Source organism: Myotis nattereri (genome assembly GCF_964212035.1).
Source record: "Myotis nattereri genome assembly, chromosome: 10".
NCBI lineage: Eukaryota > Metazoa > Chordata > Mammalia > Chiroptera > Vespertilionidae > Myotis > Myotis nattereri.
The window spans coordinates 13,539,322-13,611,410 of record NC_138085.1 but is presented as its reverse complement, the minus strand read 5'-3'; the positions used below and the strand labels follow the sequence as shown (position 1 = coordinate 13,611,410).

Below are 72,089 nucleotides of genomic sequence, written 5' to 3'. Positions count from 1 at the left end.
TGGATTTTGCTGGCTTCAACGACATGGCCCACTGCCAGCCGCTTCTTAATCTGCTTTTGGAATTAAGCTCAGTTTAAAAATGATGACAGAGGCAAAGAGAGGTACCTAGGGAAGCCATCCAGGTCGCGGGTTGAGCCCGTTCTCTGTCTGATTTCCCCTTGAGGGGCTGGAGAGAGGGTTGTCCTCCCTCTGCTGACGTGACACGGACCTGGCTTTGGCAGGGGGCCCTGCGAGGTGCACAGAACCAGTGACCTGGTGGCCACACACAGGCAGGGGTGATGGCGTGTGAGCAGAGCTGTGTGCCCAGCAGACAGATGTTGAGGAGCTCCAAGGAGGGGGACATGGAAGCGTGGTGTGGGAGTTGGGGTTCTGCAGCTGACCCGGATGGGGACAGGGCTAGCCAGGGGGGCGGGAGTTGGGGGGACGTGAAGGTGGAGCATGGGTGGTCAGGGTGCAGGGAAGGTGCAGGCAGTGGCAGGAGGGAAGGCTGGAGCAGGGGGCACTCAGATGGGGAAGGCCTCCATGCCTTGCTAAGGAGTCAGATTCCCTGGGAGTGAGTGTTTACGGGAGGCTGGTCTAAGGGCCGTGGGAGCTGCCAGAGAGGAGGCAGGAGGAAGAGGCTTGGTGCTGGAAACCTTGGGGTTGGAAGTCAAGTGACCCGAGATGCATCTGGTGGGCCCAGGGTGCTCTTCACCCCTCAGTGCTGAGCTGTGGGACTGTCCTTCCTTGTGATGGGGAGTGGCTGGCCAGGAGGGACAGAGGGACACGGTCACAGTGGCCACAGGGGCACTGACCCAGCCCCGCGGGGTCACGGTGCTGCTTCACTTTTCTCCCGGGTTCTTCTGCTCATCTACAGCTGGCTCGCCACCTACCCAGGATGGTTTACAGGGAAAGCCACACTGTAGTTTGGGGTGGAAATGACCGTGGCCTGAGTTGGCTCTCTACAGCGCAGCGGGTCCCAATGACCAGCAGAGGTTGGGTAGGTGCCAACTAGAAGCATCGGGGCCTGGTACCCAGGGGGATGATCTGATGAAGGTCTTGCATTAGACAGTGTGTGCAGGAGGCCAGGGAGTGGGCAGGCTTCCTGACCTGCTCTGAGTGGAGTCTTCCCAGCCCGGGGCGGGTTGGGGGCCTGTCTTGTGTGAATTTGTGCGCCTAGTGGTGGGGGTCGGTCAGAGCCAGACAGGAAAGCGCTCTAGCATAAGGCCCGGCAGCACGGCTGAGGGAAGAGAGGAACACAGACTAGAAGAACAGATGCCGAGCCAAGGCCGCTGGGAGCAGGTCAGGGTCGGTGGTCCTGGGCCCAGCGGTTTGCGAGTCATCGCTTTTCACAGCTGCTCACTTCACGGTGAAGTCTCAGAAAAGCCCGCGTCTCAGGTGGGACCTCGGCAGGCTCATGGCCAAAGGAGCCTGAGCTGCTGCCTCGATCCAGGGGACTCATGTTCAAGCAAGGAAACCAGGGTCTCTGCCGTCAAGGCCCACGGGTTTGCCATCCTGAGTTGCACATGGTTCGGGGCTTGCTCTCCTGAGATGTGGTCCAGCCTGCTCCTTGGTGCTACAGCAGGTCTCCTCACGTGTTAGGGTTCCCGGACCCACGCCACAAGCTCCCCTCCCCATCTTCCCCCCTCGGCGAGCTTGACGGTCATGAGAACCGTGATGTCATAGTCCCCGGAAAATGCCGGCCCTTCTGGGCCAGGTCCCAGCTAGGGCCGATGAGTCCATTGACACGTTTTATATAAACCCAGACTGTTCTTTCTTTCTCCTCTGTTTCCAGCGACACCCGGCAGACTATGCCTACAGGAGAGGCGGAAGAGGACAGAATTGGGGCTCCAAAGGAGGCTCAGTGTCCTGCTCCTAGGAAGTGAGTTGATTTCAGCAGCAGGAACTTCAACTCAGAACAGGAAGCTGCTCTTTCACGAGTGGGGAAAGCCATGTGGAGCAGTGCCCAGTGTGTGGGTCCCGCACCTTCCCCTCTAGGGCAGGTCCCCTGAGCGCACCTCCCTCCCAGCTCTGAAAGAACTGAGGGTTTCTTTCCGGCCTTCCTCGGGGTTATCCTCTGAGGGTGGCGAATGCCAGCTGCCATGTCCGGTTGAAGGGGCAGAGAGTCTGGATTAGAGCCACTGAAGCAGGACTATCAGGCTGTGTCTCCAGGTTTCAGGACCTAGAAAGCCATGTTTCTGTTTTGGGAAGGAAGCGTGGGCCGGACACCTGGGCCAGCACCCATGGTCTTCAGTCACAGGAACCTCTTGGTCTTCCCTACATTCCTCTGGAGTCTCTGGATGCCAGGGTGGTTCTCAAACACGTTCCCTTCTGCAGAGCAGCAGCCCCGGTGGTGGGCGGCTCGGTCCCCGAGGCTGCGGGCTTCCGTCCAGCAGGCCTTCCCCTGCGTCCGGGCCTGAGCCCCAGGAGCTGGGCCTTCAGATTGTCCTGCCCCAGCCCAGCCTTGAGGGCAAATCACCATGAATCCTGCAAGGGCTCTCTGTTGACATCACAAAACCACATAATTTCCCACCCTCCTCCTGTCCCTTGTGTTGGCGGGGACATTGAGGCCTCGATGAGGAAAGTACTCGAGTTGAGTCAGCACAGTGTCGCTCTGTGGCAGAGCCAGGATTAGAACCAGCTGCGGATCTTCTTGTGACATTAGAATGCCTCCATTTCCGGTTAGCTGCACTGTATGACCCTTTAAGTTCACTGTTTTCATTGATTCGTTTTTATTTTACTATATATATATATATATATATATATATACACACACACACACACATATATATATATACACACACACACACACATATATATATATATATATATGTATATATATTAGTATATTTTAACTGAATTCAGAGAAGAAGGCTGAGGGTGAGAGAGAGAAACATCAGTGATGAAAGAGGATCATTAATTGGCTGCTTCCAGCACACCCCCCACCGGGAATTGAGTCTGTAACCCGGGTATGTGCCCTTGACCAGAATGGAGCCCAGAACCCTTCAGTCCATAGAGTGATGCTCTACCCACTGAGCCCAGCCGGCTAGGGCTATTCTAATTTTGCTCAATCCTCACCTGAGGATTTTTTTTTCATTGATTTCTGGAGAGAGTAGAGGGGAACAAAGGGTTGGGGGGAAGAGAGAGAGACATCAATGAGAGAGACATCAATATGAGAGACACATTGATTGGTTGCCATCCAGCACACGCCCCCAGTGGGCCCAGGGATAAAACTGCAACCCAGGTACACTCCCTTGACCCAGAATCAAACCCTGACCCTTCAGTGCTTGGGACACTGCTCTAACCCCTGGGGAACACCAGCCAGTGTCCACTCTTTTTCATCCACATGGCCCACTGGGCCCACCCTGTTCCCCCCTCACCCAGATTCCTCAGTGCCCGGAAGGGGCTAAGTCTGCCCGCCTGTCTCACCTATTGGGAGCTCCAGCGGGAAATGAGGAGGCCCTGACTCTCCCTGACATGGCCCTGGGGTGCACAATTGCCAGCACACCTAGATGAGCACAGCACCTCTCCCGGTGCCTCCCGGTGACACAGAGTGGAGGCTGCATGTGAAGTTCTGTTTCCCGAGAGGCTAGTGCGGGTTTCTGCCACATGGAATGCTTCTCCCGTCCCTGGGTCTGTGCGAATGAACTGCCAATGGTGCCCCACGCCCTGAGGCCACATGCGATGATCCTGGTGCTGGCGATGCAGATTCGTGGGGAACCTGGTGCTGAACCCCAAGGGAAGGGCCGCTTCCCCGGCTGGAGGGGCAGTGGGGGTTGGCAGTGTCCTAACCCTCTACTCCTAATAGGAAAAAGCGCTGGAGTCGAGCCAGAGCCTTCCTCAAATTGTTCCAACGCCAGAGAGGCTGCTCACGAGGACAAGCCAAGTCACCCGCAGATGGCCGTCCTGGGCCCCAGGAGGCCACCCCATCGTGCTCATACTGGGAGGAGAAGGGAGACGCCCGCAGTGGGCCCCCACCAAAAGGTAGGAGGGCCTGGCCTGGCTGCAGGAGGGCAGTGAAGGGGAGGATCTCAGGCCTTCCTCGAGGTCAGGGCAGAACCGACGAGATGCGAGCTGGGTGCGCACACGTGTGCTTGGAGCCTGAAGGGGGCTCCGCACGCCCCCGTCTGCCCCCTCAGGTGTGTGAACACCCAAGTAGAACATGTAAGCCCACGTCACTGTGGCGGCAGTTTCATCCAGAACCATTTAGTTCCTTCAGCATGAGGAGCCTCCCCATCACGTACACTGTGGTGGGTCCTCGGATATCCAGAGCGGATCTCCAGACAGTTACCGCGGAGACACGCTCAGGAGAGGATGTGTTTGGGGCTCCTTGTCTCTGCCAGGCCTCGGATTAGCCATTTCTGTCGGGGGAGCCCCCATGTAACCCGTCGTGGACATCTGCCATGCCTTCAGCCAGGCTCAGGCTCTGCTATTGCTGTTGCTCTTAAAAGCAGGGGTGGTTCTCTTCTCCCACCTGACCTGGCCCTGAGTCCTCCCACCAGGGGGCGCTGGACCTGCTCATTGAGGGCTGTGATGGGAGTGAGCCATTGGGTCCATAGCGGATTTGTAGCTGCATGTGCTGCCTGTGTTTCCTGGGATCTAAGAGGCTGTCAGCTGTCAGCTGCCGGATTTTGTGCTCATAGAAAGAAAGTGATCGGGTGGTGGCAGTGAGGGTTTTGTCAGAATCGCCACCAACCGACAGTGACTGGGAGGGATGCTCCAAGCTGCACCCTGATTTCAGAGATGGAAGGTTGAGGGGGGGTGGGGGGATTCCTCTTAGAACCAATTAAACAAAGCCATTGACTGAAAGGTGGTTTAGTTTTCACATTCACTTTGAAATATCATTTTATTGATTATTTGCCGATAAACCTGCCAAACATGCCCCCTGAGAAAGTTAACAATTTGATGAAGGACACTAGGACTTTCTGAAGACGGGGCCAGGCCCGAGACTCGTGGGCTCCCAGGGGCTGGGGTGACAGGACCTGAAAGGACCCTGGGCTGTGACAAGGCGCCCTGTGGCTGTGACGGGTGCAGCAGCCATTCCGGGTGGCAGTCACCACTGCAAGTCCTGCTGTGTCACTCGAGATGCAGAAATGAAGTGTGCTCACGCGGACACACTGTCGGGGGCTGCTGCTTGCGTTCCCGGTCTCACAGGAGGTGAAGTCGGGGAAACCCTCACGTGTAGGTAAATGATCATGAACCTTACTGCCTTGTTAGCATGGGTTTTCTCCAGAAGGTTCTGTGGCCTGGAGTTTTCCTACTGGCTCCTCACACTTTTGGACATGTATCACGTCCACTTGTGTGATTGGCTAAGTTGATGAATGAGCTATAATCAGCCCAATTGAGTCCGCAAAAACCTTCTGAGAAAAAACTGCTTGACAGATCCCCACTGTGGTTTGGATCCCTGAGTGAGCAGGTCAGGGGCTGCAGTTAGTAACGGCAGCCGTGCGAGGGGGCTTTCTGGGCTCAGCAGCCTTTAGGTAGTTGACCCACTTTGTCCGTCTCCTTGAGTTCTAGCTGCCATGGGAGGTCGGCTCCATTCCTGTCCCCCGTTCGGAGCTGGGAGGGGAGCTCAGGAATGCTTGACCAGGGTCAGCACTGGCCCAGAGAATCAGTGTTGGAGCTGGGACCCGAACCCGCGTCTGACAGGTTCCGGGGCCCGAACTCTTAACCGCTGTGAGCACTGCCTGCCCTTCAAGCTGCTTTGGTCCCTGAAGATGCTCAACCAACTTGGGGCCCCAGCACTGAGGAGTGGGTCCCTTCTCTGTGGTGTGAGCTGTGTCAGCAGGTGGCGCTGCGGGGGAAGAAATAGCAGAGGTGCAGCTGTGCACTTGAATCCTCCATCAGGACTGGAGAAATCCCTTCTGTCCATGGATTGACGTGTGGAGGAAGTCACAAGACCAATTGTCTGCTCTCATAAGACTAGAACTTAAAGGCTGTGAGGGCTAAACCAAGAGGAGAGGGTGCGGCGCCATCTACACTGGAAGAATGCTTGAGTTTGAGGGTGTTTTGGTATCAGATAGAGGTAGGTATTTTCATTATGTGCAAAGTCATCCTGCCATCAGAGGCTGTGAGAGGCACCAGAATTCTTAGTGAGCCTGCCCGTTTGTCTCAGTGGTTAGAGCATCGAAGGACCGAAGGGGCGCAACTTAGATTTCCAGTCAAGCGCACATACCTCGGTTGCAGGGTTGATCCTGGCCACGGTTGGGGTTTGTGAGAGAGGCAACCAGTGGATGTATCTCTCTCCCATCGATGTTTCCCTCCCTTGCTCTCTCCCTCCCTTCACCTACGTCCTCCCATCCACTCTCTCTCTAAAGACCAATGGAAAAAAAAAACCTCCCGTGAGGACTTTTTAAAAAGAAGTATTATGACTGAGGAGTCCAGGTGGACTGTTTCACTGCATGCAGCAGGCCAGAAGCATGCCACTAAGTGTTTGGAGGGGAGCAGGAGTTAGTTGTGTGTGAGACAGGATGTCAGGGAGCCTGTCATTAAAATGGATGAGTAAGGGCAGCTGGTGTGGCTCAGTTGGGTGAGCATCATCCCATGAACCAGGAGATCACCTTCTGATTCCCGGTCAGGGCACACTAGTATGGGCGTGCAGAAGACAGCCGATCCATCTTTCTCATCATTGATGTTTCTATCTCCCTCTCCCTCCCCCTCTCTGAAAATCAATAAAAACACATTGGACAAAAAAGCGGATGAGTAAGGAAAGCTGCCCCCTACATCAATAAACACCCTTGCTTAATAATGTAACCCATGGAAATGGAAAAGCAGTCTAAGACATCCACTCCTTGAGCAGTACAGAATGCTCCTCTAGTGCTATGTGGAGCCCTGGCTCCAGCTGCCACTCCAACACTTGACTGGAGTCCGAGCAGAAAGGGTCCACCGGGCCCTGATGCTGGTTGTGCTGGGGGGAATGCTGCCGTCTCTCCCGGGCTGGACTGGATTCTGACTTCCCAAGTACATTTGGCGAATGTAGCGTCATTTGTCCATTATTCAGTTCATTTACTTGCTGTTTTCTGTGTTTTGATCCTTCCTCCCTTGGTTATCCGGGATGACAATTTAGCGACGGAACAACGCAAGAGTGCCTTTTGGAGCAGAAGGAAGCATGTTGCGGTCAAAGACAAGCCTCCAGTGGCCAGCTCTGCTTGGTCTAACGTCATGAAATGCTGCATTTAATGCACCCACCCTCTCCTCCCTAACTTGCCTCTCCCTTTTTTCCGACCACGAAGATTTATAATCCTTTCCCTTTATCCCCGTCTTGATCATATACCCTTTATTTCTGAAAATTTTTTAAGTTTCTTTTAAAAGAACAAAAAAACTCCAACAACAACAACAACAACAACAAAAGCCCAATGAAAACCAGTTCGCTTGGAAGCAGAAAAATCCTGAACCTAATGGAAACCTCAGTCGCCATGACAACAAGGCCACGCCAAAGCAGGAGTCACCATCGCCCTGACTTAGTGGCTGATGTGTCCCCTACTTGGCCTCTTGCACCGGCTGTAGCTCCTGGGCTGGCACGGCCTGGTCCTCCCTCGGCCTGTCCCCCGTGGGAGCAGTTGGAAACCCGAGGTCTCTCTGGCTTTGCTGTGTCCGCCACTCTGCTCCTCCAGGTGACGCCACGCAGTGGAGGCCTGATGTCAAGCGGTAAGATTTGGGTGCTTCAGACTTCATGGTGGGTGTGACATTGAGTGGCTGAGGGGCAGGGGGGCAGGTCCTGGGAGAGTGAGGAGGGGCCCGCAATCCCCACAGTGGGTGTGGCTCCGGGCCCACAGCCCCGGGGCTGCCTGGAGCCCGATGCTGTGCAAACAGCCTGTCCTTGTGCTCCCGGAGCTCCACCGCACGCCTGTGCCACTGGGATTGGAGAGCCCATCACCTGTCCCATGATGAGGTAGTTGCAGGTCTTTTCGGGGTTTTGCCCTCATGTGTTTTTTTTTTAATTGGGATTCTGTTTAGCTTTTACAAGAGTATACGTTCATGGTAGAAAATTCAGAGATTGCCGAATGCACAAAATACCAGGTAAACTCATGGTGCAGTCAAAGTCACCATGCGGAGAGGAGGGCTTCTTAAACAGAGGGTTGTTCGGGTGGTAACCAACTTGGTTCTCAAATCCTAAGGGTGCCCTCCGGGACCGTGAGGGCCCGGACCACAGGTGTGGAGTGGTCCTAGGCAGACTTGGGTCAGGGTGCTTTGAAATCAGGGATCTGAGGACACAGTGTCTCACAGCAGGTGTGCCCAGGAGTTATGTGTTGGCCTTGTGCCAACATTTGGTGCAGCCTCGTGAGTTGGTCCCCCAAGTTCTCCCAACTGCTCAGAGCCAACCCTGTGAGCGATGGGTAGAGTGGAGGCCTCCACTCAGGTCTGCGGCCAGGGCCTCCCAATCAGACCACAGCCCGTGAGGCGCAGCCCCACCTCTGTCCCTGGGCTCCGTGGGCCCCGCTGCCTCTGCTGCTAGGCCTCGGTGTGGTCGCCCCCCCTTGACATGGGGTGTTGCAGCCCCATTTCTCACTGTCCTTCTCTGCCCCAGGCCCTGGGGACCCGATACTGAAGGGAGTGGCCCTCCACGGAGGCAGCCTTGACCACTCAGATGCCTCTGCTGACCCAACACCCAGGCCTGGCGTCCTGACCAAAGGCGCTGCGGGAGCTGGGGTGACGCTAGGCTGTGAACAGGCTGAGCAGGAGCAGAAACTTTGGTCCTGGCCATGTGGCCTGTGAGGGGCGGCCCTGGGAGGGAAGGGCTCTCCGAGAACCCTCCTGCCCTCACTCCGTCCTCTCCTTCCTTCCTCTCTTCTCTGTAGGACACTCCCAGGTGCCGGATGATCTGCCAAGGTACCTGCTCAGAAACACCTTCATCTCCTGACCACCGGGGGACAGGCAGGCGCACCTGCCAGTAGCAAAGGGAGGATGCCCTCCAGCTCTGTGCCCGCAGGAGGACTGTCAGCCCCTGCGGGGGAAGCTGCTGAAGGCCGGGCGGTATGTGAAGCCCAACTGGAGACCTGCTGAGCCCGAGGCCCACCCAGTGCGCCCTGAGGCAGCCCTGCCTCCCCAGAGCCTTTCTCTGGGCAGAGCCAGGCCACCCCATTCCCCCCTTGCCCCCCCACCTCCCACACAGCTGCCCGCTGGTGCCTGTCCCTAAATAGGGCGGTCAGCCTAGCCTCAGCCCAGCTGCTTGGGACCGCAGGCCACAGGCCGGCAAACAGGAGTCACCTGAAGGCGGGGGTTCTGAGGACTCGAGGGGCAGATACAGCCAGCCACATCCTCTGCCCCAGCTCCTTCACCGCCAGGGTCCCCAGTGCCAACCACTGGACAGGAGGCGCTTCTCACTGGCTCCCCCAAAGGAAGAGAGGCTGGCTCCCCTGCAGCCTCCGCCACGGCCCCGCCATGGCCACGGGAGGTGGCGGCCGCAGCAGCTCCAGCCCCAGCACCACACAGTGACTGCAGCCCTGGCTGCCAGGACGAGGCCTCGGCCCCAGAAGTTCAGGGCAAGTGGCCACCGTGGCCCCTGTCCTGGCAGTGTCAGCTTCTCAGAGCCCGACGGGTCCAGGGCAGGACCAGAGGGAGGGGCTCACTGCCAAGAGCCCACGCAAGTCACCGGACGTGGCTCCCACGCCATCGGGCCCCTGAGAACGTCAGTCATGGGAACAACTTAGAGAGCAGGCGGGCGTCGCCACAGCTGCGTGGGACCAGCAGGTGGAGCTCAGACGATGAGCGTGGCCGTGGGCGACTGGTCTTTTGGACCCGCAGCCCCTGAGCATTAAAACTCCTGACGCCCCTTCTGACCACCAGGGCCCCCTCTCCCATCGGCCTGAGGGGCCGGGAGCGACTTTGGAACAGGGAAGCCCAGACCGGCCAGACGACCAAGACCTCACAGCCCTGGGTGGACCTTGGAGTCGGGCTCACTGTTACCCCAGAGTGTTGCCGAGCCAGGCCTGGGCCCCACACTCCTGAGCCCGGGGCCGTCCAGGCAGGTGGCCTCAGCCTGTGCCTCTCTCCAGCTGGCTCCTGGGCCCCGGACCTGCCCCCGGGTTCACTTTTCTACCATCATGGGCTCTGCCCCGCCTGGCGCAGAGAAGCCCTGCCCGCCCCCTCCCAGCAGAGGCCACAGTGTGCAGAGGGGAGCTTGTGCGAGAGGCGGGTGCAGCCTGGTCGCTAACGCGGCTGTAGCCCCCGGTGTCCACCATCGAGGATGACACTTTGAGTCTTTGTTTCTGAGTCACTCCCCGGGATAGAAACCCAATTTACTACATTCCATACCCGTGTAGGCACTCATGGAATATATGTGTTTTGAGGTGTCCCCCAAATGGATGTACCACAGGCTGGCTGTCCCCCAAATGTACACGCACTTTAACAGCTGAGAACTCAGTTTTCCCTCCTTTTCAGGGTGAGCGGATTTGATGTAATGGGTGAAGCCAGACTCAGCTTGGAACCAAGAAGATGTATCCTCTGGCTTTGTGATGGGGACACATCCAGGATGAAGTGTCTGGTCCCGAACGGGCCCCAGTCCAGGCATCCAGGGCCGCTGTGGACAGAGGATGCGCAGAAACACCGAACGCAGCGATTCTCGGTGTGTGCGGTTCCATTGCTTCAGCAGCAGCAGCGCCTGGACCACAACTGACGCAGCCACGGAGCCGCACACATCAAGAATCGTTCCTTTGGTTCGGTGTCTGTACGCATCTCTCTCAATAGCTGCCCTCGATTCCTCGATTGCTGGGTGTTGGGTCCCCTCAACTTTATCTTTTCTGTGTCCCCATAAAAAGTCCTGTGGAGACATGGTCTTCGTTCAAATCCTACCGTCTTCACTGATTTCTTCAAATCTGTTCAAACTGAAAAGAAGTGAAAATTAAGTGCGTTATCAGCTGTTAATGTGTCTACATTTTGGGGGGATACTACATGTACATTCAATAGAGAGAATTTTCCATCAGTTGTCTGACCTCTTTGTACCTGTTTTGGGGGACAGCCTGTATTTACATTCAATGGGGACTCATTGTCCATCAGCAGCCCAACCTCTCTTTACCTTTTTGGGGGACAGCCCATATTTACAACCAATGGGGACTCATTTTCCATCAGCAGCCCAACCCACTTTACTTTTTTGGGGGACAGCCCGTATTTACATCCAGTGGGGACTCAATGTCCATCAGCAGCCCAACCTCTAACTTTTTGGGGGACAGCCCCTATTTACCTACAATGGGGACTCATTTTCCATCAGCAGCCCTACCTCTCTTTACCTTTTTGGGGGACAGCCTATATTGACATCAGTTGGCATCAATCTTTCTCTTTGGGAGTCACACCTCTAGTGTGTATATGGCCGGTTTCCTGACACATGGTTTCCGGTTTCCTAAGGTGCTCTCCTGGGATGGGCTTGGCCTGGGGACCCGGGCTCTATAAAGAGGTTTTCCTTTGGCCTTAATGTGCTGACAAAGAACTGGGTGTGCAAAAGTGTTTTGTCTCCGAGTGCTGTGACCTGTACTGATTAGCCATTGATTGTGGAACACAAGGATGGGTTTGTAATAAAATGAGTTGGAGTAGAATTGAGTCCTGCATTTCCTCACCGCTCGTCACTGGCAGCGATGCCCGGGCTCCGGGGTCCCTGCGTCCGTCCCCGGGTCCTGGGCCCCTGGAATGCAGACCTCCCTCGGCCAGGAGGCCAGAGAAGGGGAAGCCAGTTTTCCTGTTTCCCAGGCAGCCGCTCTTCCCAGGCCTTGGTGTATTTTAAGTCCCTCTAAGTGGAATCCCATTTTGATTTGGGATTTCTATCACAGCAGGAGCTCAGCTTACAATGATCCTTGGGTATTCCAAGGCCACTCAACTAGGAAGAGGCCGAGGAGGGAGGAGGACGACAGGTGAAGATCCCCCCCTGACCTGACCTCATGGCGGCCCGTCCAGCTGCCGCCTGCGTGTCCCTCCTCCCTCACCAGCCTCTTCTGTAAGGTGCTTCCTGTGGCCTCCTTTCCCCTTCTTTCCAAGGCCCTGCCCCTGGGGGAGCCGCCCCCTCTGCGAGCTGCCCTCCCCAAAGATGGGAGCCAAACTGAGCATGTGGACCCCTGCAGGCCGCCTCCCCTCCGCCATTGGCTGTTGCAGGGTCTGAACCTGACCGGTCACCCCTGGGAGCTCTCAGACTCTATCCCCTGATTCTCTCCCCTCTGGGACAGCTCTTCAGGGCGCACACTGGCCGGTCCCTGGGTCCCCCCTCATCCTTTCCACAAACACTCATTGGAGTTCCCTGTGTGCTCGCTCCCAGGTTCCACCATGGAGGCAGCCCCCTCCCTGCTCCTCTGCAGGGCTGAGCCACCTGCTCCCCAGCACTGACCGCTCCTGAGCTTCAGGCCTGAGGTCGCTGCCTTAGACCCCCTGCCTGGGCTGCAGGCTTCTCCACTGTCCCTGACTCCTCTGGGCTCCCTGCTTATGCAAGGCCACCAGCTGTCAATCACAGAAGCCAAAACCTGGGGTGCGGGCTGGACCCCTCCTCTCTCTCTCCTTCCCACAGGTAATCGCTCCCCTGAACCTGGGTCTGGAATGGATCTGGAATGTGCCCACCCCTCTTAGCTGACTGTTCTCATCCCAGGTCCCCCCGACACCCCTGTCCCTGGGTCTTGGCAGGGCCTGGCCAACTGGTCTGCCTGCCTCCCACAACATCTCAGCCCCCTGGCACCTCTGGCATCCACCCCGCTGACCTACCTTTGTGAACCTCCCTCCCTCAGCCTCCACACCAGCTACACCCGCCAGGAGCAAAGGGAGGATGCCCTCCAGCTCTGTCAGCCCCTGAGGGGGAAGCTGCTGAAGGCAGGGCGGTATGCGAAGCCCAACTTGAGACATGCTGAGCCCGAGGCCCACCCAGTGCGCCCTGCGGCAGCCCTGCCTCCCCAGAGCCTGTCTCTGGGCAGAGCCAGGCCACCGAATACGCCCCCCCCCCCCCACACACACAGCTGCCTTCTGGTGCACGTCCGTGAACACAGCGGCCATCATGGCCTCAGCCCAGCTGCTTGGGACCCACAGGCCACAGGCCAGCAAACAGGAGTCACGTGAAGGCGGGGGTTCTGAGGACTCGGTGTGGGGGGGGGGGAGGCAGTCAGAGAAACAGCCAGCCACACAATCTGCCCCAGCTCCTTCACGGCCTGAGTCCCCAGTGCCAACCACTGGACTGGAGGCGCTTCTCACTGGCTCCCCCAAAGGAGAGGCTGGCTCCTCTGCTTCTCACCGCCCCCCCCCCCCACCACACACCCACACACACACACACAAACACACACACACACACACACACAAACCCTATTTGACCAGGTAGTTAACTTTCTGGGGACTACAGATCCGTCTTGTCCCCTGGCTTGAGACACAAGCCCTGGAGAAGCAGGACCCCTCACTGCCTGGCTTAATAGACAGGGGGCCCTGCTGGGGTCTGGCTGGAACTCTGTCCCCAGCTGCCTCCTTTCAGCTCAGCAGCCACCACTCCTCCAGGTCCACGGAGCACATGCAACCTGCCACAGAAGGACAGGGGACCAGCCCAGCTCAGGGAAGGAGCCCACAGGGGGCTCTTGGTCTCGCACTGGAGCTCTTGGTCCCAGGTGGCGACCTGATGGAGCCTCTCCACTCTCCTGCTTTCTCCCAGGACCCTGGGGCTCTCCAAGTCCCACCCTTCGGGAAAGTGACACCTTGGCTGCCCCCACAGAGCAAGGCCCAGGGAAACCCCAATCCTCCAAGCGTTTTAAATACCTGACAAACCCAAGTTCACCCTTGGAATGAGCCCTTCCCGCCCACAACAGCCACTACCACATGGGACACTCCAAGTCCTAGCACCTGGGAGGTGCCAAATAGGCTGGAACCCGCACACAGTTGGGGGTGGGGGGTGGAACGGGGGGTCGACTAGGCTTTTAGGTGGAGTCGCTGGGCAGGTGCGCAGGAGGGCACTCACCTTGGTGACATTGAGGAAGGTGGTCTGGCCCATTGCTGCCCCTCACCAGCTTCCGCTCCAGCTCCTCCCTCAGATGAGCAAGTGGATCCAGCCCACATGCGGGAGAGGAGCGCCTGCAGGATGGTGGCCTGGACTCCAGGCAGATGCACTTGGTCTGGCAGCGGGGGCGGCTCCACACCAGCTGGGCTCGCCCTCCAACGGCTCCTCCGCCCGCGGGACCCTGGCGGACCCGGACGAGGCAGCAGCAGGAGCCAGGAAGCCCAGCGGTTCCTGTGACTCACGGTACCCCAGGCTTGTCCCCCTCACCCATGTGGGCACCTGTGGCCACATCTGCCAGGCTGGCCTGCCAGGATGGTTTGCCGCTGCAGCGCCACCTGGTGGCGCCTCTGGACAGTACCAAGAGGCCACCCTGGGCTCCTTGCTGCCATCCTGCTGTGCTCAGGAGTCTGGGTTAGTTCCTCCACCCAGCATTGCTTACTGACAGTCTGTCCCTGCAGAATAACTTCAACACAGGACACTTCTGCATTCTGACCAAGTCACTGTCGAGAGCCAGAATTTTCCATTAGGTCACTGGTTTGCTCATCATCATGTACAATATCTGAGCTTTTAATTTTTGACTTATTTTATTAAATATTTTATATTAAAGAAGGAAATAATTTTTTTGTAGATGTTATAAAGGAGTGTATGTCATTATATTGTCTGTGTACCAGGTGTCAGGAAGTTATAGTCAGCGGGTGAAATCTGGACTATTGCCTGTTTATATATGTCACATGAGATAAGAATCATTTTTATTCACTTTTTAAAAGTTAGAAAACAATGAAAAGAATATTTTTGATACATAAACATAATATGAAATTAACATTTTGGTGTCCATAATTACTGTTTGGTGTCCATAATTACCGTTTTACTGGGAGCAGTCATGCACAATCATTTACACATTGTCATTGGCTACTTGCATGTTACAATGGCAGAGTTGAGTAGTTATGACCAAGATGGTATTGTCTACAGAGCCCAAACCATTTACTACCAAACCCTTGACACAGGAAGTTTGCGGACCCTTGTCCTACACAGAGTAGATGAAGGCCGTGTGCGTTATTATTAGCACTGTATTTGGATTTCAAATGATTTTAAATGTCGCATATTGCACACTTTAAAATCAACAAAATATGCCTAGCTAGTCTTGCTCAGTGATTGAGCATCAACTAATGAACTAGGAAGTCACGGTCTGCTCTGAAACCTGGATATTAAAGTAGCATCCTGGATATTTGGTAACATGCCCCAAAGGGGTGTGCTTTAGGGATAAATCTCCAATGAAATCTGTTTCAAGGGTATTTCAAGGATGAACCAACTTCCAGGAACTCTTCACATTTCGCCATTCTTGGAAAAAGATATCCTTGATGCCTAAATGTGATCATTTCCCAATTATACTAATTCTAGGAATAACCATATGAAGCCTTATCTGCAAATAGTAATATTGTTGGACTTGGAAGATAACAAGGTCCCTCTGTTTAAAATCCTCCCTGTGTCCCAATCAAAAGAGTGACTCTATTCTTAGTGTTTTTCTAAATATTTACTGTCCTCTGCAATTCATTTGCCCTGTGTACTCACTGTCTTTTAGTCACGCCAGTCTTTAAACTTCCAGATACTTTACATAATCTACCAGATGACTCTTATGGTTTATGAACCTTCTGAAGTTATAAGAAAAAATACTTGCTCATACTTGCTAATACACCTAAGTTCCCAATATTTCAGAAGCAATATTCTAAAAGACCACAAGATGGGGGTATTCCTGCATACAAGCAAATTCTCAAAGCAGTGCATTGAGCTCCCAAGTGTCAAGTTCTGCTTTGTTGGTTTCTGTTTGTTTGTTTGTTTTTCTAAGATTTATTTATTCATTAAGTTATTACAAATGTGTTCTTATCCCCACATTACCCTCCCCATCCTTCCCACTCATGCCCTCACCTCCCTGTTGTCTGTGTCCATTGGTTAGGCCTATATGCATGCAAATAAGTCCTTTGGTTGATCTCTCCCTCTTACCCCCACCCTCCCCTACATTCCCTCTGAGGTTGGTGGTCTGATAGATGTTTCTCTGTCTCTGGATCTGATTTTGTTCATCAGTTTATGTTGTTCATTATGTGTACCACAGTCTCTGGTGGTCTAGTGCTTAGGATTCGGCGCTCTCAAGTTCTGCTGTGACCAATAAGGTAGTCATTACCCACATGAGGCTAATTTAAAATGAAGTAAAAGGAGAAATCACACTCCTAAGTGGCACTAACCACCTATCAAGAGCTCAATAGCCATATGTGCCTGCTGGGTACACTGCTGAGCAGTGCAAAATAAAACATTTCTATTCTCACAGATTTTCTAGTGATTTTAAAATTAATTTCCTTTCATTTAAAAAATGGAGAAAGTTTTAGAAAGTGCTGATTCTTCCTATTATTCATAATGCTGAACAAGTGGAAAAAACTTAAATGTCCAGCGATAGAGTTTGGGTTCTCTGAATTGTGATTTAAACATATGCTGGAATATTACAAAGCCATTAAAATAGTCTTTTCTTAGAATGTGCAGGAAGGTTTATGGCATAATATTAAGAACAAGAGGAAGCAAAAAGTATGTGTACTTATATTTTCATAAATATATGTATATACACATTTGAATATATAATTCCAAATTTTGCAATTTTATAAGAGATATATATATATATACATATATATATATATATATATATATATATATATATACATATATATATGTAAAAGAAACAAAGGAAAAAGATCATACTATTATCTGTTAACTGTGGGATGTGAAATTATGGCAGATTTTATGTTCTTTGAACATGCCTTTATTTTTTATCTTTTTCCAATATCAGGGGAAAAATGAATAAAAGAAGAAACTATAAAAAGAATGTGAAATTTTTTGAACTTTTGCAAAAGCCAAAATAAGTTTCAGAAGATTCAGTAATTCACTTAAAAAAAAAACACAACTAAAGATTTTTTCGATGTATAAAATGTTTTGTATATCCGCTCAAGCCGTCTGCATAATTCTTGTCACCAAGGCAGGTGTCAAGGCAAGTGTCATTCGTAGGATGCTCCCATGTCTACAGAGCAGCGGAGTGGTCTCTGGATTCTCTCTGTAGCTGCACCTGTCTAAACATTGAGCCCAGGGTGACATTCATTCATTTATTCGGAAGCAGATCTGTAAACATTTTCTATGCTCCAATTGTTCTGAATGAGAGTCTCCTCTGTATCCCTATTGCTAGTCCTTAACCGTAAAAATTCTTTTCCCACTGGTTCTTTAGGAAATTGGTTGAAATTCATGAAGACACCAGCATGAGTCTTAGGAACAGAAACTCATACTTTCCATCAGGGAGGACAAGGAAAACCTGGACACAGGAGGCAGCTTGCTCTGGGGGAGCTGACTTGGCTGGATTTGGAGCCCCACCAATTCTGGCCTCCTGTCTTCAGTTCTCTGAATTCAGTTCTCTGCTTTCTAAAATGGGAGGCACATGGGGACCATTGTGGGATTAGAACAATACATGTAAAGTGCCTGAATTATGGAAGAAAACTAGGTTTTTTTAGTTCTTATTATGCTGATGTTTATTTAACAAAAAAATAATCCATTTTTCCCTTTTATCAACCATTTTGAGCACTGTGAGATTTTACACTGTCTGGCCAGGTGTCAGGCTGTGTTTAACATTTGTGTAGCTGGAGGTGACCGAGGCTCCAACTATCTCTGAAGTCTCTGCTTTTGTTTTTCCTGCTGCCTTCAGATTACCCTAAGAATTCCTTCTCAGATAGGGTTTACTTCATGCAGTATGATTAGTTGGCATGCACTCATACTTCAGAGGGCTGGAGAGTGTCACCCCCAGGGGCAATGGTAAGATTTCTGGGAGGAGGTGGGGAAGGCATGGTTTTCTTAACTAAAATGAGAGAAGAGACTGTGAAAGGTGAGATGGAAAAAAAAAAAATCACAGATGACTCGTCAGGCAGACCAAATGTGAAAGCAGCACCTAAAAGAAATGTGGAATTTCGAAATTAATTTTCTCAAATACTTTGTATACACTTGCATGCTCTTGAAAAGCATTTACCTGCCCTGAATTCCAATGTTCTCAAATTTTCCATCGGGGAAGGTCTTTATGGATAGGAAGGAGAAGCAAAGCCTTCTGAGCTCTGGTAACTGTGGGAACAAATGAAGAGATTGAGGACAGGGAACTGCAGATGCCTCCTGCCCCCTCCTCTGCAGCCAGGACTCTCAGAGGGGAGAGGGGGACACACAGACACTGGGGTTAGAATTGGAGGGCTGAGGACTGCTCCCCTGGGATTATCTGGGCAGACTGGGAGCCCCCAGGAGGGATGCTGCATGTCCTCACTCTCTGGCTGAGTAGAACTCCAGAAGGAAACCTGGAGTAGGACCCCAGGCAGGGACCCAGGCTAGCTACTCCCTGAGGAGACAATAGGAGATACAAAGACTCTGCCCCTGTTGCCAGAAAAACAAAATAGCTCCGCCTCCCATCCCATATAACACCAATGGGAAAGGCACTGGGTTCATTTAAAGACAGGATTCCCTTCATGAGGCTGAACTCAGATATTAAACTGGGCTAAATATTTTCTTTTGCTCCTCTCCCCTCTATCCTTTGGTGGGGGACTCAAGAGCAAATTCATTTAGAAACAAGTAAATAAGCTATATTGCTTCTGCACATTTAACATACTGAATATATTTGCAACTTTGAGCCCTACTTATCTTTATTCATGCAAAACTGTAACTCTATCTGACATTTCTTCTTAAAGGTGTTTCTTCCTCGCTACAATGTGCAAAGGAAATTTCTTATTATGAAAATAGTGCTGTGGTTTTAGCTGTTGTGTTTCTGTGAAATAAGCTGAGCTTCCTTTCACCAGACACTGAGCAAGTGTCTTGTGAAAATAGCATAAAGGCTCTTGTGAGGAGAGAGCCCTTCCTAGCACACGGGGGCCTTGACTTACAAGTGTCCCCACTAAGGAGTTTTTTGAGATACCAGCTGTCTCTTGGCTGATTTTTTGCATTGAGTTGACAGAGTAATTTGAGTTAAGGAGCACCTTAACGAGCTCCTTAACGAGCTTGGTCTCAGAATGAATTAAACTAGTAAGTCAAGGCTCCACTGTATCTAGTGATTAAAGTAAAATCAGAATTTGTATGTATTTCTTAAAAAGAAACCTTCAAAAGTCATTGCTGAATTCCCACTCAGCACTGGGGGCTCTTTGGTCCTAGCACAGGCCTAGGCACCTTCTGAGAGGGAGATCCAGTACTGAAAAGGTCAGTTCTAGAAATGTCTGTAAAACATACATTTGGCAAATGAGTGAAGAAAGAAGCAAAGAAACACTGACAGAGAAGATGTTCCACTCTGCCGACTTAAAGTTTGCTTTCTAAAGGAGGTTTGAAGCTTCCTACTGTTTTTTCAGCTTCTTTGGATTTCTAAAAGGCAGGGCCTTTGAACTCTAATGGGAAAAGAGAAGAAAGTGCTGGGCATTCAGAATCATGAGCAGTGGGAATATTGGGGAACCTCAGACCAGTCACTTCATCTCCCTGAACCAGTTTCAATCTGCAAAATAACTAATATGTGATTTTTTAAAGAATATTTTTATCTATTAAATCCACTAGTGTGACATTGGTCAACAAGAACATACAGGTTTTAGGTGTGGGTTCTATGTGACAGGATCTGTATATTGCACCTTGTGCCCAACTGAGGAAGCAACACCAGGCTGGTGAACAGAAGATGAGGTGTAAAGGTGCATCATGGGTAAACTGGTCACCAGAGGCCAAAAGGGCTGGCCTGCGAAGGACCAGGAACAGGAGCCACATCCTGGCGTGAACCTGGTCTGCAGTCAGAGCCCTCTCCTCCCCAAGGCAGGTCATAAAGCAGCTACTGCATTTCTGAACAAGAAATTGAGACATGGGTTTTGACCAAAAAATTAAGATATTTTAAAAATTCATGAATCTATGTGGGATGTCCTAAAGAGGATTAAGATATCATATGTATGTACATGTTAATGAATCAGGTTTATTACAAATATGAAATAAAGGAAATCAAAAAAGAGCTCTTTGCTCAGGAATTCATTCAGCAAGTGTGTGATGTCTACCTGGATCTCGGGGCAGGGCCTTCACAGGTCACCTTTCAGGTGCTGAGAGGGCCTGAGAGACAGACAGGTGAACAAGAACCAAGGCCACACTTTATTTCAGAGGACAGGAAGAGCCATGAAGAAAACAGACTTAGCTTATATGACTAGGGAGCCACAGGGGCACAAAGGATTTCTATTGGTGCCCTGACCTATGACTTTAAAGGCAGAGGTTCACAGGACAAAGTGTGGGGTCCCAGGTGCTGTGGGTCAGAAACCTGAGGTGGTTCATTGGGTTGCCCTCCTCCCAGGAGGCCTCGGGGGGCCTGCTCATGGGGAGGTGGCAGATTCCCTTCCTTATGGCACAGTTCCCTTCTGTTCCCTGCCAAAGCCACTCCCAGCTTCCTGGGGCTCCCAAAAATCTTGGCTTTTGATCCCTTCCTCCAGCCTCAAAGCCAGCAACTCAAATGGGGTCCCTCCCTGGCTTCTCTGCCCCTCCTTCCCAGCCAGTTTTCACTTTGAAGAACACCTGGTTACTGAGGGCCAGGACCTCGGGGGGAGACACACCTCCTGTGCTTTCTGTAGAGGACCTGGGGTGTGTTGGTGTCAATAAATGTTTATTCACTGATTTTTAACAACACCACCACCAGAAAACTTGAGAGGTTGGCCCACATGGCTGACCTGGCATGGTGGCTAGGTTACCTCTATGACCTGTCTTACCATTCTGACCTCTGTTACTATTGTGACCTACTGACGGTGATATACCATAGGGCTAGATGGGGGCTCCTGAGCAAAGTGACTCCCCAGAAGGCTTAGGAAAGGGCTCCCCAACATATTTAAACTGAGACATGGCTGTTGAGACAGAGCTGGCCCCATGGAGACCTGGGGAAGCCACCCCAAAAGGAGAGGCAGTGCCCCAGGGCAAGGACAGCCAGGCTGGCTGGGAACAGCAGAGGGGGGGGGGCATAGAGGGCCCTAGTGTGGGTTGAAAATGCTGTCACAGCAGGAAGGCTTTTAGGCACGAGAATAGGGGGATCTGATTTATATTTTTTAAAGATCACTCGGTGATTTGACATTTGAAATGATATTTGACATGTGTCCTGAGAGCCCGGGAGGATTTGGGCAGATGAAGACGGTGAGATGTGCTTCAGGTGCAGACAGTGGACACGGCCTGGAGGCAGGACAGATGAACACTGGGGACCAGAGCACATGCCTCTCAGACCCTGTGAGTGATGGGACAGGGCAGGGAACCAGAAGACCCTGCATGGAGGGGGCAGGGCAGGGGGAAGGGGTCCTTCCATGGAGAGGACAGGGTAGGGGAGGCAGTAAACCCTCCATGGAGGGGGCAGGGCAGGGAGGACAGGGGACCCTCCATGGAGGGGAGAGGGGAGGGAGGAGAGGGGACCCTCCATGGAGGGGAGCGGGCAGGGAGGAGGAGGGACCCTCCATGGAGGGGACAGGTAGGAAGGAGTGGGGGCCCTCCATGGAGGGGTGGGCAGGGAGGAGAGGGGACTCTCCATGGAGGGTACAGGTCAGGGACAAAAGGGCACCCTCCATGAAGGGTGCAGGGCAGTGGGGACAGGGCACCCTCCTTTGAGGGAACATGCAGGGAGGAAAAGGACCCTCCATTGAGGGGACAGGCAGGGAGGAGAGGGGACCCTCCATGGAGGGGAGAAGGCAAGGAGGAGAGCAGACACTCTATGGAGGGGAGAAGGCAGGGAGGAGAGGGGACCCTCCATGGGGGGACAGCCAGGGAGGAGAGCGGACCCTCAATGGTGGGGACAGGCAGTGAGGAGATAGGACCCTCCATGGAGGGGAGAAGGCAAGGAGGAGAGCAGGCACTCCATGGAGGGGAGAAGGCAGGGAGGAGAGGGGACCCTCAATGGAGGGGACAGGCAGGGAGGAGTGGGACCCTCCATGGAGGGGTGGGCCGGGAGGAGAAGGGACTCTCCATGGAGGGTACAGGGCAGGGAAAAAAGGGGACCCTCCATGAAGGGTGCAGGGCAGTGGTGACAGGGCACCCTCCTTTGAGGGAACATGCAGGGAGGAAAGGGACCCTCCATGGAGGGGTGGGCCGGGAGGAGAAGGGACTCTCCATGGAGGGTACAGGGCAAGGACAAAAGGGGACCCTCCATGGAGGGTGCAGGGCAATGGTGACAGGGAACCCTCCATGGAAGGGACAGTTATGGAGGAGATAGGACCCTCCATGGAGGAGAAGGGCAGGGAGCAGAGGGGACCCTCCATGGAGGGGAACGGCAGGGAAGAGATGGGACCCTCCGTGGAGGGGGCAGGGTAGGGAGCAGATGGGACCCTCCATGGAGGGGAAGGGAAGGGAGGAGAGGGGACCCTCCATGGAGGGGAGAAGGCAGGGAGGAGAGGGGACCCTCCATGGGGGGACAGCCAGGGAGGAGAGCGGACCCTCAATGGAGGGGACAGGCTGGGAGGAGATAGGACCCTCCATGGAGGGGAGAAGGCAGGGAGGAGAGCAGACACACCATGGAGGGGAGAAAGCAGGGAGGAGAGGGGACCCTCAATGGAGGGGACAGGCAGGGAGGAATGGGACCCTCCATGGAGGGGTGGGCCGGGAGGAGAAGGGACTCTCCATGGAGGGTACAGGGCAGGGACAAAAGGGGACCCTCCATGGAGGGTGCAGGGCAGTGGTTACAGGGAACCCTCCATGGAAGGGACAGTTATGGAGGAGATGGGACCCTTCATGGAGGGGAAGGGCAGGGAGGAGAGGGGACTCTCCATGGAGCGGAAGGGCAGGAAGGAAGGGTGACCCTTTATGGAGGGGAAGGGCAGGGAAGAGATGGGACCCTCCATAGAGGGGGCAGGGTAGGGAGCAGATGGGACCCTCCATGGAGTGGAAGCGAAGGGAGTAGAGGGGACCCTCCATGGAGGGGCAGGACAGGGAGGAGATTGTACCTTCCATGGAGGGGGTAGGGCAGGGAGCAGAGGGGACCCTCCATGGAGGGGAAGGGCAGGGAGGAGAGTGGACCCTCCATGGAGGGGCAGGACAGAGAGGAGATTGTACCCTCCATGGAGGGGGCAGGGTAGGGAGCAGAGGGGACCCTCAGTGGAGGGGAAGGGCAGGGAGGAGAGGCGACCATCCATGGAGGGAGCAGGGTAGGGAGCAGATGGGACCCCCCATGGAGGGGAAGGGCAGGGAGGAGGTGGGATCCTTCATGGGAGGAAAGGGCAGGGATTAGATGGGACCCTCCAAGGAGGGGGCAGGGTAGGGAGCAGAGGGGACCCTCCATGCATGGGAAGGGCAGGGAGGACGTGGGAACCCTTCATGGAGGGGACCCTTCATGGAGGTAAGGGCAGGGAGGAGATGGGACCCTTCCTGGAGGGGACAAGACAGGGAGGAGATCGGAACATCCATGGAGGAGATGGGTCATGGAGGAGAAGGTACCCTCCATGGAGGGGGGAGTGTAGGGTTATTGGAACCCTCCATGGAGGGGACAGGTAAGGAGGAGTCAGGACCCTCCACGGAGGCCACAGTTCAGGGAGGAGAAGGATCCCTCAGTGGAGGGTACAGGCCAGGGAGGAGAGGGCAGGGACGGGGACAGAGAACCCTACAGGGATGGGCTAGACAGGGAGGAGAGGGGACCCTCAATAAAGGGGACAGATCAGGGAGGAGAAGGATATTTCCAGGGAGAGGAAGGGCAGGGAAGAGATGGGAACCTCCATGGAGGCGATGGGTCAAGAAGGAGAAGGTATCCTCCATGGAGGGGGGAGTATAGGGGACAGGGAAGGGAGAAGAGGGGACCCTCAATTTAAGTGGCTCTGCGGGAAGGACAAGGGAACCTCCATGGAGTGGGAAGGGAGAGGAGGAGAGGGGACCCTCCATGGAGGGGGCAGGGCAGTGGGGACGGGAAACAGGGAACCCCAAACAATGGGCTGGGCAGGGAGGAGAGGGGACACTGCATGAAGGAGGGAGGGCAGAGGAAGTGGGGACCCTCCGTGGAGGAGACAGGGCAGTGGGCAAGGAACCCTCCATTGAGGCTACAGGACAGGTGGGGCAGGGGACCCTCCATGGAGGGGTAGGGCAGGGAGGAGAGGAGACACTCCATTGAGGGAAGAAGACTGAGAGGAGAGGTGACCCTCCATGGAGTGGGCTGGGCAGGGAGGACAAGGGACCCTCCATGGAGGGGAGACGACAGGGAGGAGAAGGGACCTTCCATGGAGGGAGAGAATAAAGAGTAGAGGGGACAATGCATGGATGTTTCAGGTAAAGAGGAGAGGAGACTTACCATGGAGGTAACACGGCAGGGAGGAGAGGACCCTCCATGGAAGGCAAGGATAGTGGGAATGGGAACTCTATGTGGAGGGGGAAGTGAAGGGGGTATAGGGAACAGGGAACTCTCCATTGATAGGGTAGGGCAGTGCGGACTTGGAACACGGGACCCTCTATGATTGGCCAGTCAGAGAGTAGAGGGGAATCTTCATGGAGGGGGGAGGGCTGGGAAAGTGGGGATCCTCCATGGAGTTGACTGGGCAGGGAGGAGAGGGGACACTCCAGGGAGAGGGCAGGGCAGTGGGGACAGGGAAACCTCCATGGAGGCTTCAGGACAGGTGAGGGAGGGAACCCTCCATGGATGGGGCATGCCAGGGGTGTAGAGAACCTCACTTTGAGGAGGATGGGCAGGGAGGATAAGGTTTCCTTCATGGAAGGGGCAGGGCAGGGTGACAGAGAACCTCACTTTGAGGGGGCAAGCAGTGGGGAAAGGTAACCCCGGTTTGAGGGAGAAGGGCAGGGAGGAGACAGAATCCTACATAGAGGGACAGGTCATGCAGGAGAGGGAACAGGGATATCTCCATGGAGGGGAGAGGCTGGGGGCATAGAGAACCCTACTTTGAGACAGCAAGGATTTCAGCACAGGTCCTTAGATAGATGGCAGGGCAGGGGAGAGAGGACATCCTCTCGCGAGGTAGCAGGGCAGGGAGGACAAAGGACCCCACATAGTCTGAGCAGGATAGTGAGGTTAGGGCACCATCCATGGAGGGGCCAGGGAAGGGAGGACAGGGGAGTAGAGATAGGTAACAGGGGAAACACACCCCTCCATGGAGAGTCCCCTGTTCCCCCATGGTGGGGCCCTTGTCCCCCAGCCCTGCCCCTTCACAGCATTCCCTGTCCTCCCTGTCCATTGGTCCCTCCCCTGGTCCCCTGCCCCCACTGCCCTGCCTTCCCATGGAGGGCCTGCTGTCTCCGCTGCTCTGACCACTCTGTGGTTGGTCACCTTATCCCTCTGCCTTCTCCTTCCATGCCAGAGTCTTCTGTTTCCCTGCCCTGACCCCTCACTCACAGGCATCTGAGGGGCATATGCTCTGGCCTCTCCAGTGTTCATCTCTCCTGCCTTTAGGCTGAGTGTCCACTCTCTGTACCTGAAGTACATTCTCACCTTCTTCATCTGTCTAAGTCCTACCTGTGCTCTCAAGACACATCTCAAATATCATTTCAAATGTCAAATCACAAACAGGGGAAGGGGGGTGGGGGTGGGAGGTTAGGAGTGGGAAGTGGGGGATGGGAGTGGGAGTTGGGGGTGGGGAGTTGGGGGGTGGGTATGGTAGGTGGGGGTGGTGGGAGGGGAGTGGGGGCTAGGGCGTGTGGACTGGGGAATGGGGGGTCAAGAATCAGGGGGGTGGTGTGCGGTGTGAGGTGTGGGTTGTGGGGTGTGGGTAGGGGTGTGGGTAAGAGTTTGAGGTAGGGGTGAGCGGTAGTGGTGGGGGATGGGAGCTGGCACGTGGGTGGTATGGGGTCGCAGGAGGGGGCTGTGGGTTGGGGGTGTGGTGAGTCCGGTGGGGGCTGGGTGTGGTTGTCGGGTGGCAGGTGGTGGTGGCCTGTGCGGAGTAGGGGGTAGGGTTGGTGGGTGACAGGTGGGGGAGGGAGAAGAGGGAATAGGGGGGATAAATGGTGATGGAAGGAGACTTGACTTGAAGGCAGTGAACACACAATGCAATCTACTGATGATGCAATATAGAATTGCACACCTGACCTATGCAATTTCATTAATGAATGTCACCCAAATACGGTTGATTAAAAGTAAATGAAAGGTGGGTCTTTTGAGGTTGATTAGGTTATGAGGGTGGAGCCCTCATGAATACGATTAATACCCTTTTCAAAGATATCCCATGCTAGACTTATCAGGAGATGACTTTATATGTTATATAAATGTCTAACCACTATTTTGTACACTTGAAACTAATATTGAATGTCATCCCTAATTGAAACTAAATTAAAGTAGTAAAACAATTTTGAATAAAAATGAAAATGCGAATCAGAGTGATCTTTAAAAAATGTAAATCAGATCATTATACTCTGTGCCTAAAAGCCTTAAGCGCTCCAACAGTGGTCAGCTCTACAGACAGCATCATGCCTGTGAGGGTGTTACACTCCTGGGAGAGGAATGCCCTGTTTTCTTCCTCCAGTAGCTCCCTTCATGGCTCTGGTGATGTGTGGCACTGGTGCAGGGCAGAACTGTGCTTCCTTGAGAGTGAGCTAAGCATCACTTTGGCTGCTTATTTGTAGTGTGGGAGCCAACACAGAAAAAATAAATTTAAGCCTTAAAGGTTCTCACAGCATTTCAACCCACCAAATGGACCTCTATCCTCCCTTCCCTACACTCCAGCCAGCCTGGCTCACCCAGCCTGGAGGAAAGAAGGCAGGGACAGTGCTGCCTGGGAAGCCAGTGAGCATGCATGTGGTCAGAAGTCTGGAGAGAGCTTCAGTTCTCTTAGGACAGAAATGGAGGGATGAATCTGCTGAAATCAGCCACCCATAAGGGGACTCAACTTTTCACTACATGATGACTGTATTACACCTGCATGATCCCACCATGCTCTCGCTCCCCTGTGGCATCCCAGGGGATCCATGGATCATCTACAACAGAAAGCAGCTCTCTGGCCTTTGAAAATCCACAGACCCTCTGCAAAGCCCTTAAGCTCACACGGCTGATCTCAGACTACAGATTCCAGACATCTTCAATCCTGGGAAGCAGCCTCTTTTGATTTTTCATTCTCCTCCTACAAACAATGCCAGGTCTGTGTCTTCTGTACACTGCTCAAAGATGTGTGAGGACCCAGCGGGTGGCAGCTGGACGTGGTATACCCTGGGACATTTGCTGAGTGGCCTCAGACCCAACACTGACACTGAGCTTGAACCTGCATCCATCTGGTGAACACCACTCACCTCTACCTGGGGACTCCCTGAGAACCTACCTCATGCAACTTGAGTGCTTCCAGAGACTCTTTCATTAGCGGAGAATAACAGGCACTCGGCACATGGAAGCAGACAGGGAGGCAGAACATGGTGTGCTCTGGGACTTTTGCTGACCTGTCCCCGGGATCAGTGCTAGTAAAAGCCAGCTTTGGTGCCCTGCCAGGGCCTTCCTGAGCTTACTGGGCCTCAGGAGTGCCTGTCACAAATTGTGAATTGCTTTGTAGATGCAAATAGATTGCCCTGGGCCAGTCACATCAAGCATCTGACATTGTTCAGCAACAGAGTCGCTCCCAGGAAGCCTCAGGACCAACAAGCCCAGTGGCCAGCTTCAGAGCACATCAGAGAAGGATACAATTAGCCTCAGAAGTGGCAGATCCAAAGAGAGATCTAGGCAGGCACCAGACCCCGCTGAGATGAATTGCACTCCACGTGGTCAACACCTGTCAGCAGCTTATACACTATACTATAGGCAGGGTACACTGTGGTCGCAGCCAACTAGCCTGAGCATCGACTTAGTACATGCATGGGCCAACAGCCATCAAGAACCAACTGCCACAGGAAGGTTCACATAACACACACGGGACATCCCTGGAGCACTCAACTCAGATGATCAAGAAGAAATCGCCACTGGGTTCCACAGGACTCCTACTACACGAAGCCACACTATCAAGACCTGGATTTTAATACAAAGAAAGAAACACACAGAGGCAGCCAAAATGCAAAGAAACATGCCCCAAATTTAAGAACAGGGGACACATCCAGAAAAAATGCTAAACAAAGTGAGGCAAGCAATATTCCAGATACCGCATATATATATACATAAAATGGTTGTAAGGATGTTAATTGAAGTTAGGTGAAAAATGGATGAAATCAGTAGGAACTTGAAAACTGATAGTAGGCATGAAAAAGTATATTTAAGCCATATAAAAGATCCAGTCAGAAATAAAGAGTAAAATCTTTGAAATGAAGAATACACTAGAGAAAATAAGTAATTTGATTAAGGAGAGAATCAAATGAGTGATTTGGAAGACAAAGTCACAGAAGACAAAACAGCAAAAAGAAAAAAGAACTTTTAAAAATGAGGACTGTTTAGGGGACTTTTGGGACAACATGAAACATTAACAACGTCCACATTATAGGCGTACAAGGAGAAAAGAAAGATTAAGGGACTACACCATATTAAAAGAAACAATGACCGAACAGTTCCCTCACCTGGTGAAGGAAGAGACACACAAGTCCAGGAAGCAGAGAGTCCCAAACAAGATGAACCCAAAAAGGCTTGACACCAGGACACATCATCATGAAAATGACAAAGATTAAAGACAGGACATCTTAAAAGCAACCAAAGAAAGACGGTCAGTTACCTCCAAGGGAGCTCCCATAAGATTGTCAGCTTATTTCTCTACAGAAACATACCAGGCCAGTAGGGATTGGCACAAACTATTCAAAATAATGACAAGCTAGGACCTTCAACCAAGACTACTTTACCCAGCAAGGCTGTCATTTAAAATTGATGGAGAAATAAAGAGCGTCCTAGACAAGAAACAGCAAAACAAGTGTTTTACCACCAAACCATTAGTATCAGAACTATCAAGAAGGAATAAAAGGGAAACAGAGTTAAAAGAATAAAACATATCTACGAATAATCACTTTAAATGTAAGTGGCTTGACTGCTGCAGTTAAAAGACATGGTAGCTGAATTGATAAGAAATTAATAACCATATATATGCAGTCAACAAGAGATCTATCTCAGAATGAAAGATATACAGACAAAAAGCAAGGGGATGGCAAAAGGTATTTCATGCAAAAACAAATGAAAAATAAGCCGGGGAGGTAAACCTATATAGCTGACAAAACAGACTTTAAAACAAAGGCTATATTGAGCAATAAGAATGGACACCACAGAATGATAAAGAGAGCAATCCAACAAGAGGATATAACCCTTGCAAACATGTATTTCCTCAACATAAGAGCAAGTAAATGTGTAAATCAAATCCTGATGTACATAAATGGAGAGTTCAACAATAATACAGACGCAGTAGGGGATGTTAACATCCCATTGGAATCAATGGCTGGATCTTCCACACAGAAAATCAAGAAGCAAAGAGTGGCCTGGTGCTGGACTCTGCAGCAGCAGCAGGAGCACATACCCTAAAGCTGGAATGATACAGATGAGATTAGGCTGGCCCCTGCGCAAGGGTGACACTCAAATCAGTGAAGCATTCCCTTCCCCCTAGCGTGGGACATGCTCTCCTGGCTCCCCTAGGCTCCCCTGGCTCCCCTGGGCTGGGGCCCCTGCGGGTGGGGGTGGAGGGAGATGGGCGGGGGCTGGGGGGGGAGGGAGACGGGCGGGGGCTGGGGGGGGAGGGAGAGGTGGGGGGGAGACTTGGGCACCTTCTCACCCTTGTGCAGGGCGGCCTCACACCTAGTCTTTAAATTAAAAAAAAAAAAAGAGTGGACAGAAATAACACAATAGATCAAATGGATTTAATTGGTATCTTCAGAGCATTTCACCCTGAAGCAGTAGAATATACATTCATTTTAAGTGGACGTGCAACATTATCTGGATAGACCACATGTTAGGGCACAAAAACAGTCTCAGTAAATTTAAGAAGATTGAAATCATATCAAGAATCTTTTCTGGTCATAACTGTATAAAACTAGAAGTCAATTAGACAAAACTGATGTACAAGTGATCTATTACTGAATTGTACACACCTAAAACCACCCTGCCCCAATAAATTTATTAACAGAGAAATAAAAACCATGACAAGCAAAAATAAATAAATAAATACATAAAAATTTGGGGATACATGGTGGTGAGCATTGCATGTCAATATACTTGATGTATACTTAAATGTGGTTAAAACTCTAAATGTTATATTTATTTTACCACAATAAAAATTAGTAATTATAGGATTAAAAAGAAAACAGAAAAAGAAAAAGAAAAACCTGTAAAACACAGAAAGTCTTGGAGGCTAATTGACATGTTACTAAACAATGAATAGATAACAATGAGATCAAGGAAATAATGAAATAATACCTTGAAACACATGCAAATGAGAGCACAACAATCCTCACTCTATGGAGCACAGCATAAGCAGTCCTAAGAGGGAAATTCCTAACATTACAGGTCTACCTCAAGAAACAAGAAAAATCTGAAATACATCATCTAACTTGACACTTAGAGGAACTAGTGCAAAAGAAAAACAAAGACACCATAAAGTGAGAAGAATAAAGAAAATAATAAAGATCAGAGCAGAAATAAACAAAGCAGCAAAAAACAAATGCAGGTGCTGGACTGGATGGTTTCACAGTGCATTTCATCAAACAGTCAGAGAAGAACTAGCACCTGTTCTCCTCAAACTCATCCAAAACACTCAAGACAAGGGAAGACTCCCAAGCTCATTTTATGAGTTCAGCATTCTCCTAATCCCAAACCAGAATAAGACTTTACAAAGAAAAAAATTATAGGCCAATATCCCTGATGAATATAGATGCTAAAATCCTCAACAAAATATTGGCAAACTGGATCCAGTAATACATTAAAAAGATTACACACCATAATGAAGTGGGATTTATTCCAGGGATGCAAGCTTTGTACAGTATCTACACATAAAAAACATGATACATCGTAAACAAAATAAATAAAAATCACATGGTTATAACAATAGATGCAGAAAGAGCATCAAAACACAACACCTATTCATTATAACAACTCTCAGCGAAATGTGAATAGAGGGAATTCCCCTGAACATAATAAAGATTATGAAGAAGAAAGAAAGAAAAAAAGAAAGAAGAAAGTGAAAGAAAGGAAGGAAGACAGGAAGAAGTTGAAGAAGATACAAATTAATAAAAGCATATATGGTGTTCAAAGATAGGAAGAATTAACAACATTCAAATGTCCAGTGACGTATTCCAGAGAGCTACAACAAATATCACAAAAATCTATATGGAAGTACAAAAACAACAACAACAACAACAACAACAAAAAACCCAACACACACACACACAAAAAAAAAAAAAAAAAAAACAACAACAAAAAACACACACACAAAATAAAACCAAACCAATAGCCAGAGTAATCTTGAGAAAGAAGAACAAAGTGGGAGGAATCATGCTACCTGATAACAAACTATACTACGAGGCCATAGTAATAAATATAGTATGGTACTGGCATAAAACGCACATAAAGATCATCGGAACAGAATAAAAAGTCCAGAAATAAACCCATACACTTATGGTCAATTACTATTTGACAAAGGACACAAGACTATACAATGTGGTAAAGATAGTCCACTCAATAAATGCAATTGGGAAAATTGGACACATAAGTAGAAAAATAAATGAATGCTGACTACCTTCTTACACCATATTGAAGAAAAAATGCAGAATGGATTAAGACTTGAAAGTGAGATTTGAAACCGTAAAAATTCTAGAAGAAAATAAAGGCAATAAGTTTTCATAGAAATATTTTTTATTCTGATATATCTATTTGGGCACCAGAAGCATAAGAAAAACTAAACAAATGGGACTACATCAATCTAAAAAGTTGTTGCACAGCAAAGGAAACCATCAACCCACTGAATGGGAGAACATATTTGCCAATGATACATCTGATAAGGGTTTAATATCCAAAATTTATGAAGAACTTAAAAAACTCAGCATCATCACAAAATAAAACAATCCAATTTAAAAATGAGCAAAGAACCTAAACAGACACTTCTCCAGCGAAGATCTGTAGATGATTATTACACAAATAAAAAGATGCTGAGCATCACTAATCATTACAGAAATGGAAATTAAAATCATAGCGAGGTATCACCTCACCTCTGTCAGAATGGCTATCACCAATAAATCAATAAACATCAAGTGCTGGTGAATATGTGGAGAAAAGAGAACTCTCGTGTATTCTTGGTGGGAATGCAGATTGGTGCAACCACTGTGGAAAGCAGTATGAAGTTCCTTCAAAAATTAAAAATAGAACTGCTTTATGACCTAACATTTCCATTTCTGAGAATATCTCTGCAGAAACCTGAAACACAGATCGGAAAGGATATATGCAATGCTATGTTCACGGCAGCATTATTGACAATAGCGAAGATTTCATAGCAGCCCAAGTGCCCAGCAGCAGATAAATGGAGAAAACGCTATGGTACATTAACACAATGGAATACTACTCACCTACACACACACAATAGAAAATGAAGGAAATTTTACCTTTTGCAACAGCATGGATGGAACCGGTGAGTATTATGCTAAGTGAAGTGAAGTAAGCCAGTCAGAGAAATACAGGTTCCTTATAGTTTCACTTATATGTGGAATCTAATGAACAAAATAAACTACAATCAAAATAGAAAAAGGCTCATAGATACAGAAAACTGACTGAATACTGTCAGAGGGGAGGAGGTTGGGGGACTAGGGGAAAAGTGAAGGGATTAAGCAAAGAAAAGACCTATAGACACAGACAACAGTTTGGTGATTATCAGAGAGAGAGGGGTGTGTGTAGAAGAGGGTTTAGGAAGGATAAATTGTGATTGAAGGAGACCTGACTTGGGTCGGGGGGAGGGCGGTGAGACACATAATTCAACATACAGATGATGTATTACCGAACTGTATACCTGAAAGCTACATGATTTCATTACCAATCTCACCCCAATATATTCAATTTAGAAAAATAGGCCATTGTGGCACATGCTACAACCTGGATGGACCCTGAAGACATGATGCTCAATGAAATAAGCCAGTCACAAAAGGACAAATAGTGTGTGATCCCACTCACATGAGGTCCCTAGAGCCATCAGAGTCATAGAGGTAAGATGGAGGGCACCAGTAATGGGGGAGTGGATGCAGAGTTGCTGTTTAGTGGGGACAGAGCTTCAGTTGGAGAAGATGAGAACAGTGATGGAGCCAATGGTGGTAAGGGCAGCACAACAATATGATTGTTAAGTTGTGTTAAGGACCACTTACCACCACTGGACTGTGCCCTGAAAAATACTTAAAATGGTAAATTTCATTGTGTATATATTACTGTGATAACAATATACCAAAAAAAAAATAAAAATAGAAGGCACTGTCCTGGGTGTGGGAGAATCAGGTAGAGCTGTTTTCTATGGGCTCTACATGGCTGGTTGGGTCACTGTCAATATCCTGGTTGTGAGATTTTAATAAGATATTATTGAGGGAAACCGGGTCAGATTACATGGGCCACCTCTGTCTTATCTCTTATAAATAATGGGAATCTACAATTGTAATTTTAAAAGGTTAAAAAATAAAAGGGGCGACAACCAGATTTGGTTGTCTTGCCCCAGAGAATCTGGTCCAGCAGGTCCCATTGGGGTCAGGGCTGAGTATAAGGAATTGCCCACAGGAACTGGTGGTCAGTGGGATTGAGGGCCACCATCCAGACCAGTCACCTACACAGCTAAGTTCTCATCCCATCATGAAGCTTCCACAGCTTTTAATACAGCTGCTGTGTCTCAGCCACCTCTAATGCGATCACTGGGGGGAACAGCTCCTTCACTGTGCCACCTGGTTTCTTAAAGGAGCTTCAAACCTTTTAACCATCTCACAAAACACAACGCAGGTAGTGCAATCCTCCCACAGTGACCCTCTGCTTCATTAAACCACATCCACCAAGTGACAAGGATGGGCCTTTTGTGCCATTCCAGGAACACTGGGCCAGGGTCCTGTCGACAGAGCAGATTCACTTCTCGGTGTCAAGGTTGGGACCAGGGTACAGGGCCCAGGGTGACACTTCCCAAGGACAAGGATGAAGGAAGGCAGCATTGTCGTTGGAAGCACGTGCCTTTTAATCATCTGCAGATCTCAACTGTAGAAAAGATACCTATGCTCTGTTAAAGGTCTGGAAAGATAAATAATTTTTTTCTTTGTACTCAACAGAGTGGTGCTCAAAATTAAGGTAAAAATAATACCCTGTCTTCATATGCTCTCTCCTTCCATAGATGGCTCCAATTTTCCTGTCAACTTGAATGCAAGATGGAAGAAGTAATGCTGGTGGATGAAATCAACACATCCCTATTTTAAGGGGTGAAATGAAGATGAGAGACGGAGTGTCACTCATTAAGGTTTCATACTTTACTCTATGGTCAAGTAGGGAGTTTGTAATTGTCCATCCAAACCTGTATCATTAGGGTAATAATGTAGGGCTGTCATGAAGGCCTTTTCAGTGTCTGTACCCCATAAAATCTTGCTCTTTTTGGTCCATGATGTGGGCCAGGGAGCCACCAATGCTCATCCTCTCCCACAGTGACTGAGGGCTCCAGGGCTCCCCTGGCTTGTGGATTTAGCTGGCAATGAGCACAGCTCAATCGTGTGGAGGTGGGACAGACGAGTGGAGTCAGGATGGACTTGGAGCAGCCACTCATGGCTGTCCTTGCCTCTGGCCAGAGCTGATTCACATGGTGAGAGAGGCTCAGAAATGCAGAACAGCACAAACTCCTTGCTACTTGGCACCCAGGGCAGCACACTCACCCTCTTGTTCCTTTACCTGTGCAGCCAGCCAACTCAGTCACCTTCAGGGAGAACATCCAGAAAGAATAATAAAACAAAAGTACCTCATGCCAATCCACATAGCACTTCAAAGTACTAAGAGTAAAAAACTCACTGTCCATGCATTTCTACAGAAAGGCTACTTTCTGTCCAGACCCATACTCTTGCTCTTTTTTCTTCTTCTCCAAAGAAGAAAACACATCATTCTGGAGCCACCGAGATGGAGCAGACCAATGGCCAGCTGTCCACCCAATGATGACAACCGTGGTCTCAGAGAGAATACTATCTGCAGACTCCAGAGAGAGCAGCAGTGGGCTGAGTGGGGAGCGAACTGAGAACTTGACCAGTGACCAGCACGGTGGTGAGCTGATTTGTCTTGAAGACAGTGAGTCTTAGCACTGCTCTGTGCGCAGGACGGGAATGACTCAGAGAGGACTGGACCAGGGGCCTGTTGGAGCCAGAGTGGCGGCTGCCCTGGACCCTTCCCCCTTCTCTCCTGGCCAGGCCCTGGACTCCAAAGCATTGTGGCGACTCCTGATTATTTTTCTTCTTTTTCTCTTGCCAGTTTTCCCTGATAACCATCCTGTTATATGAAGCTGCCACACAGCTCATGGGTGGAGAGGAGTGTAAGGTTCTGAGAGAACCAGAGCTTCTAGCAGAAGGACCAGGAAGGTGGCTGAAATCCAGGGAGAGAGGAGCTGTGGGTGAGCTGGACCCGCACAGAGCACACCCTGGAGGCCAGCATAGGCTCTGCGCATGCTGATGCTGAGGTCACCCCCAGAGCTGCTGAGACACAAGTGACTCTGAACTTCATATGCTCCACAGCCTTACACAGGGGCCTCTCACCTCTGACACTCCGTGGTGGGAAGACAGACTGTGGAACCCGTCCAGCAGGGGCAGCACATCCATCACCAGCCTCATGTGAAGTCTGGAAGGAGAAAGGATCTGCATGTGAATAGGCACAGGGCTCAAGTGCAAGGGGCCAGGGCAGTAGAGCCCCAGCCTGCAGACCCACCACACCCTGCACTTTAGTTCCAAGTACAAGCTCTTTTTTGCAATAGTAACAATTGTAGATTTGACTTTGAAGAAAAAATAACCCAAATTACATTAGAGATTTCAATTTTGGTTTGTCACATCTTCAGTACATGTTAGCTGAACTCACTGTGGTAGTCATTTCACAATGTAGGCAAATCAAACCATCCTTTTGTCTGCCTTCAACTTATACAGTGGTGTATATTGATTATTTCTCAATAAAGCTGGGAAAAATAAACAGTGCCTTCATAAACGGGGAAAAAGTGGTTATAGATGCAGTGGAATGAAAACACCATAACTAAGAGAAAACAAATCAGGATACACACATAACAAATAGTATCATCTTGCCCTGGTGGCGTGCTCACTGGTTGAGCCTTGATCTATGAACCAGGAGGTCATACATGGAGTCCCTGTCAGAGTACGTGGGGCTCCATCCTTAGTAGGGGGCATGTAGGATGCAGGTGATGAATGATTCGTTCTCATCATTCATATTACTACTACCTCTCTCTCTCCCTCTCCTTTCCTCTCTGAAGTCAATACAACATATATTAATATAAATGAATTAATAGTATCACCTCAAAAAGGTATCTAGATATATAAATGTACGAAAGACAAAAGGAAATACTTTGAAATGTTGACAGTGGTTAACCTTGGATAGTGGAAAGAAGTGATTTCCTTTACTTTATACTATTCTTTTTAAAATTCTAATGATCCTATATTATTTTGATAATGAAAAAAATCTTCTAAAACACATTTAAGTAACTTTTTTTGGTGTAAAATGCATTTTGCATCCATGTTCAGTGACCATCCACTTATCTTTGAGAAGCTTAAAAAGTGCTTTGCGTTGTGAAATATCCTTTAAAATGCATTCTTGCACTCCAACAGCTCCTGAATGAGAACACTGGGCTTTGGAGATGCTGGGTCTGCTTGGAAAAAATAATGGGCAGGGGTTGGAGGCACGGTAGGGGATGGGGCGGGTCAGCAACCCTGAAGAGAGGCTCCTAGGTAGGATGCCTCAGGGTCCACAGCTCAGGCTGTATTTGAAGAATTCCTCATTGGAAGGCTGATATCTACAGTAAAGTTTCAGATTTGATAAACTTCAGACATGAGCCACAGTAACTTTTTTAAAAACGGTTTTTGCCGTTCTTATTGCAAATCCATATATATAAAAGGCTAATGTGCTAAGGATTCCACCACCTGACCACTCGCTATGAAGAGCACTGACCACCAGGGGCAGACGTTCAATACTGGAGCTGCTGTGACCTGAACTGGCCCTTTACAGAGGCAGGGCACTGCGCACCCAGAGTCCACAAGCAACACTCCGCTTTTCCCAAGTGGGACACATGCCCGGCCACGAACCCATGGCACAAAGCCCACAGGCCAGCCCAGCACAGAAATGGTGGCTGTGGGCACCAGGTAATGATGTCACATAGTAATGCCAGGCTTCCTCTCCCTAGCGACTAGCCTCCTTGGAGTTTCTTCACCCACTTGCTTTATAGCCAGGTGCAAACATTTTACACTTTAACCAAATGTCTTTGAAGTGTTTTCATGTGCCTCATCTCATTTGATCCTCACTGAAGTCCCGGAATAGGTAGAGAGGAGACTCGGTAGAATCCTGTTTTCATTTCATTAGCCAGAAAATGAAGATTTAGAATGTTTTAAAAATTGACCCAACTGAAAAGCAAGAAATGGTAGAGCCTGAACATGACTTCAGGTTTTCTCACTGCAGGGAATATAGTCAAACGGGGTTATAGTTAAATATTTCTCCCTTTGTTATCTCTGCATGATGCACAATAATAATCTGCTTTCATTTTGGTATTTATGCTGTTTTGCTGTCAATATCCTGAAAAAGAAATTGGGGCACTTCACCAAGCTGGAAAAAGTTTACCTAATCAGAAAGCAGGTCTAAGTAAGCAAATATCTATATATCTATATCTATAACTATATCTATATCTATATCTATATCTATATCTATATCTACATCTATATCTATCTATCTATCTATCTATCTATCTATCTATCTATCTATCTCTCTGGCGCCAGTTGCATGTGTTTCCATCTGTCATTGTTGATCGTGAATTTGGTATACACTTCTATTATTGAGAAAGGGCAAATAGTGATCTTACAATATTTCTTCTAATTAATTTCCTTTCAATGTGCACCAATTCATGCACTGGGACTCTAGTAATTAAATAATACTATCAAGACGCCTAAGAGAAACATATGTATACAGAAAAGATTTTTAAAGAATTCAGATCTCCTAAGTCACAGCTCTATGGTTCTAACCTCAACTGGGTCTACAGAGGCTGACAGGAAAAATAGAATGAGCACTTGCCCTGGGTTCTCATTTGATCTCTGCTATTAATAGCTTGTGGTCTTGGGGATTTCACTTACCCTTTCTGGGTCTCCTAGCTGCATCTATAGGATGAGGGTAAAATTAGACCTCTTAAATAAGGTTTCTTCAAAGGCTTCAAAAAATAATTGTAGGTTCTGATTTCTACAATGTTCCTAAATATCTCAGCAATAATAAACTTTTCCTTGTTTTAAACTTTGTGGTACAAAACTTCACAAAAATGTAAACACAGTTTTATAATACTACTCATTTTAAAAATATACAACCTCTATAAACCTTATCCTATAACATTTTGGTAGATACTATTAAACATTTCTTAGTAACTGTACTATAACCCAAATTAGTAAATTTAGCATTATCTTTTTAAAACATCAATTGCATATTCTTTGTATTGGTGTGAAAAGGCTCAGAAAATACAGATGTGTTGAGCACCATATGTCACTTTTATTAAAATTCAACAAGTAACTTCCCAGGTATGGAAAACTTCAGCTGAAGCCAATTTTGGGGGTGTAAAAATCAACTCCTGTAAACATCAAATTAAAATGTGGCTGTATTTTCTGCCTTAAAAATTAAAAAAACATAAGAATTGTTATTTAACTCACTCAAATGGTTTGTGAAGCTGAAATACTTCCATGTAGGGTCTGCCCCAACCTGACATTAGTTTAGTGCAAGGACTGAGAGCCACATGTCACCTATTCTCCCCAGTGAGGAAGGGAGCTGTGTGTGAATCATTCCTACCACTAAGCCCCTCGGACAGCCAGCTGCTAGGCAGCAAGGAAACCAGCCTCAGCTCACAGGTGGGAGAAGTGCTGCCATCTCTCTCAGAATACTTCCAAATTCATCCTGAGAAGGATAGGCCCTACCAGCCAAGACCCAGTCAGGCCACTGCTGGGCTCTAAGTAAAGACTGACAATTGTCTCTACCTCTTATTTCTTCTGAGACCAAACCAACCAACCTCCCACCCACCCACCCAACCACCCACCCAACCAACCAACCACAATTTAATCATAATCCTTGCACTGAAGCCACTGCTAAATAAACACCAAGTTGTATATGGGCTCACGTGGTGACTACCCTCCTAGACACATATTCCTAGGCCTGGAATAAGCTCTGCCCATGCCCATTCCCTTCCCTCAGCTCGATTCTCCAACCTCCCCTGCTCACACCCCCCCACACATACACCCTATTTGACCAGGTAGTTAACTTTCTGGGGACTACAGATCCGTCTTGTCCCCTGGCTTGAGACACAAGCCCCAGAGAAGCAGGACCCCTCACTTCCTGGCTTAATAGACAGGGGGCCCTGCTGGGGTCTGGCGGGAACTCTGTCCCCAGCTGCCTCCTGTCAGCTCAGCAGCCAACACTCCTCCAGGTCCAGGGAGCACATGCAACCTGCCCCACAATGACAGGGGACCAGCCCCGCACAGGGAAGGAGCCCACACGGGGGCTACTGGTCTCTCACTGGGGCTCTTGGTCCCAGGTGGCGACTTGATCGAGCCTCTCCACTCTCCTGGTTTCTCCCAGGAACCAGGGGCTGGCCAAGTCCCACCCTTTGGGAAAGTGACTCCTTGGCTGCCCCCACAGAGCAAGGCCCAGGGGAACCCCAATCCTCCAAGCGTTTTAAATACCTGACAAGCCCAAGTTCACCCTTGGAATGAGCCCTTCCCGACCACAACAGCCACTACCCCATGGGACACTCCAAGTCCCAGCACCTGGGACAGCCATGGGAAAACTATGGCCCGCGGGCTGGATTTGGCCCTTTCGAAATAATAAAACTAAAAAAAAAAAAAAAAAAGACCGCACCCTATTATTTAATGATGTTTACTTTGAATTTACATTAGTTCACACAAACACTCTATCCATGCTTATCTTACAGCCTGCCAAGAACCCATTGTGGCCCTCAAGTCAAAAAGTTTACCCATGCCTCTTCTAGAGACAACTTCCTTTCCAGCTCACTTGAGTGGAGAAGGTCAGGAGACCAGGATGTCTCTCTGTTGCTTCCAGTTCTTCCGACACTCTGCGAAGAAGAAAGTCCAGGGCAAGAGATGTTTCTGTTGCTGGGGAAACAGGCGCAAGCGCCACCACTGATACCCCTCGCCCTCTGGCACGAGGCACACACAGGTAACCAAGGGCAGGCCCTTTCAGCTCACACTTGTGCGCCAACTGGGGGTCATACCTGGGGAGCCCACACCTCTTACCCCTCATCCCAGGTGTGTGTGTGTGTGTGTTTGTGTGTGTGTGTGTGTGTGTCCGGGATGGTGAGGTGAAGAAAGCGGGGGATGAGGGATGCTCAACCTGGGCTAAGGAGCAGGTTGGTAAGTGTCAGAAGCCTGGAGGGTGTTGGAGGGTGTGTCATGTTCACTGCCCAGGTCATGGCTCACAGGAAGGGAAGCCGAGTGCTGGGGTCAGAGCTCTGCTACCCACTTATTAAATCGCAGGGGTGCTCAAGGGGTCATCAACTTCACTCCCTGCCTGGAGGTCTTTGCAGATGCCCCTCTCTGCCTGATCTGGGGAGCAGAATGGGTGGTGGGCATCTTCCCCACTGGTAATGCCCGGGCCCCTCATGCCTCCTGGCCCGGTAGCGGGCTCTGTCTTTGCAGAGCTCCAACAAGGGCACGTCGAGGAGCTGGCTGACAGGTTCACTTATGCCCTCAACGGGTACAAAGGACAAGTGCGTCAGGACAGGAAAACCATCCAGTGCCAAACTGAGGTGAGAGCTGGCCCACACCTAGGACTCTGAGGTGACTGGGGTGGGACCAGAAGTCAGACTCAAATCTGGGGCCTCAAGTTCTCACAGGCCCACTCCCAAAGTGATCTGCACCTTCAATCCTCCTGACCAGCTCCCTGGTAGGGGAGAAAAGCAGTCTTTCTTCCTGTGCTTCTTGGGATCAGAGAGAAAGCATCTGTTGCTCTCTTTGCCTCATGCTCCTTTCAACTGATGAAATCCCTGCCCAAAGTATCCTGTGGACCAGCCCCAGCCCGACTGTCCTTGCAGACCTTCTCCAAGCTATACACATCATCCCACTTGATAGTGCTGTGTATTGAAAAAAAAGGGGAGGGGGAAGCGGGGGTGGGGGTTAGGGGTGTAGGAAGGGATAAAGGCCTTGAATACTTTTCTCTGCAACCTATCACCTCACAGAGGACGACAAACCATTGCAGTGCGGCCAGCTCAGGAGCTGTGGCCTGACCCAACTCCATATCATCCCAACAAGGACAGAGTTTTCCTCAGTCATTCAGGCTTTCACTGTGGCTACACCTTGACACAAATCAATTGTTGCAAGCTCAGCAGGGCTGCCAGAAACATCCTCACTGTCCTCATAGGCTAGGTCTGCCATGACACAGGACCACAGATTGGGTGGAAGGTTCCTGATGCCTCCTGGCTCAGTACCCACTCTGTCTTTGCAGAACTCCAAGGAGGACATCATTGAGGTGCTGGCCCATGGACCCGACTACACCACCTACGGGGTCAGGGTGCAGGTGCATCAGGCTGACGACACAGACCAGTGCCTGTCTGAGGTGAGAGCTGGCCTCGAGGGTCTCTACACCCAAAACCCCAACACAACCTGGCAGTGCCCAGAACCCACACTCCAATCTGGGGACTCCACAGATACCCTCCCAGGACTCTCCCTAGTGTCCCACTGCCCCAAGACAAAGAAATGAGGACCCCCCGCCCCCGTCCAGCTACATGGGACGGTAAAGACAAGCTCCTCACATATTTGTAGCAATATCAGAGAGAGAAATGTCGTGTGAACTGTGTCCTGTCCCTCATCTTGCCATGGCCACGGTACCAGCTTTCCCAGGGGGAATCACCCCCACGTCTCCACGCTGGCCTTCTGCAGAGCCCAACGGTTCCTGGACGAGCTTCTATCTCGGTGAGCATACACTCGTGACTCTGCCCACTGCTAGCTGTGAGGCATGAAAATGTCACCACATCTTCCCGAGTCTCAGGATGCTCCTCTGAAAAGTGGGTTGCTGGGGGGGGGGGGACCTCATAGCACTGCTGTGGGGACAAGCCATGGCAGGTCTCACCTTCTCCCTGGCTCTGCAGACAGGGTAGCTGGATGTGCGGCAGTTGTTGTTGGCAATTCTTTCACTCTGTCCCACGGAAAGAACTCTGACACACCCATCAGCGGCCTGTGGCATCAGAGGTTGGAAAAGCACATGCAAAGCAACCTGTTAAGCAGTGTGAGATTTCACCTAGCCGGTCCTGGTCCTTGGTGTAACCACACTGGGGATTTCTGGGGAGAGCAGGGGCCCAGGCCCACTCAGATGTATGGCATGCTCCTGGTTGGAGTTTCTTTACTCGACAATGTGCACGCACTTTTGGAGACACTTAGCCTGACTCAAGGAATGAAGCAGACACAATCCCTGGGCCTCAGTTCTGGGCATTGGGTCCAGCAGTCACGCTCACCATCATTTGCAGCTCGTGTCCACCATCCACCAGGGCTGATGCCATCAGAGTGATTTTTCCATCTGGATGCACACCTGTTTAGAATGACCGGGCTGACACATCACAGGACCAAGTCATAAAGTGAGTGGTCTCCGGGTCCAGAAGGAGGGCCCTCAGAGTCAGCATCGTGGGGACTGTGGTGGGTGGGGGATGGAGAGTGCCTGGCAGAACCCTAATCTTATACATCATCTGATTCCCAAGAAAGGCCTGGGCTCTGGAGTCTTCTATTCCAGGAGGATAGGAGTCAAAGACGACAGTGGGTGGGGTCCCGGGCCTTGTAGACCCAGAGGGGACGCTGTGCTGATTGGTCCCTCACAGTCCCCTCCCCCCCACAGACCCACCCCGCTCTGCCTGCCCCTCTCCATATCCATCTCCCCTGACCACAGTGGCCAGGCTCAGAACAGGCCTGTGGTGAGCAGGGTGCTCACAAGCCTGTCTCAGTCCTCAGTCCAGATGCCCAGGGCCTGGAGGGTGGGGGTGGGCAGTGCACTGGACCTTTAGGTGAGCTGCCAGTGGGAAGAAGAGTCTCACACAGACTCCGTGTTAAACCTGCTGGATCCCACAACTGCTACAACCATGACAGCCACACAAGGGCCGGGGTTACCATGGTGCTCTCCCATGGGTGGTCATGGGAGACCTGCACAGAAGCTCATATCTAAACAAGTGTACCATGGGAGGGCAGACTGGAAGGAAAGAGCAGGACTCAGAATCTGCTGCCCACCTGCCTCTCCCCAGGGCCTTTGCTGCGATGGTGGGGACCTGGCTGGACCACGTCCAGGGTTTGGGGCAGCCCCTTCCTTCCGCCTGCTTCAAGGTAGAGCAGGCCTTGGTGCCCGTCAATTCCCCTGCCCAAACCTGGTGGGCCACACCCAAAATCTATGGTTGGCGCTGCAGCACCTTGAGCCCACCGAGGCAACTCAACAAGGTGAGGCGGAATGATCATCTGGGCAGATCATCGGGGGAGGGCAGGCTCATGGGCTGGAGTTCCCTTAAAGGCGGTGGCATCTTTCCTGTCTGCACTAAGTCACAGGAAAGCCAGGAGTGTGAGTCAATGTGTCTCTTTCTCCTGCTCCAGGTCCACGCCCAGAGCTCCAGAGCTCTCCGGAGGCAGAGGAAGGGCCTGCTCAGGGGCCAGAGCCTGGTCCAACGAGAGGCCCTGCCCTGGCCAGGCCTGGCTCGAGGCAGTACCTGAAGCCATTATGGAGCCAGCTACTGGCTGCGCTGGAAGCCTTCCCTCGTGCTGTCAGAAGAGTTCTAGGCGATTATCTTAAATAATTCAGAGGAATACATCCCAACTGTACATTTATAATAGTAAATAAGGATAATTTCTAAAAGTACCTACCTATTTATGTAGACTATTTCCCATTAAGTTAAATACTCCTTTTGAATAAATAAGGTTGTTTATTAAAAACACGTGTAGACCATGTCTTCTCACGTACATATACATAATTCCATACACACACACACACACACACACGTACACACACACACGTACACATATATGCTGACATGGAAGGTGCTCACTGTATAATACAGTTTTAAAATAAGTTTTGAAACATTTAATTTCCTCTGATAACTACGTATACACTGATAAAATGGGGAAATAAAATCTGGAAATATATACACCAGAATGTTCACACTGGTGAACTGTCAGCAGTGAAACTACCAGAAGTGACAGTTTCTTCTCATTTTGCTTCATGTATAGGTTCTGGTTGACACAAGGATCATACCTCCAATATATAGACATAGACAGTAGAGAGAGAAAGGGAGAGGCAGAGAACACAGATGAGAGGTGCACCAGCCGCCTCGTGCCCACCCCGACATGGAACTGACCGCAAAACCCTGCCACATGCCCTCCCTGGGAACTGATCCGGAAACCTTTCAGTGCAAGGGGAGATGCCCATCCAATGAGCCCCATCAGCCGGGGCTAGACTCAGTATATATTTTTAAAAAATACACTTTGATTGATTTCAGGGAGGGAGAAAGGGCGAGACAGGAACGTAAACCATGAGAGAGAAGCATGGATCGGTTTCCTCCTTCACGACCCCTATCGGTGATCCAGGCTGCAACCGGGCCTGTGCCCTGACCCGGAATCAAACCAACTGTGCACTCCTGCCTGCTTCACAGGCGGACGCTCGACCACCGTGCAGCACTGGCCAGACTCAATCATATCTTTCTAAACTTTCCCAAGTGCCAATTTGTATCTTGAAATGGTCTCAGGAAAGGAAAAATTACTTAATGGGGGGCATTCTACTTCCCTCGCTGTTTAGATGCATTTGCTATTTGGCCAGAAACAACCAGTAGACTAGCTCTCAACCATACTTAAAATCACTAGGGATAGCAAGAGCATTGCTTTGGTTGCAACAGGAGTAACTCAAAACAACTCCCTCCACTAAACACTTCCTGAATCATTTCCCTTCCTCCATGAGCCCAGAATTTAACTCACCAGTCAAACTCAGCTTAGGGAGAGGAAATGGTTCCACTGGAACAGGACGGTATGGAAACAAGGTACACAGCCCTGGTTCTACCCGAGGGGCCATAGTTCACTGACACCACCACCACGGGAACAATCTATAATTAAAATGAAAACCACCATGTCAGAAAATTCTAAGCAGAAAAGGACAAAGGAATGCCACTGGTGAGTATTTCAAAAGGAGGCACGCTGTGCAAGAGGGATCCATTCAGTGCTGTGGCCCACTCATCCAAAGCTCATCGTTCTCATGTGAGCAGTACTCTTGCTCTGAGGGGAGACACATTTCCTTTCTTTCATTTCATATTTGCTTTCAAGGAAAACCAGCTAGCTGGTCAATACACCAAGCCAACACTCCTCAGGTATCCAACAGGAGAAACCTAAATGTCTCAGTGAATTTTAAGTTTTACTAAATTTGAATTAAAAAAAGTTTCATTTTAAATTGATATGTGGCTGCCCGACTGGCGTGGCTCAGTGCTTGATCGTGGACCCCGGAACCAAGAGATCCCCGTTTCATTCCCAGTCAGGGCCCATACTGGGGTTGCGCGCTAGGGGCTATGAGACGGATGATGCTCTCTCATCATTGATGTTTCTCTCTCCCCTTCCCCAGCCTCCTCACCGCCCCCACCTCCACCCCCCTGCTCTCTCTGTTCCCCTTCCCTTCCTCTCTCTGAGATCAATGAAAACATATATGTTTAACCAGTTCTATGTGGATAATATGGACCCTATGAGACAGTGTACTTCAAAACACTAGGCAACTGTTGTGAAACAGTCATCGCTGAATCTCGGGACACCTGTCCTCCACAAGTCCACACAGAAGAAATGTACGGGGCCCTCAGTGATCACAGTAGAAACAGGAAGCTCTCCATCTGACACGTCCCCACTGCCCTTCCCCTCACCACCTCCTCCTGGGCTGAGGCACCTCCTTCGGGAGCACTTTGACACTAAACTGCCCCATGTCCCTTGCAATTTGGCCCGTTCTGCCCAAGGGTTCACGCCAGAGTTTCATAGTTGATTTCTGAGACACTAAGTTTCTCCCTGATATAAAGCACAATAGCGAGGAGAGGATTTTTTTCCTCTCGTTGATGCTGGGAGCTTACCCTGACATCACTGAGCAGCTGAATTCAATATTGGATCCACCTACCTGTGGACTTGTTCTTTTGTGAGAAAGACAAGTCCCTACTGTTAGCTGCATCACTATTCTGCTGCTTATAATTCTCAGCTTCCACACTGAATGAGATCCTTAAAACTCCTGAGGGTGGACAAGGTTGTAGCATTTCATGGTATTGCAAAACAACAACAACACCAAACACGAAAACAAAAACAAAAAACAATGGGAGCAGAGAGCAAGACAGGGGAAAGATGGGAGATGCCGGAAAGTACACCAGCCTTCCACCGACTCCAGAGGGAGACGTCGGGATACAGGGCATGGCACAGCTCTAAGCTGGGCTGGCAGAGTGTGATGCCAATGAGGATCTCAAAGTGTGACCACAGAAAAGGGGTGAGGGAGAGACAAGACTGCAATAGGAGCTAAGGTCGGATCATGGTCGGCCTGGACGGACACGCTAAGTATTTGGGACTCATTTCTAAAGGCCATAGGAGACCACTGGCAGTTTTCAGAAGAGACATGATCATATTGACATTTTCAAAAGATCCTTCGGTCTGCCCGTAGAGAATGCTTAGGGACCTGGCGATACTAGAGGTTGACAGGTCACAGAGCACACATGGGATCAGGAGGCCCCGAAGTCAATGGGGCTTAGTACTCTTGCTGCTAACCTTGATGGCTTCACACTAGAATCGTTGTATCAGGAATGTCAAGGTGGAAATCTATCCCACTCAAGGCACTTGACAGCTTATGTCTAGAAGTTACAATAAAGTAGCACGATATGCCGTATCTTTTCTCAGATCAAAACACTCTCAGAACAAAGTGGAGAACATACCAAAACCAAGACTTGCTAAAGTGGTAAGGAAAAGGGTGTGGACTCAGCTTCCAGACAGAACAACAGGTCAGTGGCACAGACAGAGACACGCACACACACACAGAATGCGAGAGAGAGGCTGAGAGGAAGGAAGGGACCTCAAGAACGAGAGTACAAGACAAGTGACAGGACCTGACACCCCATCAGCTGGCCTGTACTTGATGTTGTTTAGAAGCGAGTTTATAACATAGAGTCCAAACATAATCGAAATACAAGCAAATGTCACCATACTGTTCACAAAACCTTTAATGACACAGTTGCTTACCTTGATCAAGTGTGCATACTTCTTCAGTTGTTCTGAAAAGCATTGTGTAATCTTTGCAGTAATGATCTAAGTAAAACTCCATTTTTAAGTCCCTACAACAACAAGAACATATAAAATACAAATAACTAGGAAGGTATTCCAATATTTACCCCCAACAGTTAGCAATCATCAATAGAACTTTCCCATTTAAAAACACTTATGAGAAAAAAGATAATCAAATCCAGAGCCCCTTTATTCTATTTCTGGACTTTCCTGTGCCCAGTATTGTAAGTGCAACCTCAACTACTTTTGCTAGACAGATGTTGTGCAGGTGAAACTACTGTAAAAACACTGTGATCTCGGTTCTCTTCCATTACCTATTGGCTGTTGATCTTGAACAAACCATCTCTAGAGCCTCAATATTTTCTTCCAGAAAATGGGGAAATACCAGTTAATTCACTGTGAAGTTTTAAAACTAAATAAAATATGTAAAAAATACCAGAGCCCATGATTAGGGTTGGAAATCATTTCATTATAAAACAGTTTTCACGATAGTAATGATTTGTCCTAAGAGAAATAAAAAAAAAAATTAAAAGTGCCATGTCTCAGAATACAACTTCTTTATCTCAAGGAAGATCACAAAAATTAGAAAACGTTCTGTAATATTAACTCAGATGTTGGTATTTTTATTCCATTCAATTTTATTTATTATCAACGGTCACAATACCCAAGTGTGTGACCTTTAGAATTCAGTGTTAAACAGAGTGCTGGCCAGGCTGTGAGAGTGCAGTGTTAGCACCATTTAAACGTAGATCCACCAGGAACCTGACAGACACCGAAGGCAACAGCACAAGTGCAGCAGAGAGCCCACAGCAAACCAAGCGTCAGGGTCTTGGAAACACACTGACAGGTTTTCTCATCACTAATGGGGGTCATGGTTCCCTGGCCTGGTTGACAATTTATGTAGCTAAACTGCAGTTCTCTGAACTGTAAGCACTACTAGAATGTAGGTATTGTTACAGCATAGCAGGTATTGTTATAGACCTTCCACCACAGTGCAGGCAGTCAGCCTGTCAACATGAAATGCTCTTCGGGTCACCCCCAGTGTTTACCATGTTTCCTGACTTCCTACTGATCTTAGGACAAAGATGACTCACAAGCCCTTACATAGCCAGTATCTTCAAACAATTCTAGGTTTTGCAAACAATGCTCTGGGTTCTTAAGGCCAACGTCTGAGTCACCTGAGCACTCCTGGAAGTTTTCACTCTACACACAGTATTTACCTTGCCAACTGAACAAGGGGCGTCAACAAGTGAATGAATTCCTTCTCCCATCAGAGTATTCCATTTAGGCTCCTCAGAGACCCAGTGAAGTAGGAAAAAGATTGCAGGTATGTGAGAGAAGTGTAGAAGAATCCAGACTAAGATTCTGTGACAAGTCTTCATCCTTCATCTGAGAAACTTTCCAAAAGATTCAGACATAAAGATCTGTTCAAAAGGTGAGACTCAACCTTCTGGTGGTGGTCTGAATTCAGTAAATAATCCCAATCCCGAGAAGAAGAAACAGATATTGATTTTTTAAATCATGCCTCCTTGTAATTAGGGGGGTGGGAGTGATCAAGGAGGGGTCGATGAGGGGAGAAGGAGACATATGTAATACTTTAAACCAGTGTTAAACTCAACCTTCCTAATGCCGCGACCCTTTAATATAGTTCCTCATGTTATGTTGACCCCCACTTTCACTGTTACAAATTAAATATAATTAAAGCATAGTGATTAATCCCAAAAACAATATGTAATTATATATGTGTTTTCCCATGGTATTAGGCGACCCCTGTGAAAGGGTCATTCGACCCCTAAAGGGCTCACGACCCACAGGTTGAGAACCGCTGCTTTAAACAATAAAAAAATTCAATTAAAGCAATTCAAGTTCCATTTTCATATTCAGTTGATCTAAGAATATGAAAAAAAAATCACAATGCTGGCCCAGCAGGTGTGGCTCAGTGGTTGAGCATCAATCCATGAACCAAGAGGTCATGGTTCAATTCCTGACCAGGGCACATGCCCAGGTTTCTGGTTTTATTCCCAGGAGGGAGTGTGCAGGAGGCAGCCAACTGATGATTCTCTCTCATCAAGGATATTTCTATCTCTCTCCCTCTCCCTTCCTGTCCCTGAAATCAATTAAAACATTTTAAAAATTAAGTAATCACAATGCTGGAAAATGAAAGGAATATCAAAACACCTAAATGACTTTAGTGATCTTCTAAATCCTCTGTTGTCATTTCCAGTCTCCAAAGCACTTTCTCCACGAGATTTGAGGCTCTTTGTTGTCATTTCCACAGTCTCCACAGCACCTTCTACGGAAAGAGATGTGGACTCTTCCTTTAATGAATAATATAAAAATGCTTAGACAAAACCACCATTATTCATTTGGTTTTGAACAACAAAAAAAGAGGTATACATTTGGAATCAAAAAGTTCAATAAAATTCCAAAAAGAAACTTATTGTAGGCTTTTTCAGACTTACCCTGTGATATGATAAATGCCTAAAATTAAAACAAAATGCTTATCTAAGAATTGCATCTAAATAATAGCCTATTAACAAATCATATCTAAATAAGAATTGTGGTGAGCTAGAAGGGGACAATAAAAAAGGGGGGACATATATAATACTTTCAAAAGGAAAGATTTTAAAAATAAATAAATAAATAATAATGACATATAGCTATATACTACCTTCTCACCAGCTCAACACATGCACCATGGGAACTAAAAAAGGTAAAATAAAATTAAACAAATGAATGATAAATATTATAAGATAAAGTATGTGTGTAAATAAATTTTAAGAAAAGAGTAGACAAAAATTTAAAAATCAACTAGCTAGAAGCCTTGCCACAAAAGTGACCTCAAACCGTGGCTCAACCTGTATTGACCTTATGTCCTTTATAAAACTAAAGATTACCAGAAGAGCTATTCATAACCTACAGGTTTCTTAATGATCTTATCATTCTTAGACAGTCAGAAAAATATCTTTAGAAAAACTAAACTTTCCCTTTCATCTTGCAAAACATAAACTAGGAAATGCCATTCAACTTTCACTAGCATGCCTAACAATCACTTACTTGAAATTATTTAATGGTATTTTATGGGTTTTTTAATTGTGGTTAAATATACATAATGTAAAATTTACCATTTTAACCATTTCGTGGTGTACAAATTCAGTACCATTAAATACATTCATTCATAAAGTTGTGTAACCTCAATGCTATCCATTTCCAGAACTTTTCCATTATCCCAAACAGAAACTGCCAATTCAACAACTCCCCCTTTCTCCCTCCCTCAGCTTCTATTATATTTTCTGTCCTTATGAATTTACCTATTCAAAGCAAAGTACCCCATGAAGGTGGAATTATACAGTATTTATGTTATGTTGGGTATAACATCCTCAAGGTTCATCCATGTGGTAGCACATCTCAGAATTTCCTTCATTTTAAAGGCTAAATATTTCATTGTAGGCATATACCACATATTGTATATCCAGTCATCTCTCCATACACACTGGGTTTGTTTCCAATTTCAACTATTGTGAATAATGCTGCTATGAACACTGGTGTTCGACTGAGTCCCCACTTTCAAATCTTTTCCTTTTATTTCAACATTTTTTTTTATTAAGGAATTACATATGTCATTATCCCCCCATTGCCCCGACCCTACTCCCATTCATGACCTCACTCCCCTGGGTCTGTGTCCATTGGTTATGCTTATATGCATGTATACAAGTCCTTTGGTTGACCTCGATCCCTTACTCCCACCCTCCCCTACCTTCCCTCTGAGGTTTGAGCATCTGATCGATGCTTTTGTCTTTTGTGTATATATAATCAAAAGGGGGATTGTTGGATCATATGGTGATTCTAGGTTTAACTCCCCCCCCCCTAATTTATCTTGAAATTTATTGTTGAAATTATTATAGATGTCCCTTTCTATCCCCCATTCATCCCCTCCACCCTGCCTAGGTTTAATATTTTGAGAAACAGCAAATGGTTTCCCACAGTGGCATTTTTTACTTTTCCACCAGTAATCACAGGGTTCCAGTTTCAACATCCTCACTTATTTTTTTCATTGTTTAATAAATCAGTCATCTCAGTAGGTATGACATGGTATCGCACTGTGGTTTTGATTTGCATTTGCCTAATGATTAAACATGCTGAGCACTGTTTCATGTGCTCATTGGCCATTTACATATCTTTAGAGAAATGTCCGTTCAAGCCCTCTGTCCAGTTTTAAATTGAATTGTCTGATCTGTGGTTGTTGAATTTAGGAAAAACCGGCATGTACCTATTATTGACTCAGCTTCCTTTTATGAAATCCCATCCTCCCAGTCTCTAAAAGCAGATAGTATTTTATTTTATTTTTATTTTTTAAATCTATATTGTTGAAAGTATTACATAGGTCCTCCTTTCCCCGCATTAATCTCTTCCGGGCCACTCCCATCCCCACCCCACCCCAACAGTATTTTCATACTCTCCCTTACTCCTGATGTCTCAGGACTTACACATTCCCTCAGCTCTGTCTCTCATCTCTGCCTTCTCTCTTCAGAGCCAATCTTTTTCCCCTGAACTATCATAGAACAGTATCCTTGACAACAGTCTCTCTACTCTCCAGCCAATCCTACACATCCTACACATTGCCACCAAAGTCCTATCTTCTCAAAATACAGAACTGAAGATGTACTTTCCATTTTAACATCCTTGACAGGCTCCTTCTGTGTACAGTTTAAATTTCAAGTTCCCAGGTACAAACAAGGCCCTTCAGTTTGGATCCACTCAGCACCTGCAAGCATCTCTCCACACCCAAACCTTGTGTACATCCATTCTGAACTTAAAAACATCATGTTTTTCCATAAATAGTTTGGCTGATTCGCTCTGCCTAGAATGCCCTTCTTTTACCAACTTCCAGTTCAATCAGCAACTTCTTTGAGAAATCCTTCCTTCAGAGCCAGTCCCCTGACTCTCACCACACTGTGGACACACAGGTATTATGTGGCATTTTAATTCATCTGCATACAGCATTTTAGTTATCTGTTTATTTGTTTAACTAAATCTGAGTCACATACACCTGGTATTGATTCCTAACCAAAATATAAAATATCTTCCCGCATATAGTAAGAAGACTAAAGAACAATATGTTTTCCAGACCAAAAGGACTGAAATTAAAAATCTTATCGTTCTATTTACAAGCAGTCTTAAGATAACGGAGACAAAAGAGACAATTCATCTAACTGCACATCCATGGAATCTAGTAAACATGCAATCATCCTTTGGAGAATTTAAGATGGAAACATAGAAGCAAAGAATGAGTTTGAGCCCGGCCAGGATGGCTCTGTAGTTAAGCATCGACCAATGAACCAGGAGGTCACAGTTTGATTCCAGGTCAGGGCATATGTTTGAGTTGCAGCCTCGATCCCCGGGAGGCAGCCAATCAATGATTCTCTCTCATCATTGATGTTTCTATCTCTCTCTCCCTCTCCCTTCCTCTCTGGAAAATAAAAATACATATTAAAAAAAAACCCTTGTTGGATATCATCATGCCACTTTCACAACTACACTAACCATATGGTTACGGGGGGGCAGGGGGGGCGGAAATATCATCAAAATGGTCACTGGGGCCCTTGCTGGTTTGGCTCAGTGGATAGAGCATTAGCCTGTAGACTGAAGGGTCCCAGGTTCGATTCCAGTCAAGGGCACATGCCCAGGTTCCGGGATCAATCCCCAGTAGGGGGCGTGCAGGAGGCAGCCGATCAATGATTCTCTCTCATCATTGATGTTTCTATCTTTCTATCTCTCTCCCTTCCTCTCTGAAATCAATAAAAATATATTTTTAAAAAAATGGTCACTGGCTTCAACACTCCTGGACAGAAATGCTTTTACACATGCCCTCAAGTTTAGGAATAATTCAGTTTATCGTTCCCAGTATATTGTTAGAAGGGTACAATGTTCATCAGGAAACAGTTAATGGGGGAAAACACAAAAAAGCAATGTCCAGGTACCAAGATTGCAGTGCTTACCACTAAGGAATTTAACATTAGTCAAAAAGTCTTGAAATCTCTTGTCAATAGCCCAATAATTAATTCAACTGCTATAGATATATTCTCCCCCACCCGAAAACTTTTTATTCTAAAAATATTCAGTAAGAAAAGTTGAAATAATACAGTGAACACCTGTTTCATCTAAATCTAACAGTTGTTAAGGCCTAGCCGGTTTGGGCCAGTGGATAGAGCATCGGCCTGCGGACTGGTCCTGGGTTTGATTCCAGTCCAGGTCACATACCCAGGTTGCGGGCTCAGTCCCCAGTAGTGGGCATGCAGGAGGCAGCCGATCAATGATTCTCTTCTTACCATTGATGTTACTGATGTTTCTCTCTCTCTCTCTCCCTCTCCCTTCCTCCCTAAAATCAATAAAAAATGTTTTAAAAATAAACAAATAAATCTAACAGTGGTTACCAATATGCCATATCTGCTTATGTGCATGTGAGGGATTTGACTGGGGGATGATGACTACCTGAAAATCCCCCACATCATGACTTCATCATGCATTTCCCCAAAATAAATATTCTCTCCTATACACCACAAAACCATCATCTTGCCTAAGAAAAAATTTTTCTAACATCACCTAATATTCAGTCCATTTGCAACTTTTTCAAATTTTCCCCAAAATGTTTTTTTAAGACAATTTTCTAGAACCAGGACTCAATCAAAGTTCATTCAAAATGGTGCAAAATATATTGCATTTGGTGATGTCCTTTAGTCTCTTTTAACCTACAATAGGCCCCACCTTTTTCCCCCTCCATGCCTCTTTTTTTTTTTTTGCTTTCTACTACTGTTCTTTTTTTTATTAATTAAACCTTTATTGTTCAGATTATTACTTTTGTTCCTCTTTTTTCCCAACATAACTCCCCTCTACCCTGTTCCCACCCCACCCACTTCCCTCACTCCCCATCCACTGTCCTCATCCAGAGGTGTGCGATTTTTGTCCAGTCTCTTCCCACATCCCCCTCACCCCTTTGCCCCCCAAGAATAGCCAGTCCACTCCCTTTCTATGCCCCTGATTCTATTATAATCACCAGTTCATTCTGGTCATCAGATTAGTCACTTGATTTTCAGATTCACTTGTTGATAGATGTGTATTTGGTGTTCAAAATTTGTATCTTTACCTTTTTCTTCTTCTTCCTCTTCTTAAAGGATACCTTTCAGCATTTCATATAATACTGGTTTGGTGGTGATGAACTCCTTTAGCTTTTCCTTATCTGTGAAGCTCTTTATCTGACCTTCAATTCTGAATGATAGCTTTGCTGGATAAAGTAATCTTGGTTGTAGGTTCTTGGCATTCATCACTTTGAATATTTCTTGCCACTCCCTTCTGGCCTGCAAAGTTTCTGTTGAGAAATCAGCTGACAGTCGTATGGGCACTCCCTTGTAGGTAACTGACTGTCTTTCTCTTGCCGCTTTTAAGATTCTCTCTTTGTATTTTATTCTTGGCATTTTAATTGTGATGTGTCTTGGTGTGGTCCTCTTTGGATTCCTTTTGTTTGGGCTTCTCTGCGCTTCCTGGACTTGTAAGTCTATTTCTTTCACCAGGTAGAGGAAGTTTTCTGTCATTATTTCTTCAAATAGGTTTTCAATATCTTGTTCTCTCTCTTCTTCTGGCACCCCTATAATTCGGATGTTGGTACGCTTGAAGGTGTCCCAGAGGCTCCTTACACTATCTTCGTATTTTTGGATTCTTTTTTCATTTTGCTTTTCTGGTTGGATGTTTTTTGCTTCTTCATATTTCAAATCGTGGACTTGATTCTTGCAATCAAGGCTAGAGAGTCTGCTGTTGGGAGTCTGTATAATATTCTTTATTTCAGTCAGTGTATGCTTAATTTCTAGTTGGTCCTTTATCACAACCTCGAGGGTCTCATTAGATTTCTTATAGATCTCATTAAGTTTATCGGCAGTTTCTAGAAAATTCTTGAAAAACCTTAAAAGTGTGGTTTTGAACTCTATATCCAGTAGTTTGCTTTCCTCCATTTCTGTCATTTGTGTCCTTCTTCTTTGTCTCCGCATTTTTATGCTTCCCTGTGTTGATAAAGTGGTTTTCTGTGCTGAGTGTCCACTAGGGCCCAGTGGTTCAGCCTCCCCAATTACCTGAGGAGGAGACTCCTGGTGCACCCCCTGGTGGTCTTTGTGAACACTCTTGTTGTAGTTAAGCCTTGATTGTTGCAGTTATCACTGGGAGGAATTGACCTCCAGGCCAATTGGCTGTGAGTATCAGCTGTGTCTGCAGTGGGAGAACTTCTGTGCTGGACACACTCCTCTGGGGCAAGACTTGCTTCAATGGGGCTTTGGTGCTCACTGAGTCTGCCCCCTGAGTGTGTCCTTTATGGTTCCACGGAGCTGCAAACTGGATGGTTCCACTCTGACCTCTGGGTTTCCTGGCTCCTGGATCTCTAGGGAGGTGCTAATCTAGCCTTTGCCTGATGCTATACAGCAAAATCTTCCCTGCAGGGCTTAGGCGGGGCGGGTCCCACGGGATCAACAGGGTGGGGCTAGCAGTTATGGCTGCTCTCAGTCCAGCCCTCAGAGGCTCTGCTTCTCAATGTCCTGGTAATCGCTGCAAGCACCTCGGAGAGAAAGCTGCCCTCGAGTTCTGACCTATGCCAGACAGTCCCGCTTCTCCCGTATGAGTCTGGGTCCCTAGAGACTTGCCTGGAACCGGAGCTCAGAGCCTGAGACTACCTCCTGATTGAAAACGACAACCATGCCCTCAGCCGCCAGCCCGCTCCGCATGCACCTCCGCACCATAGTATTTTACTGCCATACTGCGTCTCCTCTGAGTCTCGGTATGCTTTTCTCTTTCCTTCTCCCTTCTAGTTGTACAATTTCCACTCAGCCAACCTTCCTGTGGTTCTGGATGGTGTCCATTCCGTCTTTTAGTTGTATTTTTGAAGTGGTTGTTCGAGGCAGTAAACTCCAGTGTTTACCTATGCTGCCATCTTGGTTTCTCTCCATGACTAACTCTTTAAGGAGACCAGAATGTAGACTATCCCATATTCTGGATTTGTCTAATTGTATCTCATAGTGGTTTTTTCTTTAAGTCTTTATTATAGAAAATTTCAAATATATACAAAGGAAACAGAGTAACATAATAAATCTCCAACAGCCAGCTTCAATAATTCTCAATTTCTGGTGGTTCTTGTTTCATCTATACCTCCACCCATTCCTCATCTCATTTTACAAACTGATCCTCTAGGCCCCATACTTCCTATAACTGGAAGTTAGGTCTACATATTCATATCAAATATTTGGGGGAAGAAAACTGAGTAGATGACATCATGTCTCCATGCCACATTACAGCTGTAGGTATAAAAGAGTCCTCTGTCCCCTATCAGTGATGGTAACCCACCAGGTTGTGGAGGTGGAGAACAACATGCAGCTTCAAAGTAGAGATGCATTTATTTCTTCACTTTGGGTGACACCTTGGTGCCATGCTAACACCTTTCACGCAATGGCATTACTATCCCATTTACAATCCTTGTCTGAATCAGAGGTTACACTGGAGTAAGAGGTTACACAGAATAGCGATTTTCAAATTCTACCAGTCCTTCTATATTTATTAGCTGGAATTCTACTTTAAATAAGGGTTTTCCTTTATTAACTGGAGATGAACTGCAAGGCTTCCTAAAAAGGCAGAGCAAATGCTTAATTCTGTCCCTTTAATTACTAATTTTTATTTGTTTCTATTCTTTTTTTTATAATCAGTTAGAAATACATGTAGTTTACATATAAATAAATATACATATAAATTTATATATAAATTTATGAAATATAAATACATATATAAATATATTTTCATTGACTTCAGAAAGGAAGAGGTAGATAGAAACATCAATGATGAGAAACTTTCATTAGCTGCCTCCTGCATGCCCCCTACTGGGGATCAAGCCAGCAACCCAAGCATGTGCAATGACAGCAAATTAGATTTTTTTTTCCTTTCCCGTACTCTCTATTTTCACTATGAACTTGATTTTTATTTATTCAACACTTTGCAACCAAATATAATCATGTGCTAATATATTCTTATACCCTTAAATTTAAGTCATGAATTTTCTCGGCAATAACTAATTAAATTACTCAAGTGTTTAAACATTACCATGAAATTGACAAAGAACAGTGCAAAAAAATGATGATATAGAAAATAACTGAAATGTTTATTTCCCTACCATTATCTTCACTACATGTTAAAACATATATCTAGCTACTGAGATCATTATATATTGTTTTTATTATTTCTGTTAAAATTAGGATAAAAGCATTGTTTAAAAAAAAAAACACTAAATAATCAATCAAATACTAAAATTCAAATCAACTCACCTGTTGAACAGGACTATCAACGGTAAAGGCCTTGTAAAGAGCCAATGCCTGGCTTTTACTCCCTTTGCTCCAGATCACCATATTTCCAGCCACATAGAGTTCCTCGTCATAATCCATTTCTCCAATTTCATTTCTGCCTCTCCTTAACTGCCAGCTTTCCTAAAAAATTTACATATGTAAGACATGTTTAAGCAGTTTTTATTTCTTTTGCAACATTATGGAGCAAGATTTATTAATTAAAATTGAACCGCAATTCAGATACAAGTCTCCTGCTCTGTCTGTGGAGTAAGGCTCAGTCCAAGCCCAACTCTTAGGTTTGGTGCCACCGATTAACAGAGGAGGGGGTGTGGGTGTATGTATCATACTGTATCTTACAGGATTTCAAAAATGGGAATTTACCTCAAGAATTCTCTATATTAAGTATTTTATTATTACGTTACCATTTTATGCTGCCAAAAACATAAATAAACAAAAATTAGACCTTACCTATATATCCAAAAATTAAACCAACATTCTTGGGAGACTAAAGACATATGAAGCATATGGGGGGTGAAGCAGAGGGGGCAGTGAAGTGCACATGGGACACTGGGGGAGCTTACCAACCATGCAGACTTCCCTGCTTCACAACTGCATATACATTCACTTTCCTGCCCTTGTGCCAACCATCAGAATGAACAGGGCAGAGAAAGGTTTGGATTCCTAACTACAGACTTCCGCTCCTGGAAATTTTGGTATCCCAAAAGGGATACAGAAATGGAATTAAGATGAGAATGACTGACTGTTTAACATGCACTTACTTCTCATTCCCCTATTTAAAAACTAGTACTGTATCTACTTATGTGGCATTTCCTTTCTCCTCTAGAAATATGTAAGTTTTGGGCAGCAGGGACCATTGCTAACTCGACTATCTAACCATCAAATAACATGAAATCTGGTCCCACGTACTAAATGAAGAAAAAGAGATTTAAATGGACCATAATCATAGTGACTCTCATTATAAATCCCTGAGTTATATGTCTAAACAGCCATGACACTGTAATACAATTAAGGTCATTATTTTTAGCTTTCATGAAAATTACCAAATCTTAACCAATACCCTAGAAGTAGCATCATACTCATTTCTCAGTTGCATCTGGGTAGCCTTAAATTACAAGTAGATCGAATCTCTCTACATTTCAAAAGCAAACTGAGAAACTTGGTAAAACCTTCTGTTTTTCGTGGATTGTAACCTCCTGCAGGGATCCCACCAAGCCAGCAGCACCATCAGACGACCACAACTCAGAGGCTGGCTGCAGTTGCCGAAGCTGAAGGTTCAAAGCATTAGGGTGCTGTCTGCAGTGGTCTCGACGGAAAGGAACAAATTCCTGCAAATCCCCAGCTGCAATCATTGTTGCCCTTTCTTCAGAGAAGTTCAACATGGCTTTCAGATATCAATATTATTTCTGTATGAATTCAAACACATTCTGGCCAGCTGCTGGGATCAAAACGAGAAGAAAATTATCAGAAGTTTACAGAAGAGCCATGAATCCTTAGATGAGTGTCATACAATCCTATCACATTGTAGGTGTACAAGTAATCATAACATCAAAGAGCATTCCAGATCTGATTCTTTCAGGGAATTAGTTACCATTTCATAGTTACCTCACACTATCAGTACATAATTAACATTACAGCTACATGTTAGCTGCTGACAAAATCAACTGTAGGAAATCACTGGGCTGAGAGATAAGCACTGATGTCTGACAATATTGATCCTACATTTCCTACTACTACTCACTAATTTCTCCACATTTCACATTTAAGGATTTAGACAAGTTTTACTTTATAGTAAATGGCTCTCAACATTTAAGGGCATTTCTGTTCAAATGCTGGAACAACATTTAAAAAGCACACCTGACAGATGACTGGCATATTGAAATGAAACAAACAAAAACAACATATCATTTCTAATGCATCAAAAGTTGAACCACTTGGTGCTTTAAGAAACTAGTAAATGTCATCATTAATTTTGAGGCTCAATCCACCTAAACATATAATTGCAAGCAATTCCAATTTCTGGTGCTAACCCAAAAGACCAAGGCATGAATAAAATTACTGGCAATGGAACAGTCGTGCTTGTTTGCAAACTTAACAGTTCAGCTTATTACTACAAAGAAGTGGATGAGCTGTGGGTGGTAAGAGCCCTCACCCCTTACTTCCAGAACATTTCTATGAACAGTAACTAACAGCCAGTCAAATTCGGCCACTGTAGAAGGTGGATGACAGTTCTGCCTCAGACAACTCTTATATGTAAAACGGTTTTGTGGCATAGCGGTTAAGCTGCAATCCTCAAATACAGGAATCAAAACAAACATTCATGTCAGCACTAGACAACCTTTAAAAACAGTGTTTGAAATGGCTTTCACATCACAAACAGTTTAATTTGACTTCGTTTCTCCTCTGAGATCTTTTTGGCACCAGCAGCTTTCTTGGCTGAAATATCTAAGCCTGTGGTTCCCATGCAGCTCCTCTAGGGTTGCAGTTATGTTTTCTGTGAATTAAGTGTTATTCCTGAGAGAACGGTTATGTCACATTCATGACACTTTTTCCTCCTTCTGATAAGTCAGTTTTGAGAACAGTTTAACTTGGGCCATGACTGAGATAGTGCCTGTGGGAGCCTCATCAGGGTACGCCAGATGTTCAAGGCCAATCTGAGCAGGAGAATCCTAACTGGGATGTTCAAGGCCAATCTAAGCAAGGACACAGAGATTGTACTGTACACACTGGGCAGGAGTACCTTACTATAACCCAAATACTGATGTCACTGTTGGGCAGGAAGCCTTTGTGTCTAAGTTAGTACAAACGTGTTCCTAACCAGCCGGTGGGTGGCTGCTTGGTATGGCTCCTGTTTGCTACTGTATTAGCAAGGGCTGCTTGGCGCAGCCACTGTGTGAAGCTACTTTGAAGAACTGTTTTGTCTGATGGCTCCTTGTTAGCAATGGCTACATGGCCTGCAAAAGAGACTCTCCTGCCCTAACCGGTTTGGCTCAGTGGATAGAGAACAGCCTGCGGACTGAAGGGTCCCAGTCCAGGGCATGTACCTTGGTTGCAGGCACATCCCCAGTAGGGAGTGTACAGGAGGCAGCTGATCTATGTTTCTCTCTCATGATGTTTCTAACTATCCCTCTCCCTTCCTCTACGTAAAAAAAAATGAAAATATTTTTTTAAAAAGACTCTCCTATATGCCTCTGTCTCTCATGTCCTCTTTGTCTACTGCCCGGCGTTCACGTGGGTACAGCCCCTGGCAGAGGACTGTGCACCCCACAGTGCCTTATAAAACTTACACCAAACACCACAAAATCCAGCCGGCCTTCCTATGTTCTAGTCAACGGGTTAACCAACATATTAACTCTGAGAGGAAGCCACAGAATCGGTAATTAAAGGATCGCCTGCACAGAACAATGACCACTTTGTGCTGATTAGTATATTTAGATCTTTGCAGCCCCAACTGTGTGTGCGGTTCCCCGGGCCCTATAACAGCTCCGCATGGAACTGATGCGCTCCCAGGGAGACCGCGGCCTGGCTTCCTGGGAACAGGGACCTGCCAAGAGCACCCGAGGCGGCTGGGGGGGAGGGGGGGACCCGAAGGCACAGGAGGCACCGGAGCCGGGTCTGGGCAGAAGGGCCGCGTCCGGGGCCTCAGGGTCAGCGAGACCCGCGGGCTGAGCCGGGGCCTCAGCAGCACCAGCCGCCTGGCGGCCCGCTCTGAGCTTCGGCCGCGGGGACACCGCGCTCAGCTGGGAAGGAGGCCTGGGAGGCGCGGGGAGGGGCGGCGCGGAGCCCAGGCCACGCCGCCCGGGGCGGTCGGGTGCGGGGTCAGGGACACACGGCGACCAGCAGTGCCGCCGGCCGGGACTCGCCTGAGTCACTCGGGACGTGCGAGGCGCGGGAGCCCGGCTGCGCCCCCGGGGCCACAGCAGAGTCGGTCACGGGGACTCTGCCGCCGCTGAGCGTTTCCTCCCCCTCCGCCCCCCGCTCCCGGGAACCGGCGAGCAGCAGCCCAGGACCGCGGGCGTCAGCTCCCGCTCTAAAATCAAACGACGGACTCCGCTGAATTTCCCGTCCTGCTTCGCGCGGGGCCCGGGGGCGGGGCCTTGAAGCACCGGGTCTCGCGGGAGGTGCCGCAGCCCGCGGTCCGGCTCTGCTCGCCTCGGGGGAGGATGCTGGGTCCGCCCGCCGGTACCGCCTTGTCCCCGGCGCCGAGTGGAGCCCGGAAGCAGGACCCGGTCAGCTGGAGGCTGAGCTGTGACTGGACCGTCCCGGCCTCTCCATCTGCGCCGAGTCCTGTCACTAGGAGCCTGAGATGCCTCCACCCGGAGCTGCCGCACTTCCAGGCCGGTTCTGCTCGCTCCCCGGTGGGACTGGGGCGGTGAGGGGCGCGCTGATTTCCCCTCTGCCAGTGCTCCTTCACCCTGTAGGGCCAGACCCTGTGAAAAGTGCAGGAAAGACACGGAGGTCCTCACAGAAACATGGCATGCCATTTCTGAGCTTCACAGACACACCCCCAGGTGACGCCTAGACCTGGATGAAGCATCCCTGGAGACCGGATACTGAAGGGAGGGGCCCTCCACGGAGGCAGCCTTGACCACTCAGATGCCTCTGCTGACCCAGCACCCAGGCCTGGCGTCCTGACCAAAGGCGCTGCTGGAGCTGGGGTGACGCTAGGCTGTGAACAGGCTGAGCAGGAGCAGAAACTTTGGTCCTGGCCATGTGGCCTGTGAGGGGCGGCCCTGGGAGGGGAGGGCTCTCCGAGAACCCTCCTGCCCTCACTAAGTCCTCTCCATCGTTCCTCTCTTCTCTGTAGGACACTCCCAGGTGCCCGATGACCTGCCAAGGTACCTGCTCAGAAACACCTTCATCTCCTGACCCCCGGGGGCCAGGCAGGCGCACCTGCCAGTAGCAAAGGGAGGATGCCCTCCAGCTCTGTGCCCGCAGAAGGACTGTCAGCCCCTGCGGGGGAAGCTGCTGAAGGCGGGGCGGTATGTGAAGCCCAACTTGAGACCTGCTGAGCCCGAGGCCCACCCAGTGCGCCCTGAGGCAGCCCTGCCTCCTCAGAGCCTTTCTCTGGGCAGAGCCAGGCCACCCCATTCCCCCCTTTCCCCCCCACCTCCCACACAGCTGCCCGCTGGTGCCTGTCCCTAAATAGGGCAGTCAGCCTAGCCTCAGCCCAGCTGCTTGGGACCTCAGGCCACAGGCCGGCAAACAGGAGTCACCTGAAGGCGGGGGTTCTGAGGACTCGAGGGCAGAAACAGCCAGCCACACCCTCTGCCCCAGCTCCTTCACCGCCAGGGTCCCCAGTGCCAACCACTGGACAGGAGGCGCTTCTCACTGGCTCCCCCAAAGGAGGAGAGGCTGGCTCCCCTGCAGCCTCCTCCACGGCCCCGCCATGGCCACGGGAGGTGGCGGCCACAGCAGCTCCAGCCCCAGCACCACACAGTGACTGCAGCCCCGGCTGCCAGGACGAGGCCTCAGCCCCGGACGTTCAGGGCACGTGGCCACCGTGGCCCCTGTCCTGGCAGTGTCAGCTTCTCAGAGCCCGACGGGTCCAGGGCAGGACCACAGGGAGGGGCTCCCTGCCAAGAGCCCACGCAAGTCACCCGACGTGGCTCCCACGCCAACGGGCCCCTGAGAACGTCAGTCATGGGAACAACTTAGAGAGCAGGCGGGTGTCGCCACAGCTGCGTGGGACCAGCAGGTGGAGCTCAGAAGATGAGCGTGGCCGTGGGTGACTGGTCTTTTGGACCCGCAGCCCCTGAGCCTTCAAACTCCTGACGCCCCTTCTGACCACCAGGGCCCCCTCTCCCATCGGCCGGAGGGGCCGGGAGCGACTTTGGAATGAAGAAGTGTTCCCGCCGCTGCTCCCATCTTTCGGTGAGTGACAAGGCTCTGCCGGACCCTAGGGTCACACTCCCACGATGGCTGCACACGTCTGACCCTTCAGAAACTGGTCTCTTTGAACAAATCCACGTTGGCCCGGGGATGCTCACAGTGCAGTCACAAACACACTCCCTGAGGCAGATGCTGTGCCCCTTACAACATGTGTCAGCAACCTGACCTCCATGAAAGCGTCCATGTGTGTGCTGCTGTGGGTGAGCAGGTACATGAAGGCACGCTCTCAGGGCTGGGCCCTGTGGTCCGGACTTGACTCCATCTCCAGAAGCCTGGGGCTCCCAGGAGAAGCCCAGACTGGCCTGACGACCAAGAACTCGCGGCCCTGGGTGGACCTTGTAGTCGGGCTCACTGATACGCCAGAGCATTGCCGAGCCAGGCCTGGGCCCCACACTCCTGAGCCCGGGGCCCGAGGCCTTCCAGGCAGGTGGCCTCAGGCTGTGCCTCTCTCCAGCTGGCTCCTGGGCCCCGGACCTGCCCCCGGGTTCACTTTTCTACCATCATGGGCTCTGCCCCGCCTGGCGCAGAGAAGCCCTGCCCGCCCCTCCCAGCAGAGGCCACAGTGTGCAGAGGGGAGCGTGTGCGAGAGGCGGGTACAGCCTGGTCGCTAACGTGGCTGTAGCCCCCGGTGTCCACCATCGAGGATGACACTTTGAGTCTTTGTTTCTGAGTCACTCCCCGGGATAGAAACCCAATTTACTATATTCCATACCCGTGTAGGCACTCATGGAATATATGTGTTTTGAGGTGTCCCCCAAATGGATGTACCACAGGCTGGCTGTCCACCAAATGTACACACACTTTAACAGCTGAGAACTCAATTTTCCCTCCTTTTCAGGGTTAGCGGATTTGATGTAATGGGTGAAGCCAGACTCAGCTTGGAACCAAGAAGATGTATCCTCTGGACTTTGTGATGGGGACACATCCAGGATGAAGTGTCTGGTCCCGAACGGGCCCCAGTCCAGGCATCCAGGGCCGCTGTGGACAGAGGATGCGCAGAAACACGGAACGCAGCGATTCTCGGTGTTTGCGGTTCCATTGCTTCAGCAGCAGCAGCGCCTGGACCACAACTGACGCAGCCATGGAGCCGCACACATCAAGAATCGTTCCTTCGGTTAGGTGTTTGTACGCATATCTCTCAATAACTGCCCTTGATTCCTCGACTGCTGGGTGTTGCGTCCCCTCAACTTTAATTTTTCTGTGTCCCCATAAAAAGTCCTGTGGAGACATGCTCTTCGTTCAAATCTTACCGTCTTCACTGATTTCTTCAAATCTGTTCAAACTGAAAAGAAGTGAAAATTAAGTGCGTTATCAGCTCTTAATGTGTCTACATTTTGGGGGGATACTACATGTACATTCAATGGAGAGAATTTTCCATCACTTGTCTGACCTCTTTGTACCTGTTTTGGGGGACAGCCTGTATTTACATTCAATGGGGGCTCATTGTCCATTAGAAGCCTGACCTCTCTTTACCTTTTTGGGGGACAGCCCATATTTACATTCAATGGGGACTCATTGTCCATCAGCAGCCCAACCTCTCTTTACCTTTTTGGGGGACAGCCCATATTTACATCCAATGGGGACTCATTTTCCATCAGCAGCCCTACCTCTTTTTACCTTTTGGGGGGGACAGGCTATATTGACATCAGCTGGCATCAATCTTTCTCTTTAGGAGTCACACCTCTAGTGTGTATATGGCCAGTTTCCTGACACATGGTTTCCGGTTTCCTAAGGTGCTCTCCTGGGATGGGCTTGGCCTGGGGACCGGGGCTCTATAAAGAGGTTTTCCTTTGGCCTTAATGTGCTGACAAAGAACTGGGTGTGCAAATGTGTTCTGTCTCCGAGTGCTGTGACCTGTACTGATTAGCCATTGATTCTGGAATACAAAGATGGGTTTGTAATAAAATGAGTTGGAGTAGAATTGAGTCCTGGATTTCCTCACCGCTCATCACTGGCAGCGATGCCCGAGCTCCGGGCTCCCCGTGTATCCTCTTCCCAGGCCTTGGTGTATTTTAAGTCCCTCTAAGTGGAATCCCATTTTGATTTGGGATTTCTATCACAGCAGGAGCTCAGCTTAAAATGATCCTTGGGGCCGAAACCGGTTTGGCTCAGTGGATAGAGCGTCGGCCTGCGGACTGAAAGGTCCCAGGTTCGATTCCGGTCAAGGGCATATACCTGGGTTGCAGGCACATCCCCAGTGGGAGATGTGCAGGAGGCAGCTGATCGATGTTTCTCTCTCATCGATGTTTCTGACTCTCTATCTCTCTCCCTTCTTCTCTGTAAAAAATCAATAAAATATATTAAAAAAAAAAATGATCCTTGGGTTTTCCAAGGCCACTCAACTAGGAAGAGGCCGAGGAGGGAGGAGGACGACAGGTGAAGATCCCCCCTGACCTGACCTCATGGCAGCCCGTCCAGCTGCCGCCTGCGTGTCCCTCCTCCCTCACCAGCCTCTTCTGTAAGGTGCTTCCTGTGGCCTCCTTTCCCCTTCTTTCCAAGGCTCTGCCCCTGGGGGAGCCGCCCCCTCTGCGAGCTGCCCTCCCCAAAGATGGGAGCCAAACTGAGCGGGTGGACCCCTGCAGGCCGCCTCCCCTCCGCCATTGGCTGTTGCAGGGTCTGAACCTGACCGGTTACCCCTGGGAGCTCTCAGCCTCTGTCCCCTGATTCTCTCCCCTCTGGGACAGCTCTTCAGGGCGCATACTGGCCGGTCCCTGGGTCCCCCCTCATCCTTTCCACAAACACTCATTGAAGCTCCCTGTGTGCTTGCTCCCCGGTTCCACCATGGAGGCAGCCCCCTCCCTGCCCCTCTGCAAGGCTGAGCCACCTGCTCCCCAGCACTGACTGCTCCTGAGCTTCAGGCCTGAGGTCGCTGCCTTAGACCCCCTGCCCAGGCTGCAGGCTTCTCCACTGTCCCTGACTCCTCTGGGCTCCCTGCTTAACCAAGGCCACCAGCTGTCAATCACAGAAGCCAAAACCTGGGGTGCGGGCTGGACCCCTCCTCTCTCCACTTCCCACAGGTGTTCGCTCTCCTGAACCTGGGTGTGGAATGGATCTGGAATGTGCCCGCCCTTCTTAGCTGACTGTTCTCATCCCAGGTCCCCCTGACAGCCCTGTCCCTGGGTCTTGGCAGGGCCTGGCCAACTGGTCTGCCTGCCTCCCACAACTTCTCAGCCCCTGACACCTCTGGCATCCACCCCGCTGACCTACCTTTGTGAACCTCCCTCCCTCAGCTTCCACACTAGCTACACCCATCCTTCTGCGGACTATGTGTTCCATGTGACTCACCGCGGGGTGTACCCCACCCGCTCTCATCCCCCTCCAGCCCCAGACAAGCTGGTCGTACCTACAGCTTTCACTGCCATCTTCCCAGAAGACTCCCAGCACCGCTAGGCCAGGCCTCTCCTGGGAACCGCCTGATCTGTTCCCAGCTTGTAGGTCCCAAAGACACCTCCACCCCACAATGCTCAGCACACCGTTCACGCTCCTCCCCCACCAAAGCCTCTCTGCTCCTCCTCTCATCCCCTCTGTCCCCTTGCCCCAGACCATGCTGGGCATCGCCCTCCCTTCCCCGTGTCCTATCCCTCACTCCCCCAGTTGCTCCCAACTCTGACTTCTCACTCACATACCACCCAACCCAGGGGGTGGTCCTCCCAGGGTTGTGCCATGGGGTCCTATGGCTGAGGGAGCACCCAAACGAGGCCCTCCTGAGCTCCAGGACCCCACCTCTCTGCACTGGCTGGGAGCTGTGTGCTCTGGGGGGTGGTAAACATCCACGTGACTGCTCAGGGCTGAGGTCTGCCTGCAGAGAGGGCGGGGTCACCTATGGCACCAGAGGGGCTCCCCCTGGGGAGAGCAGGAAAGTGAGAAAATGGGAAAAGGTCAGACACACCTCGGGAAAGAAGCATCCAGCCACATGTTTATCAACCAACCAGAGGAAGAGGAGGGAGTGTGTTTATATGTCCACACACACATACACAAACACAGACACACATAGAGACACACACACATAAACACACACACACACACACACACACACACGAGAATATAAACATGTAGATACACAGCCCATTGACTCCCTTCGAAAGCTCTTCTTGATTTTTGCCAAACAGGTGAATTTATAGCTACCCTATGCTTGCCCTCAACTGACGGATGAGTGTCATTCCAATGAGAATGTTGGGTGATGCTTGCTGTTATGTAAGCAAGTAAGACAAACTGGAGGTGCCTATGAGATGCTCACTCTTTTGTTCATGATGTGAGTGACTACTCAGTCAGGTAGTGCTTTTCTGAATGCCAGCCCAGTCCCTCAATTCTTATAATGTGTTGACACTGCAAGGCCTACAGAGGTCTTTTTAAAAACCAGAGAGACGATTTACGTGTCATAATATTCACCCAGGGCACACTTTCAGGTTTAATCTTCACTAGTAACATTTTCTGCATCACTTTCTCAAGTCTAGAGACCACAGGCACAGAAGAAAACAAATCAAGTCGCGATTTGGTAACACTGGCCAATTCCTAGGGTGCAAATATTTTCACCAGAGGTGATTTCAGGCTGCTGACATGGTGTCCCGACCACGAACCTGGGGATAGATGTATGGTCCACCCTGCTCTATAATATCACCTCCACCCAGGTACGATAGGTCTGAATAACCCCAAGAGTATGGGTAACAGGGAAAAAATTCCAAGTAACCAGTTTTGGATTTTTGTGTTTTTTTAAATCTATTTTTATTGATTTCAGAAAGGAAGGGAGAGAGAGTGAGAGAAAAGAGAAACATCAATGATGAGAAAATCATATATTGGCTGCCTCCTGTACACCCCCCACTGGGGATCAAGCCTGCAATCCAGGCATGTGCCCTTGACTGGGAATTGAACCGTGACCTCCTGTTTCATTGGTTTCTGCTCACCACTGAGCCACGCCAACAAGGCCAAGGGGCAAGTTTTGAGTATTTATAACCTTTCTTTCTTATTATGTTTTTATTGATTTTAGAAAGAGGATTAGGGAGAGAAAGAGAGAGAGAGAGACATTGACCAGTTGCCTCTGCCAACACCCCTACCATGGACTGAACATGCAACCTGGGCCTGAACCCTGACTGGGAATGGAATCGGTGACCTTTGGGAGCACAGGACAATCAATGCCCAACCACCTGAGCGACACCGGCCAGGGTTACCACCTTTGCTTTTAATATAATTTATTGAATCCCAAGTTCATATGAGTTAATTGTTAGCCATGTCTGTGTGTATCACGTGGCCTCTGAAGCCCCTGGACACACCCATGGGCTCTCAGCAGCAGCACAGGCTGCTGCAGCTCAGCCAGGGCCACTGCCTGGTAGGGTGGGCTGAATGGCAGGGGCCTGCGAGGGTGAGAGTGAGCCCTCTGCCAGCGCGTGCACCGAAGAGGACCCGCAGGAGGAGCGGCAGGACCATGGTCACAAGGATGGGAGAAGAGACTGGGAGGCTCCCAGGGTCTGCCCGAATGTTCTCCCCAGGCTCAGGGGGGAAAACAGCTGGGTGTGGCTGGGTGGCTGGCTGGAGGGAGCTGAAGAAGAGGGTTGGGTGACCTTGCAGCCTAGGGTCCCCCGTATCCCTTCCCTTCTCACAGGGTCTCTCTATGCTGACCTTCCACCTACCAGATGGGCACAGATGAAAACCCAGGAAGGAGTCAATGATGGAGGGGGTGTGGCGAACAGGCGCTCACTCTCCATTTGAGTGTGAGCTGGCACAGGAGCAGCTTGGACATTTGCACTTACCTTTTCATTAAAATAGATTCATGCATTTTCCCTAAGCTAGTTCTAGGATGACAGCCTAGGAAACACTGCATGTCCTGCAAACACACACATACCCACTCTCTCTCTCTCTCCCTCCCTCTCTCTCTCTCGTGCACACATGCGTGCACACCAGCACCCTGTCCCAAGCTCTCACCTGTCAGCCTCCGTGTCATTCTTGAACTGTCTTATGTTTGCGACCAGGCCTTTCACCAGGAGCAGAGAAACAGAACTTCCTGTCCACCATCTGCCCTGAGTGCCTGCGGAGGGCGCTGGCATTCATTCACTGAGCAGCTCCTCTGTGCCAGAGCCCTTGTCAGCACTCCTTGGGAATAAATGGATTCACTTCATTTGGTTCCTGTGAAAGGGGGCGACTGACTCCCTCTTCCCAATTAGCACCAGAGAAACCATTGCATGAGAAAGAGTCATGGGCTCCAGGGTGTAAGACAGAAGGGAGACGCTGTAGAGACTTGGGTGGGGGTAGTGAGGGTGCTGAGTACAGGCAGCACTAGAGGAGGTGGGCTCAGACCTAAGAGGAGCTTTGTCACGCCTGCTCTTGAGTCTCCCTCGCACGGCCCTGCACCCTGGTCCTCAGGCCCTCTGGGCAGATATAAACCCAGGTCCACAGGTCAGGGTATAGGATGGGAGGTGCCCAGGGCATCAGGGATGAGCCAGCGCCCCAGGCACCCCTCCTCCTGCTCCTCAGCCCCAGCCTGGAGCCCCTTCCTCTCCTGTGGCTTCTCTCCAGGAGCCCAGGAGGCAGTGACCGGGCAGGTGGGCAGGGACCGGAGCTCTCCACGCTGCCTGTGAGACTCTCAGCCCCGGGATCAGGGAGAGGGCAAGGCTGGTCCTCCTGGTGCTGCAGGGAAAACCTCTCGCAGCTTCAGGTGGAGCCAGCTGTCCTCGGTTCCCGGGCTGGGAGCCCCATCCGCCCACCCATCTCTGCGTCCAAGTCATATGACCTTCTCTCTGCCAGCGAGTCTCATTTCCCTCCACCAGGACACCTGTCACTCAGTGAGGCCCACCCACCCCAGACCCTGAGACCCCTCTGACCTGGAGTCCACAGGCCAAGGCCGTTCTCAACAAGGCCACGGCCACTCTGTCCCATCCGCATGGACCGGGGGCACAGAACACACCACAGAAGAGGCCCCACACGGCACACGGAGGCACGAGGCCCGGGGTTGAGTGGCAACAGCAAGCTGAGTAGAAATTTCCCGTCAATTCTGGCCAATAGGCGCCCAGGCCAAGGGCACATTCCCTGTGGGCATGGTCTCCAAGTCCCTACGCCCACGTGTGCCTACGTGATGCCTGCGAGCAGCAGGGCCCCTCCATGGCGGGGCAGGCGGAGGCGTCTGCACTGGGACCTGCAGGGCTTTGCTGTGGGAGCTAGAGCAGCCCCTGCTGCCCCAGCTCAGAGCACAGAGCTCCCCCAGGAGGCACCTGGCTGCTGACACTTCCCTGTGCTGCCGCCTCCCGCCACGAGGTGGCGCACAACGGGCCCTCGCAGGTACCGCCCACTGCGCGGAAGTCCCGCCCCTCCCGGAAGTCAGCCTGGAGCCTGTGGAGCCAACAACTTGGAGGTGTGGGCACTGTCCGACCTGTGTGGCTGCTGGCAGCGCACGGCCAGGGCAGCCAGGAGGCTTCTGCAGGGAAGATGGCGAGTGGGGGCCGCGGGGCCCTGGGGCGCGGGCTGAGGACCGCCCTGCTCAGGCCCCAGGTCCTCTGGGCAGCGACCCCCGCTCTGCCCGCACCAGTGGCTCCAGGAGGGAGGCGCCTTCCTAGTCGGGGTTTGTGTCTGAGGAAGACGCCCCCTCACCGGCCAGGCCACCCTCCTCCCTGCAGAGGGCGCTGGACCCGGCCACGGCCCCGCCCTATGTGGACCCGCTCAGGGCTCTGCTCCAGGGCTTCCCGGACCCGCAACCTCCTCAGCCACAGGGTTCGGCTCAGACAGAAGGTCCCGATGGGGAGTGAGAGCCACGGACCCCGACCTCCCGCTGCCGGTCCAGCGTCCACGGAACGCGGCCCAGGTGGTCACTGTGCACTTGGCGCTGCAGCCTTCCCCGCGGCAGGACGGACACCGGCCATGACGCGCTCAGGGACGGCCTTCCGCTCCAAGCCTGTGGCGACAGGGGCGTCCTCGTGGGGCCCAGAGTCTGTCCCAGGGTCTGTCCCGAGCCTGTGGGCCGCCCCCGAGCTGCCCTCGGCTCCTGGATCCATCAGACAGCAGGCCTGCAGAGCTGTGTGCACGTCCCCTCGGAATCACTGCAGGTGCTCCAGTAAGTCCAACACATGAATGCTATTGCTCGTTTGAAAACCTCTACTAAGCTCTATTTTATTTATTTTCATTTTTCATTTCTTTGGCATTTTCTTTCTCTTTTTCTTGAAAAACTATTTAAAATATGTTACATGCCGTAAACAAGATTTCAAGAAAAACAATTTGACCTATAACTAGAGGCCTGGTGCCCAGATTTGTGCACCAGTGGGGTCCCTTGTCCCTCTCACCATCCGGGACCCCTCAGGACATGTCCGAGCCCCGCAGGCCAGAGGAGGGACCCCCACGGGGGCCTCTAGTATGCATAAAAGGTTTTTACTATAAAACCCACAATCCCATCAGGCCTCGCTCTCTATCGGCCACTGGGGCTTACCGTTGCATCGGTGAGTGTGGTTGGGGAGCCGAACAGGTACGAAATGAAAGACTCTTTGCTTTTGCATCGGACTCGCTGGCTCCTTGCTGGGCCATTTGGGAACCTTGAAATCTGGGCA

At 49.4% G+C, this 72,089-nt stretch overlaps 1 long non-coding RNA gene across 1 annotated transcript; it reads right to left on the bottom strand.

Moving 5' to 3' along the window:
- Positions 1-34,085: 34,085 nt before the first annotated feature.
- Positions 34,086-47,285, bottom strand: LOC308525984. The gene is made up of 5 exons (XR_013996504.1): positions 47,252-47,285; positions 44,984-45,108; positions 42,499-42,572; positions 42,117-42,221; positions 34,086-35,633 (listed from the first exon to the last, which is right to left on the bottom strand). It is a non-coding gene; the product is annotated as an uncharacterized lncRNA (long non-coding RNA).
- Positions 47,286-72,089: the final 24,804 nt, after the last annotated feature.